This window comes from Hakea prostrata, chromosome 9 (genome assembly GCF_041222555.1).
Source record: "Hakea prostrata isolate BN-2017 chromosome 9, UWA_Hpros_2, whole genome shotgun sequence".
Lineage (NCBI taxonomy): Eukaryota > Viridiplantae > Streptophyta > Magnoliopsida > Proteales > Proteaceae > Hakea > Hakea prostrata.
The window spans coordinates 53,019,384-53,091,472 of NC_142608.1; the positions used below are offsets into that span (position 1 = coordinate 53,019,384).

Here is a 72,089-nt window from a genome sequence, read left to right on the forward strand (position 1 = left end):
TGGCTGGGGTTTAAGTCACCGCTCTCTCACATCACCATTGGTATAAGTATTGGCGCATGTCACGGTAAAGCCTAGCCCAATGCAAGTCATCTACTTAGTCGTATCATGTCACATCTGGATACTTCCCCTATGGCTACAACCAACTCGGTTCGGTATTCTTCATACTAGAGTCACGTATCCTATGGCTACAACCAACTAGGACTACGGACTCATGAACCTTATTAGTCATCCACAAATAGTAAAAGGGAAGCTCTCACGTCCTCTCACTGGTTGGTTACCGGTTTTGAGCGCCCGTGAGCCCAAGTCTAGCTATTTGCAACCCTACCAATAAATGGCCTCAATGAGTATCCGTAATACGATCTATGTCCTCTCACGAGTTGGTTACTGGTCTTGAGCGCCCATAAACCCACATTACTACCACGGGTCGTTCGGTCTCAATACCCTTCCAATTCGGGTCTGATACAACAAGGACATCCTAGCCAACACCTCTAGACAAGTCCTATATATGACGTCCAATAGCGTCAATGGGCATCGTCGGAAACATCCCATACTATTCCCTCTAATGTCAAAGGACAAAAATGTTGAAATGGCATTCCCCAATCCCAAGTTGACAAGAATGAATTGCCATGGTAACTAAAGAGTATATGAACATAGTACTATTGTCCTAAGGTACATACAATAGTCATATGATGTTCAAATACAACAAAGAAGCTAAGCCTATTAAGTTGCCAACATCAATGTAAGAATCACATAGTCTATGCATTTATGGTGATAAATGTTCTTACCTTGAGTCGAGATGAAGATAATCCAATGATCACAAGAGAATGATCCAAAGATAGTATTCAGACCCTAGACAAACATAGATGAAAGATTAGAGAAGAAATCGAGAAAATCGGAGGTCAAACGGATCAAATTAGGAAATTACACAATGCAGCAATCAATTGGTTGACTGGCTTGGTTGACTGACCCAGTTGACCAAGTGAATATTGTGGGGCTGAATAGTGAATTTTGGTCCGAAACCTATCTTTTGGAGCTTGGATCACTCCGAAATTTGGAGGGATTGTTAGTAACATAGAGAACACTATCTAGCAAGTAAAAATAAATCAATGGTCTAATTAGGAACCCAAATTGAAACCCTAGGTTCTATATACTAGAATCATAGTTTTCAAATGAAATCAAATGCAATTGCAAGGGAATTTAGGGAATCAGCTAGGGGAATGATAAGTGATAGATTACAATCAAATGCTAGCATAGAATCAGACTTAGCATACTTTACCTAATCAGTTTAGGACAAGAAAACAAGTTGCTAAGAAGAGAATCATAGAAGTGTATAGCTAAGAATCAAAATGAGAGCATAGCATAGGTAGAGCCCTCTCCCGTTGCTGTTCCCGGACCAAAAATGGAAGGGGCTTATGCATTAGCAAGGAAAGAACACATGAAGTGGTGGTTGCAAGGTTGCAACACCAACTAATAGAAGGGATTAGAGTAGAATAAAGAGTGAGAGAGAAAACACATACCTTGTAGATGATCTTGGAGATGAGAGGCAATGATTGATGTAATATTCCTTCACCACTACCAAGGGAATGTCTTGGGAAGCTCTCCCCTTGTTCTCAGGAAGCTAAATGAGTAAAATAGGGTTCTAGTCACGAGGTTCACTTAAGTAGAGAAGAGAATATCCAAAAAGCATCAAATTCTCAGATTTGTAAATCCTTTGGTCGACTGGCTTGGTCAACCTGGCCAATCAACCAAGCTTGTACAACAAGCTTGACACAAGGAATTGAAAGGCCAGAACAACTCAAATTCAAGTGGGTTTTCTCCTACAAGTCAATCAACAAGTCTAGATCAGAGAAATACCTTCAAATCAAGTCCGTAAGTGCATCAAGTACTTCAACTAAACTTCCCATCTTCTAGGTGTAGTTTCTCACTGAACACTAATAGTGCATCCAAGTAAGGGGCACCACTGTCAATGTCCATGGGCTCGGAATCAAACACCAAGTCTTCAACTAGGAGGGCCGACAAATCTCTCATTCCTCCACTCCGGGTCTTCGGACCTACTGTTGCTTGTGTACCAAGATGTTACGCAAGTGCATGTGTCGCAATCAAGTAATAAATGATAAGTAGAGTATCGATCCCACGGAGAATTCTATCATTAACTTTCAATGTAAAAGTAAAATTGATTTAAACAAGATTAATAAGATTGATTTGTGATTGACTAACTAATTAACCAAATGACAGGTAATTAAACTAAAGAACTAAAGAACTAAAATGGAGATTGAGCAATAGAAGAAACTTAGTGAGTGAAAAGAGTGATGGGAATCAAGTTTCCCTTCCCCTGAATTTTCTAATGCAAATACTAAAGTAATATTACAACCCAAAATATATCAAGAACCTGGAATGAAGTGGCATAATGGTATTTTCCAATACACATATGCTTAGCATCCTAATTCAACATCTGCATATTCCTATGAAGAATTGAAATATGAATGCAATTTAAACTCAATCCCAATCATGACAATGTGAGGTAATTGGGTATTCCTACCCAACCTACTAATTAACACAAACTAATTAAAGATTATACTAACTCACACAATTCAGCAAACATCTAAATTGCATTAACTTTCCAGTTAACAAAATCATAACAATCGTTCATGAAAGATCATTCAAGAACCGAAATTAATCAATATAACATGCTGAATTCATTGACAATAAATTGTATTGCAATAAAACTAAAGAACACATGATAGTTACATTTTAAAATTCAAGTTTAGGTACTACTATCATCCCAACACAACACAAGTTTAGCTCATAACAGAAATCAAATACAAAGAGATAGATATAGTTATCATTAAGCTTGAAGATAAGAAGATAGAGTTATAAAATTGAAAAGAACTAAGAGCTTAAATGCTTCCACAAGAGCTCTAGCCTTCTCCTCCATCAGTCCTTCTTCTCCATCAATTCTTCTTCTCCAGCAGCTCTCCCACAAATTGTGCTCTCTCCTCTCTTCTCCTCTTTTCCTCCTTTCCTCTCTCCTTTCACATTTTTGCCTCCTTTGTACCCTTCTTTTCCCCCAAAAGTGCTAGGTTAAAAGTGGCTTGTAGGATTAGAACATTTTTCTTTGATATCAATGGCTGAGATTTTTTATGGAATGACAAGAAGAAAGTCCATTAAGTTAGCCCTTTTTGGTTATTTCTACTTGAATTGGATCTAAGAATATTCTGCTCCGTATTGCTGCAGCAAACTCTACAGCAAAGTTATGGTTCTTCACCTACAATGCCAAGAGAAAGAGGGCTGATCAAATCCATCCATTAATTGAAGAGAAATTCATGCAAGAATGACATAAAGGACCTTTACAATATGCAATATGTTAAGACTCAATAAAACAACATCTAATGATTACTAACACTAAAACAAAGATAAAAATACTCCTAAATCAAGCCATCTCAAGTATAAAGTTACCAATCTTAACTCTATTTCATACATTTATCACCTACAAACATCAAGGATTCCAGGTGTGGGTCAGGGTTAGGATAGGGCTGGATTTCACAGTTGGCGTTACAAGATTGTGTGCTCCATTCATAACAAGAGACACAATCAATATTGTGGAATATTGTGTACAAGATTATTGGCTCTATTCATGGCAAGAGACACAAACAAGATTATGGAATATCTTAATTTATTGAATTCCTTTCTAATTGCAATCTAAGTATATCAACATAGTTGTATGCTCTACTATAAATTCAATGCAATCCTCTCCCAAGAGACAAAGAAAATTTTGGGAGATGCATCCCAAGGAGTAGGCTTCTATGGAAGACCGAACCTCATAAATTCCTTTGTGTTTTGTCAATTTTCTACAATTTGGTAATTCTTCTTCTATGATGTCAAAGTGAAATTTTGGAACTTGTTCTCTGAAAACAAGGAATCCATCAAGGAAATACCTGACCAACAATCTAATGCTATGTTAGTTGCAAATTTCTTCAAATGGTCAGGTGCTAATGGTGATCAAGGGGATATGCTGCATTAGAGCAAGAAATCCGTTATCCATTATGCTGATGATAAAACAACAACTCCCTTTCTTAGCCCGAGTCTAACAACAATAATATTAGGATTCGATTCAAATGAAAGATTCAATCTGCAGAAAATGCAGAGCCAATAACCAAATACAGAAGTAGTGAATGCTAGAAAATAATATCTATTTGGTTATTCATATGGTGGAGTTATTTGACATTATTCCTGAAGAGGTGGTGGAGGAAGAAACTATTCGCTTTCTCACAATTCAAGTTGTTTGGGTCCGTTTCTGCAATAGTTCCAGTACTATAGCATCATTTTGATACTCAACTATTAAGATTTAATTCTTTTGGCAATACGTTCCTGATCCCAACAACAAGGTTAGACAAATCTACACCCTTTCCAATTTTAAGTTTCCAACAATTTATATGCATGATGTTCCCATGCATTACCCACATTCTCTATCAGCTACTTGAAGTCTAACCTTCAATCACTTTCTTCCGCTATGAAAGAGCATGATTTTGTAGCAAAAAACTGAAATGGTGGTTGAAGAGATGGTGACATCTACCTCACTTGTATTAGGATCAGTTTGAGATTAGCAAAATGCGTACAGTTAGAATTCATTTGAAAGAGAGAAATCTACCACACCTTTTTAAGCAATGGCTTTTTTTATTTATTTATTTTTTGAAAAAGAGAATATATATATATACTTAGGAAGCATAGCTACATATGCTATTAATGGATATGCTATTAATGGCCAAAACATTCAATCCATCCTTATATTTTACAGATGATTTGATAGTCAAGTTAGTGAACCATCTTGGAAGTGTGTGTGTGTGTTTTGGGGGGGGGGGGGGATTTAAAAAGACTAGGGTTTTTGTCATTAATACAGTAATTTGGTCTACCAAAAAGGGGACATGATTAATTAATGGCCATGCTTTGTGTTTCAAATGCACAAGTAGATCAAACACATCTTCTTGACAACACCATATTTCTGTGAACTGAGTCTTTGAAACGTGGACAGACTTCACCTATACTAGCATGGAGTCCAAACAGTGCCTCTATAACATCTCCATTCCCTAATCCGTCTGAGTTGATATACTTTATCTAACCATCCCAAAATAGCCCCACACTCCATTTTTGTTGTTTAGTTGAAAATTAAGTACCCATGCACGTATTAAAATAGGTGAGTGGAACATTTTAATGATAGAAGCAGATTGGGGTTTGGGTTTGATTACTGAAAACCTTATTATTTCTTTCTCTCCATACAAAAATAACAAGTTCTTATGAAGACAAACACAAACAAACGTTTAGATACCTCATCAAACTGAAATTTTGAAATTAAAAGTTGCATAGGTGGAGTATTAAGTGATGGGTGGACACTTCCGTTCACGAACCTTAGGGGCTTGCTGCCCAAATCCTCTTAATTCATTCAAAAGAAAGAAAAGTATGACAGTACGACTCCACGCAATTGCCACATAATTCACGTGAAGGAGATGCAGATATTCGTTGAGATAGTACTGCCTTAACCAGTAATCCAACACTCAAGAGATGCCAAAAGAAAGTTGTAAATTTGGTGTGGAGAGGTGGTTTCCAAAAATATTTCCACCATAGAATGAAAACATTTGGTTGCGAAGTTGTTCTTAATTTTGATAAGGTTCACCCCCACCAATTTGGCAGAGAATTCACTATTGCTCGAGACCAAAACAGAATATAATTAGTTTCATGAGAAAGATTGATGGAAGGTAGGTAACAATTTGTAGTCAAAGGAAGAAAAGAGAGTAACTCCTTGTTGAGGCTGACTAATGAATCTGCTATCTGTGCTACTGTTGCGTCCCTCATCCATGGGTCAAAATTTGGTGGCTCTATTGTGTGATTGCGTATGGACTTGACCCAAGGATAAAACCAAAACGAGGCTTCGATTCCATTTACCAACTTTCTTACAACCATTCGCTTCAGGAGAGAAAGGATACTACAAATACCATTCCATATCCATGAACCCTTTCTTTCCTAAACTTTTGGGTCAAAATGTGAAGTGTCAAGGTAGTATTTGGCTTTGAAGTTTTCTACCCAAATTGCTTTAGGGTTGTTGAGCAATCTTCTCCTTTGTTTGAGAAGTAAGGCTTTATTAATGTCTTCCATCCTTTTAAACCCAACATCTCCTTGTGCTTTTGGCTGGCCACATCAATCCTAAGAGATTAGCATTAGTTACTTATTCTTGGATAGATTCCCAAGCCCGGACAAAAATAATCTACTTTTTTACAAAGTGTACTTGGGAATCAGAAGCATTGCATGTGATATGGTATAGAGATTGGGGTTGGAGTACTGATTGTAGTAATATCCCTTGTCCTGCAAAGGACAAACTTGTTGCTTTCCACATTGCCATTTTGGTCCTCATTTTGTTCAAGATGAATTGCAAGCTCTTTGTCTTGGCTCTTCCATGGAATGAGTTATGCCAAAATACATCGTATTTTTTTTGCATTTCAACGATTCCCAATGCTAAGGGGATTGTGTTTTTATTTTGCTAGGTTACATTCCTATTGAACAACTCGAATGCTCCATTTTTCTCAAAGTTGATTTTTTGCCTTGTAATATCGGGAAAAAAAATTCAATGACCACCTTTAGTGCCAGGACATCTTATTTTTCCACACGACAAAAGAGGAAGGTGTCGTGTGCAAAAAAAAACAGATGAGAGATTTCTGGCTCTCTTCTTGCAACTTTGATTCCTTGGAACAAATTGAGTGATCTATACTCATTCAACAATCTTGACAATATTTCAATGATGATCAGAAATAGGTATGGGCTAAGAGGGCATCCCTGTTTAAGTTCCCTAAATCCAGGAAACCATAAATAGGATCTGCCGTTTAACTTGACAGAGAAGGATGGCTGAGTAACCACCTCCTACTTTTCCAAAATTATGGTTGAGCAATTCAAAGTCTGAATTTGAATTGCTTGTTATTTTATCCTCTACAACTGAGTAAGCACTCCCTATTATTTTAAAAGTATGATTAAGCAATTTGAAATTCTTAATCGAAATTGAATTTGAATTTGAATTGCTTGTAATCTTATCCTCTACAATCCCACACAAGCTCATTGTGAGCTTGGATTGCAACATTTTGAATCTTGGAGCTAGTAATCCTTCAGTGAGGATGTCCGTGATTGGATCTCTTGTGGGAATAAACCGGATTGAAAAGTTTTTTGCCACTACCTATTCATGAACAAAATGATAGTCGGTTTTTTTGTATTTGGTTCATGCATGAAAAATTGGATTGGCAAGCAAGATAAGTGGCACAAATATTATTACAATATAGTGTTAGGGTAGAAGTAGCTGTCCCAGGTTCATGTATAAGCTGACATGACCATACCAACTCAGCAGTAGCATTAGCAACCCCTTCGTATTTAGACTCTATAGCTGAGTGGGCCATAGTTAGTTGTTTCTTTGAACTCCAAGAGATTAAGTTATGCCCTAAGTAGACATAGTAGCCACTTGTGGATCATTGATCAATCGAATCGGCCCAATCCGTATCTCTATAAGCCGTGAGAAAGAGACTGGTTGTTGGCTGAAATGGAATCCCACGTGTTGGTGTAAGCTACAGAGTCACCCTCTTACATCGATGATGAAAAGGGACTTAGAAGGCACTTTGGTTTTGGAATTCAATGTTAGCTTATGAGACAATGTTAAGTGCTGATGGGGAATAATAATCTATAATCAGCACTGGAGTGTCCATAAGCAGCACTACAAGCTTGAACAAGATTTACACTTCCAAGGTAAGAGGACAAACTATATGATCAAATGAAACTAGTAAATGATAAAGAGATGGTATCCAAGTTATGATGGGCAGCAAAAACAAGATTGCAGTTAGATTACATTTCCACAGTTCTCCACTTGACCAAAGACATTACAGAAGACATTTTACTGCACTATGTAAATTGTATACAAGCTTGTAAAAGACTGAGGATTGATAACATCCTCGGAGGACAGAGCACAAAAGTTTGTATATATTGATAGAAAATTTGGGATCAGACTAAGCTGCAACATCATTCAGCATAGCTCACTCCATTATTGCTTGAAGCTTCGGCTAACCTGTATTTATCTTTTTCATTATTTCCCAAACTGTTAACACATGAATGAATGAAGAAAATTGAGATCTGAGTCCTAGTTCATGAGCACTCATGACACTAACCCAATGGAAAGTGAAAAACATTGAACCAAAAAAAGGTTGATGCCAACACAATTCTCTCCTGCCTGCAAGAGGGTGCTGCCCTGTGCTTCTCTTCATTGGGATTGCATGATGTAGCAATGTTAATTTGGAATGATCGTGTGGAATTTAAATGAGAAGAACAGAGTTGAACCCAACTTGAATAAAAGCACTTGTGTAGAACTAAGAAATTGTTTCAAAGCAGGAATTTTCAAACCCCACAACAAAATACCAATAAGAAAAGCTGAGACGACAAAAGACTGTAACTCCGGTCTGCAGTAGCAGCGAAGACAAAGACTATCAAAATTCAAGATACGTAAAAGCTGGAATCAGATAATCATGCAGCTTCAGATCTTCGTGTGAAAATCCTCATTGAAAGACAGGAGAAAATGTGACAGAAAAGCCAAACTCACAAACCACAAGCAGAAGAAAATAAGCATTAAAATTATGTTTTGATCGAGACCTCAGGGGGAGAAACAAGACTGAATTGAAGAGAACAATTTTGACAATCTTATTTGATTACCTTCTGGAATGGAAACCCTCTGGGACCAGATGCCATGTTCCCTCTTGCAGTCTCCCCCAGATAACCGTACCGTTAAAACACTTCACCCTCGGCTCTAGTAGAAATACCAAAAGTAATCAAGACCCTAAAAATATCTCAATAGAAGTGTATTCCTCTTCGGATTGTCAGCTTCATTCTCTTTTTTATTCTGAACCTTGTTGTTGTTGGTCTGGAAAAAAGCTGATCTAAAACACTCTCACTTCAGCATAAGTGGTTAGGTACAACTGGGGTTAAATTAAGTGGAAGAACTCTTCACACGATCATTTCAGATTTAACCATGCACAGGCAGCAAAACTAACACTAAGGAACAAAACTACCAACAGGAAACATTCACTAAGTCACCAATCAACACAAGATACTATGGTAACATGCTAAACAAAGAGAATTCACCAACTTACAGCAAAATTTCATCTTGTGAACTGGATTATATATCTTACTCTGAAGACCGCTATATCAGTCCTTTTCTAAGAATGGATTACAAGAACCAGCAAAAACATACCCATATAGAGAAGTATCAAAACCACATACAATAATTGATGCCTTTACATGATGAAGGATCTCACTGATACATCTGAATGCACATGCAATCAAGTTTCAGCACTAATAGGATATGATTAAAGATAACAAATTGGCATCTGCACACTGCTAACAGATATAAAGGGTCAATGCTTGAATTAATCCAGATTTCGCAACAGTAAGCATTGGATTCTGGAACAAGGCATCTTAACCATTCAAATTCAGTCTTGACTTCCATAGGCTTATTATAAAAAATTCAACAAATTAAGAATTGATAGAACTTTTCAGTCATAACTTCCAATTGGGTGGGCCTATTTTTTATTTAGAGCTTTCCTTGAATCTTCCATGTACGTTAAAAGTAGCCCCAGCACTTTCCTCGCAGGTTCCACCTGCCAGTCTTGCAGGTTCCGTTGAATCTCAGGTCTCAATCAACTTTTCTGAGTATTAAAAGTAATTTGAGATTTTCCCCCTTGTGCACACAGCAACAGACGAGAAAAAGAAGAAAAGATCGAGATCCAGAACCAACCAACTGCTGCAAATTGAAGCATATATGGCTTCATCATCATCATCATCTATCTCTTCCATTGTACGGCCGTCTTCTTATGATGTGTTTATCAATTTCAGAGGTTCAGATACTCGCAGAAACTTCGTCTTTCTACTTCACAAAGAGCTAAAACGACATGAGATCCATGCCTTCGAAGACAGCCAAGAGCTCCCTGAAGGAGAAGAGATTTGTTCCTTGCTTTTGAGAGCAATCCGTGGGTCTAAAATCTTCATTCCCGTCTTCTCTGAGAACTACGCAGAGAGCAAATATTGCCTCATGGAACTTGCTGAGATATGGGAGTGCCATTTATCTGAAGCTCAGACCATTCTTCCCATATTCATTGGTGTTGAACCCCGGGATGTTAGAAATCAGACTGGAACTTTTAAGGGACCATTTCAAGAGCACCAGAGGAAGTACGAGTCTGCTCAAGTGGAGAAGTGGAAAATTGCATTGAAGGGGGTGGGGAATCTCAAGGGGTGGCATCTCAAGGTTGACGCAGATATTAAGTAAGTCTTAATTACTTCTCTGTGATAGGTTAAACTTATGTTTATCAAAAACATAAATAGATATATTTGGTTTGATTTATCAAAAATATTTCACATCTAATCACTATAGATTAACACACTTTATCCCTATTCTTTTCTATTTTTTCCTTTTCCATCAAAAAGTCATGTAATCTATTAGTATGTTGTTTGCTAAAGATTTCCTCATCCATGCTTATTTTGTGAACTCCCTTTCTTCATGAAAAATTGCAGGGAACAGTCAATTTCAATTGACTCAATTGTTCTGAAGGCTTTGAAAGAATTAAGTGGTAGCACCCCCTTGGATGAATGTGAATATCTTATTGGAATAGATTCACACATAAATGCATTGCATTCTTTACTAAGTGTTGGTTCCGATGATGTACAGTTTGTGGCAATATGTGGGATGGGAGGGCTTGGAAAGACCACCATTGCCAAGGCTATGTATAATTCCATCTTCAGAAAGTTTAGTGGGAGTAGCTTTCTTGCAAACGTTAGAGAAGAAGCATCACAAGGAGATAAAGGTTTGGTTTGCTTACAAAATCAGATTCTCAAAGATATTTGTGAAGGGGTCCCCAACATAAGCATGGTTTCTCAAGGATCAAAGATGATAAAAGAAAGACTTCATAAAGCAGAAGTTCTTATTATTCTTGATGATGTGGATGATCATAAACAACTTGATGCACTAGCTGGTGGAGTCAATTGGTTTGGTCAAGGAAGCAGGGTCCTTATAACTACAAGAAATGAAGGAAGTCTGAATACACGTAAATTTATCCAAATCTACAACCCTGAAGTAATGGATTTCAAAAAATCTCTTCAACTCTTTAGTTTCCATGCCTTCTCAAAAAATGAACCTCCCGAAAAATATAACAAGCTTTCACAAGAAATTGTCCAGTATGTTGATGGGTTACCTCTAACTCTAGAGGTGTTGGGTTCTTTTTTATTTGATAATAATGACATAGGAGAGTGGAAAGATACATTACGAGCATTGAAGGATATTAATGATGAAAAGGTCCCTGGAATGTCAATAGAAAGCTATGATGACAAGGTTTTTGAGAAATTAAAGGTAAGTTACGATAACTTAAGTGATTGTGCAAAAATTGTATTTCTTGACATCGCATGCAATCTTGCTGGATGCGGGGTAGAAGAAGTAATTTCTATACGGGAAGCTTGTGGATTGCATCCAAGACTTGCAATAAAAGAACTTGCTCGAAAACACCTCATTAAGATTGTGGAGACTACATTGATAATGCATGATCAACTTAGATACATGGGAAGGAGAATTGTCTCCAAAGATGGTGGTGGGGACCTCACCAAATATAATAGATTGTGGACTTATGATGTCATCAAGCAACTATTAAAAGAAGACATGGTAAGAGACATTGTTTTGCCTTCTTTATTCAGGCTCTAAGCCATTTACAATTTTTTTTTTTCTTTTTCTTTTGTTTATTCAGTTCCCATATGCTTTTATCAAAGTTTTCTCAACTTGGAATTAATACTATTTCTTTGATATAGGGAACTAGTATGGTTGAAGGTATCCTACTTAATACCGCAGATGATCTAAATTGGGAAGATTTTGCAAACATGACCCAGTTAAGATTTCTCAATCTTAACATTAGGACTATCAATGGGGACTTATCATCCCTTCCTTCTAAATTAAGGTGGTTGAGACTGGAGGGTTGTGCTCCAAAAATTCTACCAGCCAATTTTTATCACAAGGAAATAGTTCATCTTCAATTATCAAGTAAACATATCAAAAAAGCTTGGAATGCTACACCCAGAAATGAAAATCAGGTATAGTTCTGCAATTATCTCTTTCTCTCTCTCATTTTATTAATTTTCAATTTCTAATTCTTTTTTTCTTTTTCAATTTCATTGTTGGCAGCGGTTCCAAAAGTTGAAGGTTCTTATCATGTCTGGATGTTTGGCTCTCTCTTGCTCTCCCAACTTCTTTGCTTGGTTTCCTTACTTAAAAATATTGGATCTTACAAAGTGCAAATCTCTTCAGGAACTTCCAGATGGTATTTGTCAGATGACTTCTCTCCAAATTCTAATTCTCGATCACTGTATATCAATCAAAAAGTTACCAGCATGCATAGCTGATCTGAAACACTTAGTTAAGCTTTCGGTAGCAGGTACAGAAATTGAAGAATTGCCAGATGGGGTAGGGCAGTTACAGAAGCTTGAGGAATTAAACACCATATGGTGTTTTAAGCTAGGGAAGCTACCAACATCTATGGGTAGAATGAGGAGTTTGGTTCGCTTTTATCTGCAATGTACTCTGGCTTTAAATTTACCGGATAACTCTTCAAAGCTCTCAAGCTTAGAGGTGTTAAAAATAAATAGCTTTGAAGGAACAGAATCCTTAGAAGTGTCAGAAGTTCAGAACTGTGACAAATTAACAGAGTTATTAAATCTGTTAAGCCTGACGGGATTGAGAGTTTTACAAATCAGCAACAATAAAAACACGAAGGAAATCCATGGTCTCCACAAAGCTGAGTTCTTGGAAGAGTTGAAAGTGGATTGTTGTGACAAATTGACAAAGTTACCTGGTTTGTCAAACCTAAAAAGACTCAGAATTTTAGAAATCTGCAATTGTAAAAACCTGGAGGAAATTCACAGTCTCGAGGAGTTTGAATCACTGGAAAAGTTGCATTTGAGTGGTTTTTCCAAATTGACGGAGCTCCAGAATTTGTCAAGACTGAAAAGACTCAGAGTTCTGAAAATCGCCCACTGTGAAAAGCTAGAGAAAATTCATGGTATCGAAGAATTCGAATCGCTGCAAGAGCTGATGGTATATTGTTGCAACAAACTAACAGAGACAACTAGGAAATTACACGGACAGGTTTCTTATCTTTCTTTCTTCCCTTCTTTCTGTGATTGACAAATCTTAATTTCTTTTTCCTCTTTTTTTTTTTTAAATCTATTTATTTACCCTCTTCAGTCTTTCTATATGCAGGGAAGGTTTAACCGTAATTATTTCGGCCAACATGAGGGAAGCAGCTCAATTGCTATCGATCATGGTTCACTCCCAATTCTGTGTGTTGTTTTGGCAGTCAAACCTTGGGTACAGACAGCAAATATTGATATTGTAATCCAATCTTCTATCTGTTTCAGAGGAAAGAAGATTTACTCTAAATGTTCGATCAAAACTTGTGTTGAGACGACTTCTCGAGAAGCAATCTACCTACACCATTTCAATGTTAATGGGTTGTTCTTCCAAACCAAAGCTGCCATCGAGAAATTAACTGTGCAGCATGTAGAATCGTACCATGCTTGTGTCAACGTGAAATTTTGGAAGGTGTTCTCTGAAGACGAGGAATCGTCCCAGCAGATACCTAATGAACAATCCAGTGCTAAGTTGGTTGCAGATTTCTTCGAATGGTCAGACACTGATGGGGATGAAGAGGACACTGATGAGGACACTGATGGGGATGAAGAGGAAGATGAGGACACCCATGGGGATGAAGAGGAGAAGATGCTGCAGGAAAGTAAGACATCTCTTATCCATTATGATGATGAAGAAACAGCTGGTCCCTCTCTTAACCCAAGTTCAACAGCCATAATGGAAAGATTTGATTCAAATAACGGATTTAATCTGCAGAAAATGCAACCAAATATTGAAGAAGCAGTGAATAAGAAGAGAAAACTCATTTAGTTCTTCATATGGTGTGAGTAGAAATGCCACACCATATACTACTACCTGGAAATACCTGACTTGCTTCCTCAGCTTTTGGGCATTGTAAATAGGGTTCTATATGTGTTTTATTATGTTGATACTACTACCACTACCATGTTTGAGCTACTTCAATGTACTTGCTTTTAGTTACTATAATGCAAATGGTTTTTCTTCTGGCTGATCAAAGTAAAAACATACATGTGATGTTGAACTTTAACCAAGCTGCAGGTTCAGGTCAATTCAAGTAAACAAAATCAGCTAGGTATCCTAAGAGAGCTTGCTTATCAGCGATCCAAGACCCAGGAGCACTAGTGTGAAGACCCTAGCTACTGAGAAATTAAAAACAGAGGGCATTACCATTAAAATCTAAGCATCTGCAGTGGACGGAGCTAAGCAGGGAAGGCATTGAACAAAGATGTAAGCAGCAGATACAGATACTAAGAACATTTGTTTAGGGCCTGTTTGGTTACATGAATTCAGAGATTTCAAATCTCTGGATTCATGAATGCAAAATTTTTACGTGTTTGGTTGTGAAAATCTCTAGATTCATGAAATCTAGAGATTCATCTTTTTACACTAAAAACGTAAATCTGTAGATTTGGGTATAGGGTGAAATCTAGAGATTTCATCTCTATTATTAAAACATCAAACATTTGTGCATTCACAAAAATCATAGATGAATCCACAGATTTCATTCCACATATTCGGTTAATCAAACAGTTAATTTCATAAATTATAGGGATAATTACTATTGGCCCCCTATAATTTGATTTTATTACTACTGTATCCCTGTACTTTTCAAAATTACTAACCCAACGTTTAACTTTGTATATAATTACTATTGCCCCCCTACCGTTAAGTTCCGTTAGTTTACTAATGATGTGGCATCTTTATATTTTATCAAAAACCTCAAAATACCCTTATACTTGTCTCTTTACTTATTTACCCTTTTGTCAAGTAGTACCCTACTGATGATGTGGCATCTTTATATTTTATCAAAAGCCCCAAAATACTCTTATACTTGTCTCTTTACTTATTTACCCTTTTGTCAAGTTACAGTAGTACCCTTAAATAAATGTGGAGAAAAAAATAACTATAATCGATTTTATTCTTAAAAAGAAACCCACCAAATAAAGAAAGAATAATTGAATAAAACTCAAATAGAAACCAAAGAGGAAGGAAAATCGAATTCAACTCAAATTGGAAACTGAATATCACCTAAAATATTTTCTAAATAAATGAAGTTTAGTGAAGGTGGGAAACCAAATTGAATTTGAATTTTGCTCATTTCTTTAATTCAAAGTAAATGAAATTTATTGAAGGTGGGAAACCAAATCGGATTTGGATTTTACCCATTTCGTTAATTCAAAATAAATGAAGCTTAGTGAAGGCGAGAAACCAAATTGGATTTGGATTTTGCCCAATTCTTTAATTCAAAACAAATGAAGTTTAGTCAAGGTGGGAAAAATCAAATTTGGATTTTGCCCATTTCTTTAATTCAAAATAAATGAAGTTTAGTGAAGGTGGGAAACCAAATCGAATTTGGATTTTGCCCATTTCATTCATTCAAAATAAATGAAGTCTAGTGAAGGTGGGAAACCAAATCGAATTTGGATTTTGCCCATTTCATTCATTCAAAATAAATGAAGTTTAGGGTAAAATTAACATTTAATCTGGTTTTTATAAATGGGGTAGCATTGTCTTTTGATTTCTTAATTTAAATGAAGGGCAAATTAGACATTAAATATTCAAACTTAACGGCTACTTAACACTATAATAAGGAAGGGGGGCAACAGTAATTTTATAAAGAACAGGGTTTTATTAATAATAAAATCAAATTATAAGGGGGCAACAATAATTATCTCTAAATTATAACTCCACATATTTGAAATCTCAAAGGGCTCATGGGGATTCGTATTTAAGGCCTAGTCACATCATTTCTGAAGAACTTGCTCTTTTTCAAAATTTTGTTGATGGATCATGGGATAATACTTCACACAAAGGAGGTCGAGGTGCATCATGTGGGATTATAATGGTGGTTTTGTAGCGACTCAAAGCAGATTTGGTCATAGTGCTTCACCAACCTTAGTTGAACTTGAAGCAATTAGAGATGACATTATTCTGGGCTCTTCTTTAGGAGCGGTGGATTTGCATCTTCATTCAGACTGTTTACCCGTTGTTAGGGCTCTTCTGGGTCTCCAATCATCTTTGGATTGGATGTGTCTCAGTTTAGTAGTAGATATTTTGAAGCGTTGTTCTTTCTTCCATAGGGTTTCTTTTAGTTATATTCCTAGAATTGGCAATGGCTATGCGGATTTTCTTGCTAAGGGTGCTTGCAGGTTATCTCTAGATAGATCTTGGTGGGGTATACCACCTTTGTTTATTGTGGATCCCTCCCGTTTGTATAGGTCTTATGACCTAAATTCTTTCTTTTAATTTAATCGCTATTTTTTTTGTTTTGGCCAAAAAAAAGAAGTTTCGCCCGATTCGCCAGGTTCGCTACCCAGTGAACCGGGCGAACTAGAGAAATATCGTCAATATATCGACGATATTTCACCCCCCCAAATAGATAATTTTGCCTCCTATTTTTAGGTATTTTTATTCGATAATTTTGGTAAATTTGATGTATATCCTAATCTGATGCAAATATGTGGTAAATTTGAATTATTTCCTAAAAATTATTCTATTTAAATTCTCCTACCTAACCACATTTAATATGTTACCTTCTGAGACCTACATCATTCAGACATATTTAGAATGATTATCCATTCACTCTAAGGATTCTATTACAAGATTCATTAATAATTTAAATTGTTTCCATAAATTATTTCATGTATACATTCTTCCCTAATCACATTTGGCATGTTGACTTTCGGTAATTTTTGCCCACGAGTTTCAGGGGTATTTTTGATCATTTTGAACCCAAATTTGACGCCTATCCTAATTTGTTGCAAATATGTAGTAAATTTAAATTATTTTCTATAAATATTTCCATTTAAATCTCCTACCTAACCACATTTAACGTGTTACCTTCTAAGGCCTAAATCATTCGGACATAGTTGGAATGATTAACTGACGATTCTATTACAAAATCCCTTCATAATTTAAATTGTTTCTATAAATTATTTCATGTATATACTCTTCCCTAATCACATTTGGCATGTTAACTTTTGAGGACTAGATCACTTGAATATAGTTGGTAAATTACTCATTAATCTTGAAGATTTTGCTATAAAATGTCTTCCTATTTATAAATTATTCTATGTAGATTCTCCTCCTAATTACATTTAGCACATTAAATTTTGAGTCTTGAATCATTGGGATAGAATTGGTAAGATTGTGATAGAATCGCGAGAGAAATCGCCTAAAAAGTGCAAGAAATAACATAAAATCACAAAAAAGAAAAAAAAATTCCGATATATCGCGATATATTGCGAAATATCACGATATATCGCGATATATTGCGAAATATCACGATATATCGCCAGATATCGCCAAGAAAATCTGCAATATATCGTTTTGCCCCCTGGTTTCGTTTTGCCAGGGGGTGAAACCAGCGAAATTCGCCGAAAAATAGTTCCTTGACTGTATCATTATGTACCAGCAACATCTCTAGATTCTTTATACCCATGCAAGAACGCCATACGAAGAAACTAAATTTTACTAATGTCAGAGACAGACTCACCTCTTATATAAGTGAGAAAGAGGACTTAGAAGACACACTGGTTTTGGAATTCAATATAAAGGTAAGAAAACAAATTATATGATCAAATGCAAAATACTAAATCCTTCTTTTGGAAATCAGAAAATCCGTATTTAGGATGGTGAATTTTTTTTTTGAAGTTACCATGTCATCTTAAGTTTAAGTCATCTTTTTGGCATCTCTCGAATGCAGGTCTGCAGGTCGACTGACCAAAAGACTCATTTCTCCATGAAGGTCACTGAACCCAATTTGTAATTATGTAGTCACTCTAAAAAATCAATATGACACATTCCCTTTCGTGCTGCTAGACCACTAGGACCAAAGACAAAACAATTTACTAACAACTCCTTTATTGCTTTGTACAATTAACTTTTACTTAAAAGTTTTTTTTTTTTTTTTTGTAAAGACTTTTACTTAAATTAGGGTTATGGTTCTTTTCAATTTTTATATAACTTGTTATTATATATGGTTGGAGAAAAACTCCAAGATTTGTAATAAGAAAATATCCCAACCACTAAGGATAGTGAATTATGTCACTAAATGGGCTTTTGGTATATATAATAGGTAATATGAAGGGTATTAACATGCATTAAGGGTTTTAGTCAGCCCACACTCCAACAATGGCTCAAGCATTTAACATCCGTATCCTCCATATAATATTAGAAGACATTAGTTGTAATAGATACTACTAAACTTTGTATCTGTTCACCTTAAGTGAACATGTATACTGCTTCAACTAGAGTATGAGCCTGATTTGGGACAATAATTTCAAAGCGAAGAACAAGCTGAAAATCTTTTGGATGAGCTTCTATGTCAAATTATCAAAGCAATTCCAAATGCACAACATGAAGGAGCACAGATCAAGGAAATTTGATCCCATTTGTGGCAACACCGCTAACCTCTATTTTGAACCTACTGTGATTTCAAATCGTACACCATTAGACAATGGCTTCTAAGTTTATCTGTAGAAAATGTAGCCTTACCATACACCATGACTAAGTATGCTTTCATATGAAAGTCTCTTATCTAAGGTACTAATAACATTTATCTTTTCTCATAAAAAAATGAAACTAGTAAACGAATAAAGAGATGACATTCAAGTCATTACTGGCAGCAAAAACAAGATTGCATTTTGATCCATGTCTGTTAACTTCTTTCGCATTTCCAAAGTTCTCCACTTGACCAAAGAAATCGCAGAAGATATTTTACGGCAAAATGTAGAGTCTACAAGTTATAGAGTTGTAAAGACCGAAGATGAAGAAAACCCTTGGAGAACAGAGCGTAGACGTTTGTATACACGGACAGAACACAAAAGTTCGTATAGTTGATAAAAAATTTGGGATCAGACCCATATGCAAAACCGTTCAGTATAGGTCAATCCATGGAACTTGAAACATCTGCTAACCTGCAAATTATCTTTTTCATTATTTCTCAAACTATTAATACATGAATGTATGAGAATGGAAATCTGAATTCATGAGCACTTGTGACACTCACAATTTGGAAGTGAATAACATTGAACTGAAGAAAAGCTAATGGAATCGTGATTCTCTCCTGCCTGCGAGAGGGTGTTTTCCTTCATTGGAATTGCACAATGCAGGAATGTTAATTCTCGATCGTTCAAATGATCATGTAGAACTTATATGAAAAGAAACAAAGTTGAATCCAAGTATAGCACCAAACCACTTGCGTAGAACCAAAGAGCTGTTTCAAAACAGGATTCTTCAAACCCAACAACAGAATGCCAATAAAAAAAGCTGAGAAGTCAAAGATTGCAACTGGTTAGCAGTGAAGACAGACTATTAAAATTCAAGAAACATAGAAAAAACTGGAATCAGATCGTCATGCTTCAAGAGACAGATAGGATCGACTCGACCAATATATCAATAAGAAGCCATTTAAGATGTGAATATAATCCTAACAGACACCCAAACAATTTTTCAAGAAAATCAAGTACTGAAAAGAAATCAAAGGGAGAAATTTTCAATTGCTTAAAACAATGTATCAGATTCCTGGCTTGGATTCTCAAAAGAGAAAAATAGCTTAGTGTCATCATAGTCGAGCAGCCGGGGAAAGAATCATCACTTCCATCCATTATATACAATCTCACTTTTCATCCCTAATTAAAATTATAACTCATATAACAAAATGATTTTTCTTCATGTAAAAGCAAAGATGCCGAAAGAGATATAAAAGAGGACAGTCAAACCTCAAAATCCAATGAATCGAATAAAAAGCAATGTAAAGCGTCACTGCAGCAGCAGACATTTGTGTGAGAATCCTCATTGAAAAACAGGAGAAAATGTGACAGAAAAGCCAAACTTACAAACCACCAAGTAGAGGAAAGTAAGCATTAAAATTCTGTCTTGATCGATTTTAGGAGAAACAAGATTGAATTGAAAAGAACAATTTTGACAATCTGATTTCATTACCTTCGGGTATTGAAACCCTCTGGGATCAGATGTGCCCGTGTTCCCTCTTGCAGTGTCCCCCATATAAACATACCGTCAAAACACTTCACCCCTCTCCCTAAGTAGAAATACCAAAAGGAATCAAAACCTTAAAAATCTCTCAGTAGAAGTGTATTCCCTCTTTGGATTGTCAGCTTCATTCCCTTTTTTATTCTGAACCTTGTTGTCATTGGTTTGGAAGAATCCTGATATAAAAGAGCTCTCACTTCAACACAAGTGGTTAGGTACACCTCCTGTTTAACTAGGGTTCCATTCAGTTAAGCGGAAGAACTCCTCACACAATCATTCCAGATTTAACCATGCACCACATGTCAGAGCCCCAACAATGGGAAGTGTGAAATCCCCCGGATTTCTAACCCGTTAACCTATGGTTTCAGGACCGCGAACCCGGGCCTTGAGTCGGCAACAACTGTGGACCATTCGAGTTGAGCCCGAAGGTTCGGAGGAGGACCAAATGATCGTGGATGAACCTAGTGATGATTTGATAACTCTCATGGAGTTTAAAAGAAGAGAGAAGATTCATCACGATGGTGTTAAAAGGCGGTTTTGGCATATTCGTAAATCGGCGATGGATAATCCAATGGAGACAAATAAGGTATCAAATCGAAGATCGTCGAAATACCTTTCCAACGAGCTAAAATTCACTGAATTCCGAGTCCGTTTGGGGGTCCAACCATGGACGGAAAGTTGGGCCGGTTGGGTGAACCAATCCCCCACCCTATTTTCTATTTAGGGGCAAAAACGGAATTTCGGATTCTTAAACCCTATTTTATGTTTTAACTCATCCGTAGCCGCTTTTTATTTTACAAGAACGACTTTGAGGCTGCGGGAAGAGGAGAAACGAAAGAGGGGGCGATTTCCATTCTTCCGGAGGCATTCTGTGATTCGAATCTTCAAGAAAATTTCAAGAAAGGTTAGTTTTATTTAATCCTTCTCTTACTCACAATTTTGTGAGTATTTTCTCTCCTTCCCTTTTGAGGAATCTTGAAAGGGAAGCATGTTTAGGTTGATAGCTTATTTCTCAATTTTCATTTTAATGTCGCTTTCTAATAAATGAGTTATTGGTGCAATCCCATGATAAGGGTGATTCATTTTGACTCTCTAGGTTACCCACGGGTGATTTATGAGAGCCAATTTGGGGCACTGTGATTTAGGTCAAATTAAATTAAATTGAGAATACCCTTGTGATCTCTTTATTTCCAATTAATTTTTCCCCACAATTTCATTTCATTTCGACTTCAATTAAAGACAAAATTATAACTTTTAGCCGATTTAGGTTAAAAGGGTGAGTTAAAACCTAGAGTTCTATTTGGGGTTGTTACGGGAATATTTTTACATATTTTACTAAACCCAAATTAATTCTTATTTTTATTTGGTTAATCCTTTTGCATGATTAGGATAAATTACCCAAAGTTTATTTCCTTGTGGGAAGAGATATTGATCTGTGGAGAAATACCAAAGTAAAAGGTGAGGAATAACCAACCCATTATATTGAATTGATTGTTGTTGTTTTATATCTTTTGATAAATATGAATTGTCATAATATATGTTTATCATTATTACTTATGATGTTGCCTCTTGCTGTGAAATATATTAATGTTGTTATGATATGGAATGTGAATGTATGTGAAGGGAGAAGAGAAATATTATTATTTCTTCTACCTTGTATTATCTCGTTTGGGTTGTGGGTTCGCCCATCGCCCTAGTTATATGATTGCTTAGTTGTGGTTGGAGAATGGGGAATGCCCTTTTGGCATTTCTCGCCATAGGATACCGAGAGGAGGCGGTATGGGACGCATTCCTATGGTGCCCTTGGCGCTTTCCCTAACTACCGGTTGGCATATTTAGGGCATGTCTAGAAGTGTTGGGCTAGGTGACCTCTTGAGTACTACTACTCTTCCGGCAGGGGTATTGAAGCCGGTTAACCCGTGATGGTAGTGGCTGGGTCCCCGTATCGAGCAGGCCCACTATCATCATTGAGAGGTAGGGTTGCATATAACGTATAAGGGCTCATGGGCACTCAAGACCGGTGAAACGACCCGTGAGAGGACATGGAGATCATCCCGTCTATTATATGTGGATGATCACTGGGTTAAGGGATGTAATCCAACAGATGCCTCCCGTTGAGGATTACATTCATAGGTGGGAAGGTATTGAACCAACAGAGCACTAGGCGTGAGGGGAGATATCCGGACCATTGTAGTACGAGACTCAGTATGACCCCGCACCGGGCTTAGGTTTGTCCCCGACACGCGCCGATCTTATGCCAATGGTGATGTGAGAGAGTGGTGACTTAATCCCCAACCATGGCTCGATGAGACTTTACCCAACAACCGCGGAGAACCCAACGGACGTGCGTGCTTAAGTGCCGTGAGGGAAGAGTGATGAGACCGCCCAAAGAAGACTCGGTGTTTGACTTAATGCGTGTCTACTTTAGAGACTACATTATAGAGTTAGGAATCTCATATCATCACTTTGCATTTGTTTATTTATATTATTAAATACATGTTTGTCTTATGAATGTTGAAATTGGAATTGTATGAAGATATGATGTGATTGTGTTACCTCACCGAGTTCTATGAACTCATTCCTTTATTTTGTTATTTCTTTAGACTGTTCTACAGTCATGAGGACCCCTTTTTCGTTGAGGATCCCTTATCGGTGGTTACCCAGCACGGTGAAATTGGAGACGAAGTGGAGGCTCATGACTCTTCCCTGTTCTCGCCAAGACTGCTCTTATGGAGAGTCTTTTCCTTAGAATTCTTTAGATTATTTCCGCTGCAACATTATATATTCTTTCTTTTCGTATAACTCTGATGTTCAGTTTTGAAAGGATTTTGAATATTGTAATCCTTTCTTTTCATTTTTGATTATTAAATACTTGAACCGATTTATCTCTCGGTCCATTTAAATTTACTTTATCATGTATTGTATGGAATTGTCCCTGAACCTAGATCTTGCGGTGTATCACCCCCACGGGTATTCGGGTATGACCGGATCCGGCTGGGTGGGGTGTGACAGAAGGTGGTATCCGAGCCAGGTTCATACAAGTCCTAACTTTATATGATACAGTAGGGGCATCTGAGTCATCGATCCATAAATGACTCTATTGAATAGGAGTGAATAATAGGCTTAACATGAACTTAGGAAAAAATTGAATTTTTCAAGTGCATAATGAATCCAATTTTAATAAGATACAATAAGTATATGAAATCCAAAGTCACATATGCTATTAATCCAACTGAAGCATAAATCATAATAAGTATATGAAATATCAAAATTCATAACTGGTAAAATTTTAGATTCAAAATATTACAACCCCATATCAAGTGGAAGAGCGTGGACAAACACGCATAATAAATTATATGTTCGAAATAAAATAAAACTGAGTGGAACAAGTAAATCTCTAGCGCTCTGGCGGGGGCATGTACTGACGAAGGAAGTTCTCCCAATGCTCGACTCGGGCATGGATGTCTCTCATTCGTCGGACCATCTCCTGCTGTTGAGTGTGAATTTCTACAATTTGCTGACCCATAAAATTTTGATTCTCACTGCACTCTTCCAATTGCGGCCAAGAGTGTTTCCCACATGGCGGGATCAACTGCGGGTATCGGTGGAGCCTTCCTACTACGGGAAGACTCACCCTTCTCCATGTGACACTCTGTTGGCACATGCTTCTGTTGCTTACCTCCTTCATCATCATCCGTTAAAACTGGAGAGTTGGGTCCATCTCGAATATCCATTTGAGATATAAGTTTCCTCCCAATGTTGTCTCCCATATTTTCTCTCAATTCTTCTGGTGCCGAGAAGTCTACTCCGAAGTGTTTGAAGATTCGAGTTAAGAGACGCCCGTGCCCAATGTGTGATACCTCTGGATTTTGCACTTTATGAATCATTGCACACTGAATGATGTATGCAAGGTCTATGCGATATCCCACATAAATGGCGAAAGTGATGAACGCCTGCATGATCGATATCTCATCTTGATGCCCACCTTTGGGCAAGATGTTGCGACTCACAATGCGAGAAATAAGTCTCGGAGAAGGAAGCATGTTTCTCCCCAGGCGCACGTGATCGCACTCGCGATTGCACAGCATCGAAAAGATGAGGAATCTCTCGGTGTAATTAATGAAATCATTCCCACCGCCGGGTGGAATCCACCTCATCTCATCGGGTACGTATGGTACATCCATAATTGCAGCTAATAACTCAGTGTTGAATTGGATGAGTGTACCTCTAACCCGAGACCGGATAGTGAGAACGGTTCCTCCATCGTTATCTGGAAGCTCAAAGAAAAGTCGATTGCCTGTAAAAGTATCGGATCAAATCGGGGTAAGCCGGTTCGTTGAAGTTCAGCATGCCGCCCCATCCTAGTGCCGCAAATCTTTCATATACCTTGAATGGAGCCACTGGGAGCGGCTCAACGAACCGTTCATACTCAATGAGACGATTTTGGAAGGAGTTGAGATACAACGTTTCTGCTTCGACGGTGTCGAATAATTCGGGATGTTGGACTCCCCGAACTCGTCCACGACCTTTACCACGTGGAGCCATCTGAGTTTTGGAAAAAAAAAAAAAATTTGAAAAGTGAAGAGAATAATATGAGGATAGTGGATCTAAAAGAATACATGAAATCCCACTTGCAAAAAAAAAAAAAAAACGTGAAAACCAAGCAAAATCTCACAAAAGAATTATGTGGAGAAAGGTTACCTTTGGTTTCGCGGATGATTTGCTGTCGGAGGTGCGTTTGAGCATTGTACGTGGCTAGGTCGAAGCTAGAGGTATGGAAGACCTAACCCCAAAGTAGGAGAGGAAAGTGAAAAGGTGAAAAGAGGTGAGAAAAGTGTGAAAAATCACGTTTTTGGGGGTGGGAGATCGTATAAAACGACCCCCCAAAGGCGGTTTGGCGCGCTAGCGTGCGCAGCGCAGGGCTGCGCAGACGGCCACGCTAGCAGCAGACGGCTGCGTAGCCGTCTACGCGTGCAGCGCCAGCGCGAGCGCCACACGCAGAGTGGTTTCCGAACGAAAAAAAAAAAAAAAAAAAAAAAAAAAAAAAAAAAAAATCTGTCTGACAGATCTCTGATTTCCAGAGAGCTGCCGGGCGTGTGACCGGTAGCATGAAGCGCCCGAGCCAACCCCCCTGGTCAAAAAAAAAAAAAAAAAAAATTCTATTTGGCAGATCTCTGATTTCCAGAGAGCTGCCGGGCGTGTGGCCGGTGGCATGAAGCACCCGGGCCAACCCCCCCCTTTCCACACAAAAAAAAAAAAAAAAAAAAAAAAAATCTGGAATCTTTTCATGCGCTTCAACTGGTTTTTTCATGCTTGCTTTTAACTCATCTATTGCTGGAGTTGGATATAAAGATTTGATGTTTTATGTCGTGATTTTGGAATTAATGAGTTTATGGTGTTATCAGGATGGTTAATTTGAGGAATCGATCGGTCGGAAACGGAAGTACCGAGGGCTCTCCTAATGATTCCACTCAAGTAGGAGTAGATGGTGTTCGTCTACCTAATACAGAAACGCCGGCTACTCAAGAAGGTATCATACCCGAAGCACCACCGTTGGCCACAACTCAGGATGTGTTCAACATTATAACAAACATGATGCACCAGCAGCAGACTCAGATCAATGCTCTCATGCAAGGAGTGGTGGCTATAGGGAACAGGCCTGCACCTCAAGCCCCTGGCGCTGGAACCTCCGCTCAGGGAGGGAATGATGGGACTACCGGTGTTGTATCTCACAACAGACTGATGGAACAATTCCTCAAGCTTCGTGTCCCAGCATTCTCAGGAATCACGAAGGACGTCTTGTTCCCGAATAAGTGGTTAAGAGAAATGGAGAAAGCTTTCCGTCACTTAAGGTGTGATGAGGAACAGAAGATAGTGTGTGCTGAACAAAAGCTTCAACATGAGGCGGATGCTTGGTGGAACGCCACCCAACCTGTCTTGGCGGCAAAGCATCCAGTGATCACGTGGGAGATTTTCAAGGAAGCATTCTGCGAAAACTACTTCCCAATGTCGGTAAGAGACTCCAAAGAAGCTGAATTCATGGCGCTTCAGCAGGGGCCTCTCTCTGTTCTTGATTATCAACGAAATTCGAGGAGCTCTTCTTCTTTGCTCCAAAGATTTATGAGGGCCGACTTGGAGAAAGCCAAGAAATTCGCGAAAGGTTTGAGGCCAACCATCGGAACTTATATGGCCATACAACCTATCACGAGTTATGCTCAAGTGGTGCAAGCGGCGAAAAAGATTGAGGAAGGTGAAAGAGAGACCTACCAACTGCAGAGAAGTCTAGCTAATAAGGGTCCCGTCCCTTATGTCGCAGTAAATCAAGGAAGGTTCAATAGGCCTTCACCTTACCCCAAAGACTCATTTTCAACCAAGAGGATCGGGGTTTGGTTATGGGAATAGTGGTGCACCTATGCGGCCAGCTGGTACTACTCCACCATCGGGACCTATCTATGCAAATCCGCGTCCCGTAAATGGCCCTAGACCAGCAGTCCAGCCAGCTGCGTTCGAGGTTCAGGAGAGCTTTTATGCTTCTATTGCAAGAAACCCGGACATCTTGCTCGTTTCGCCCACGTAAAGGAAGCCAGCCTAATACTTCTTTCAAAGCCACCTCAACAACCTCAAAGTGGAAAGATGTATAGTGTGACTGGAACCGAGATAGACCCGAGTCATGATGTGGTGACAGTACTCTTCTTATTGCTTCAGCTCCTCGCATTTATATTGTTTGACACTGGAGCCTCACACTCATTTATTGCATCATCATTTGTGAGGCGTACTTCTTTACCATCTAGTAAATTGTGTCATGAACTAGTGGTTAGTACACCTACTCGGACTCTAGTAAAACTTAATGAAGTAGTTGGACCTTGTCCTATAACCGTTGAAGGAAAAGACTTAGAGGCTCAACTTGTGAAATTGGATATGAAGGACTTTGATGCTATCTTAGGCATGGATTGGCTAACAAGACACAAGGCAGTCATCTCATGTTCGAAAAAGAAAGTTCAATTTCATCCCATTGATAGCCCCCGCCTTTGAGTTCCAAGGTGATTTGGGAAAACAATGTGAGAAGACTTTAGTGGCAGCACTTCAAGTTAAAGAACTAGTTGGAGGTGCTAAACTTTGTGCTTTTATTGAAGAAAAGAAGGAAGTGAAATCCATTGAAGACCTTAAAGTAGTGAAGAATTTCAGGGATGTTTTTCCTGATGAATTACCCGGGATACCCCCAGAAAGAGAGTTGGAATTTGCCATTGAATTGGTACCTGGAGCTGCACCGGTGTCCAAAGCTCCTTACAGAATGGCACCCATGGAGTTAAAAGAACTTCAAGACCAACTAAATGAGCTACTAGGGAGAGGTTTCATTCAACCTAGTGTATCTCCTTGGGGAGCTCCGGTGTTGTTTGTGAAGAAGAAGGATGGAAGTATGAGGATGTGTATCGACTATAGAGAGTTGAACAAACTTACTATCAAGAATAGATATCCCTTACCGAGAATTGATGATTTGTTTGATCAATTGAAGGGAGCCTCAATTTTCTCTAAAATTGATTTGCGGTCGGATATCATCAACTCGAGAGTGAAAGCCAATGACATATGTAAAACGGCTTTTAGGACTCGATATGGTCATTACGAATTCAAAGTGATGCCGTTCGGTCTGACTAATGCACCAGCTGCTTTCATGGATTTGATGAATAGGATATTTCATGATGTCTTAGATAAATTTATCATAGTTTTTATTGATGACATCTTAATTTATTCTAAGGATGAGAAAGAGCATGTCGAACACTTAAGATTTGCTTTGCAAAGGTTAAGAGAAAAGAAGTTGTATGCGAAGTTTTCCAAGTGTGAATTTTGGCTTTCACAAGTAGTGTTTTTGGGACATGTTGTATCTGCAGACGGAATCAAAGTGGATCCAGATAAGGTCAAGGCAGTGGCAGATTGGGACCAACCCAAATCGGTCACCGAAATCAGAAGTTTCCCGGGACTTGCTGGATACTATAGGAGATTCATTGAAAATTTCTCTAGGTTATCCGCCCCAATGACAAGATTGACGAAGAAAGGCGTAAAGTTCGTGTGGAGTGAATCATGTGAAAAGAACTTCCAAGAGTTGAAGAAGAGATTGACTAATGCACCGGTTTTGACTGTACCTGATAACTCTGGAGGATTGACGGTCTACACGGATGCATCAAAGATCGGTCTTGGTTGTGTGTTAATGCAACATGGAAAAGTGGTAGCCTATGCATCACGGCAACTCAAGGATTATGAACACAACTATCCCACCCATGATCTTGAGTTGGCTGCGGTGGTTTTTGCTTTGAAGATATGGCGCCACTACCTTTATGGAGAGAAGATAGCCATCTTCACCGACCATAAGAGCTTGAAATACTTTTTCACCCGTAAGGAGTTGAATATGAGACAACGTCGGTGGTTGGAGCTGGTAACGGACTATGATTGCGATATCCAAGACCATCCGGTAAAGCAAATGTAGTGGCCGATGCCTTGAGTAGGAAGAGCACTCGGGGAGTGACTGATCTTAACGTTCTTAGTAAAACGTTGTTGAACTCTATTGTGAGGTTTGAGTTGGAGATTTTACCGGAAGGTTCTGAGGTAATCCTTGCCGCATTGACAGCAAGGCCTACCCTAAGAGATAGGATTATTACCTTGCAGTCTTCAGATCCTTTGTTGCAAGAGAAGTTAGAGAAGATTTCTTCAGACCCTCAACAGGTGATTGACTTTACTTTATCCTCCGATAATGCTTTAGTGTACAAGGGAAGAATATGCGTACCGGCGAATGAAGATCTTAGGAAAGAGATTTTGGGTGAAGCACATTACTCGTGTTCACTGTGCATCCCGGTAGCACCAAGATGTACAAAGACTTGAAAGAGCACTATTGGTGGGTTGGTCTGAAAAGCGATGTTGAAGACTTTGTGGCCAAGTGTGGAACTTGCCAAAGGGTAAAAGCCGTTCGACAACCATCTGCAGGTCTTTTGCAACCACTTCATGTGCCAAGTTGGAAGTGGGAAGACATCACGATGGACTTCGTCACGAGTTTGCCTCGGACCAATAAAGGAAACGACACAGTGTGGGTAGTGGTGGACCGATTGACAAAATCGGCACATTTTATTCCTATGAAGATTACTTTCACCATGGACAAACTGGCAAGGTTATATGTGGATAACGTAGTGAGATTACATGGTGTGCCGGTAGAGTATTGTGTCGGATCGTGATCCGAGATTTACTTCAAGATTTTGGAAGAGTCTGCAAAAAGCTTTGGGTACCCAGTTAAACTTGAGTACAGCTCATCATCCCCAAACGGATGGACAATCTGAAAGAACCATTCAGATCTTGGAGGACATGCTTCGTGCTTGTGTAGCTGACATGAGTGGAAGTTGGGATGAACACTTAGCATTGGTGGAGTTCGCTTACAACAACAGCTATCGCCTACCATTGGCATGGCACCGTTCAAGGCTTTGTATGGACAGATATGTAGAACTCCCCTCTATTGGGATGAAGTTGGAGAACGAAGAGTTTTGGGTCCTGAGTTGATAGAAGCCACTGGAGCTATGGTTGACTTGATTAGAGAAAGAATCAAGGCAGCTCAATCTAGGCAGAAATCCTATGCAGATAAAAGGAGAACAGATCTAGAATTTCAAGTAGGCGAAAGGGCTTTTCTGAAGGTCTCACCAATGAGAGGTGTGATGAGGTTCAACATCAAGGGGAAGCTTAGTCCAAGATATATTGGTCCTTTTGAGATTTTAGAGAAGGTTGGACCAGTTGCTTATCGGTTGGCACTCCCGACATCTTTGGCAGGTGTACATAGTGTGTTCCATGTTTCTATGCTTCGTCAATGCATAGAGAACCCGGAACACCTATTACCACAAGAACCTGAAGGATTGAGTGCAGATTTGTCTTATGAAGAAGAGGTCAGAGAGATTTTGGACCGAATGGACAAGCAACTCCGGAATCGAACCATTCCTTTGGTGAAGATTAGGTGGAAGAATCACACAAGAGAAGAAGCTTCGTGGGAAAAGGAAGATGAAATGCGAGCAAAGTATCCTATCCTCTTTGGTGCCTCAGGTACGTCAATTTCGGGGACGAAATTTCTTTTAAGGGGGGGAGGAATGTGAAATCCCCCGGATTTCTAACCCGTTAACCTATGGTTTCAGGACCGCGAACCCGGGCCTTGAGTCGGCAACAACTGTGGACCATTCGAGTTGAGCCCGAAGGTTCGGAGGAGGACCAAATGATCGTGGATGAACCTAGTGATGATTTGATAACTCTCATGGAGTTTAAAAGAAGAGAGAAGATTCATCACGATGGTGTTAAAAGGCGGTTTTGGCATATTCGTAGAATCGGCGATGGATAATCCAATGGAGACAAATAAGGTATCAAATCGAAGATCGTCGAAATACCTTTCCAACGAGCTAAAATTCACTGAATTCCGAGTCCGTTTGGGGGTCCAACCATGGACGGAAAGTTGGGCCGGTTGGGTGAACCAATCCCCCACCCTATTTTCTATTTAGGGGCAAAAACGGAATTTCGGATTCTTAAACCCTATTTTATGTTTTAACTCATCCGTAGCCGCTTTTTATTTTACAAGAACGACTTTGAGGCTGCGGGAAGAGGAGAAACGAAAGAGGGGGCGATTTCCATTCTTCCGGAGGCATTCTGTGATTCGAATCTTCAAGAAAATTTCAAGAAAGGTTAGTTTTATTTAATCCTTCTCTTACTCACAATTTTGTGAGTATTTTCTCTCCTTCCCTTTTGAGGAATCTTGAAAGGGAAGCATGTTTAGGTTGATAGCTTATTTCTCAATTTTCATTTTAATGTCGCTTTCTAATAAATGAGTTATTGGTGCAATCCCATGATAAGGGTGATTCATTTTGACTCTCTAGGTTACCCACGGGTGATTTATGAGAGCCAATTTGGGGCACTTTGATTTAGGTCAAATTAAATTAAATTGAGAACACCCTTGTGATCTCTTTATTTCCAATTAATTTTTCCCCACAATTTCATTTCATTTCGACTTCAATTAAAGACAAAATTATAACTTTTAGCCGATTTAGGTTAAAAGGGTGAGTTAAAACCTAGAGTTCTATTTGGGGTTGTTACGGGAATATTTTTACATATTTTACTAAACCCAAATTAATTCTTATTTTTATTTGGTTAATCCTTTTGCATGATTAGGATAAATTACCCAAAGTTTATTTCCTTGTGGGAAGAGATATTGATCTGTGGAGAAATACCAAAGTAAAAGGTGAGGAATAACCAACCCATTATATTGAATTGATTGTTGTTGTTTTATATCTTTTGATAAATATGAATTGTCATAATATATGTTTATCATTATTACTTATGATGTTGCCTCTTGCTGTGAAATATATTAATGTTGTTATGATATGGAATGTGAATGTATGTGAAGGGAGAAGAGAAATATTATTATTTCTTCTACCTTGTATTATCTCGTTTGGGTTGTGGGTTCGCCCATCGCCCTAGTTATATGATTGCTTAGTTGTGGTTGGAGAATGGGGAATGCCCTTTTGGCATTTCTCGCCATAGGATACCGAGAGGAGGCGGTATGGGACGCATTCCTATGGTGCCCTTGGCGCTTTCCCTAACTACCCGGTTGGCATATTTAGGGCATGTCTAGAAGTGTTGGGCTAGGTGACCTCTTGAGTACTACTACTCTTCCGGCAGGGGTATTGAAGCCGGTTAACCCGTGATGGTAGTGGCTGGGTCCCCGTATCGAGCAGGCCCACTATCATCATTGAGAGGTAGGGTTGCATATAACGGATAAGGGCTCATGGGCACTCAAGACCGGTGAAACGACCCGTGAGAGGACATGGAGATCATCCCGTCTATTATATGTGGATGATCACCGGGTTAAGGGATGTAATCCAACAGATGCCTCCCGCTGAGGATTACATTCATAGGTGGGAAGGTATTGAACCAACAGAGCACTAGGCGTGAGGGGAGATATCCGGACCATTGTAGTACGAGATCGTATGACCCCCGCACCGGGCTTAGGTTTGTCCCCGACACGCGCCGCATCTTATGCCAATGGTGATGTGAGAGAGTGGTGACTTAATCCCCAACCATGGCTCGATGAGACTTTACCCAACAACCGCGGAGAACCCAACAGACGTGGCTTAAGTGCCGTGAGGGAAGAGTGATGAGACCGCCCAAAGAAGATCGGTGTTTGACTTAATGCGTGTCTACTTTAGAGACTACATTATAGAGTTAGGAATCTCATATCATCACTTTGCATTTGTTTATTTATATTATTAAATACATGTTTGTCTTATGAATGTTGAAATTGGAATTGTATGAAGATATGATGTGATTGTGTTACCTCACCGAGTTCTATGAACTCATTCCTTTATTTTGTTATTTCTTTAGATCTGTTCTACAGGTCATGAGGACCCCTTTTTCGTTGAGGATCCCTTATCGGTGGTTACCCGTGACGGTGAAATTGGAGACGAAGTGGAGGCTCATGACTCTTCCTCGTTCTCGCCAAGACCGCTCTTATGGAGAGTCTTTTCCTTAGAATTCTTTAGATTATTTCCGCTGCAACATTATATATTCTTTCTTTTCGTATAACTCGATGTTCGGTTTTGAAAGGATTTTGAATATTGTAATCCTTTCTTTTCATTTTTGATTATTAAATACTTGAACCGATTTATCTCTGGTCCATTTAAATTTACTTTATCATGTATTGTATGGAATTGTCCCCGAACCTAGATCTTGCGGTGTATCACCCCCCCCCCCCCCCCCCCCCCCCACCCCCCCCCCCCCGGGCCCGGAGGGCAACAAAAACACCACCAACAACCAAACCACCAAAAAAACAAAAAAAAAAGGAACACACAAAAAAACACCCACACCCCCACCCACCACCCCCCCCAAAAAAAAAAAAAAAAAAAAACAAACCCCCCAAAAAAAAAAATTTCCCCCCCCCCCAACAAAATTTAATCTTGCAAATCGGATTATATATATATATATATATATATATATATATATATATATATATATATATATATATATATATATATATATATATATATATATATATATATATATATATATATATATATATATATATATATATATATATATATATATATCTTACTCGAAGACGAATGTCCTTTTCTAAGATTGAATTACAAGAACCAGAAAACATACCCTTATAGAGAGGTATCAAAACCACACACGATAATTGATGCCTTTGCATGATGAAGGATCTCACTGATACATCTGAATGCACATGCAATACAGTTTCCGCAGCAAGAGGATCTGATAAAAGGATAACAATTGATATATCTTACCTGAAGTATACAATATTGTTGTTCCATTGGCCTAAAATGAAGGTGTTGTCATTGTTGGCAACTTAAGTGGGCTTTGATATGGTACAGCAACACACAAAAAGGTTCCGAGAGAAAGAATCCAATTCAAATAAAGAAAACTCAAGAATCCCATTTTTGAGGGTCTCTCAAGAATCCCGTTTTTGAGGGTCTCTGTCCAGTTTTGATCAACCTCTTCATCGGATGGTCATCTAGTGTCCGATTGAGCCGATTTTTGGAGGAGAGCTTCACGACTTGATCTTCAAATCCAACGGTGGGATTGTTCATTGGAGATCTCTAAGTTAGTCCGATTTGTACGTCAAAACACTCCTTGTTTAAGTCAGATAGGAACTCTAAGTTTGATTCAAACTCTGAGTTTAATTAATCTATAAAAAGAGAGCAAACTCCAGCAGAAGAGAAAGGATTTTTTGAGGAGCTTGGGAAGAGCGTGGAGGTCGAACCAGAAGACGTTGGTTGGCTTTGGAGATCTGAAGCTTGGGAATAAGAAGTCTTTTGTTTTGCTGAACAAGAAAGAAAGTGAGAGAGAAGGAAGAAGAAGCAGCAGAAGAAAAGAAGGGAACATGGTTGTATGGTTTTTTTAAAGAGAGAAAACTGAAAAAGATTGAAAAGAGAAAAAAAGAATTGGAGAAAAAGAGAAACAAGTATTGTTACCATGCATCTTACACAAGTTGAGGTAACCCGTATTCACAAGTTATTGTCTATTATTTTCTAGGTTATGTTTAATGATGAAGAACCTAGATCATGAATGTAATTTGGGGAACTTGAATTATTGGTTTACATTGTGACCTAGCAAGTTGGAGCTTGTCTGGGGGGTTGGGGTTGGTGCCCTTGTCTGAATTGCATTTTAGACTATAGCAGGGATTGGTGTTCCTGGACAGTTGTAGCAGTCAAAATATCTAGGAGTGTATTGAGTAATATATGAAACCCTAGGTAGGGTATTACTCCGTGGATGTAGGCAATTTGGCCGAACCACGTAAACTCTTGTGCATTGCGTTTTTTGTTTATTTTTCTTTGTTGCACATATTGGAGTGCCTTGATTGCAGAGTGGTGGTACACTGTCTGGTAGACCCAGCCACATTGTGGTGTGTGGTGGACGTGTCGTCCTTGTGCAGTTGATAGCTACGAGTGGTACACTGTTTGGTAGACCCAGCCACATTGTGGTGAATTTTTGAAGACACTTGATTCACCCCCCTCCTCTCAATGTCAACTGGGGAATAACAAATATAAAGAAGTTAATTCTTTCTACCCTGTCTGGCTCAGTCCAATAAATTGGCATCAGCACACTGCTAACACATATAAAGGGTCAGTGCTTAAATTGATCTAGATAGATCACAAAAGTAGTATTGGATTCTGGAAAAAGGCATATTAAACATTTAAATTCAATCATAACTTTGACTATCTGCAGACACATATAAAGGTTACCAAATACTCAACAAGAATTAATAGATGTAAGCAACAGACTCACATCGAAATTTGCGTACCTGATCAACTGAAAAGTTGGGGATATCCAGTCTTTATATCGGATTCAAGCTCCCATGAGGCTTCTTGACCTGAGTGATTGTTCCATAACACTTTCACTAGTGGTACCGTCCTGTTTCTCAGTTTCTTCTCTTCCCGTTGTAATATTTCAATCGGTTTCTCTTCATAGGAAAGATCTTCTTTCAACTCTAATGGTTTATATCGTAACACATGAGCCGAGTCTGCTACATACTTCTTCAGCATAGAAACATGAAACACATCATATATGTTGGACAAATCTGAAGGTAAATCTAGGATCACGATCTGACACAATAGAATTGTGTACTCCATGTAACCTCACAATCTCATTCACATATAGTTTAGCCAGCTTGTCTAGGGAGAAATCAATCTGGATGGGTAGAAAATGGGATTACTTTGTCAGTCTATCCACAATTACCCAAATTGCATTATAACCTTGTGGAGTTCTTGGTAAATAGGTAACAAATTCATGGTAATATGTTCCCACTTCCACTCAGGTATGTCTAGGGGCTATAACAAACCTGAGGGGTGCTGGTGTTCTGCCTTTACCAATTGACAAGTCATGCACTTCTGTACATACTCCGCTATCTCCCTCTTCATATTATTCCACCAGAAATTCTCTTTCAAGTCTTGATACATCTTTGTCCCACTAGAGTGCACTGAATATGGGCTGTTATGTACTTCCCTCATCAGTTCATGCTTCAACTCTTCATCTTGAGGCACACACAACCTTAATTTATATCTAATGATTCCAGCTGAATCAACATTAAAATCTGTCAAATTTTCCTCCTTCATTCTTCCCTTAACTTTTTGTAGAAAAGTATCATCTTTTTGTTTTTCTTTAATCTAATCAATAATGGAAGGTTTTACAGTCAAGCTTGCAACTAATGTTGTAACCTTACCTCTAAGCATGACTTCAATTTCCATCTTCCTTGCATCCTCTATAAGATGAGGCTGACTCGTTATTAGAGCTGCAGAGTATCCTTGTGATTTCTTACTTAAAGCATCAGCCACCACATTTACTTTACCAGGAGGGTAGTTAACATTGCAGTCGTAATCTTTCAATAATTCTAATCATCGTCTTTGTTTCAGATTTAACTCTGTTTGAGTGAAGATGTATTTGAGACTCTTGCGGTCAATATGTATTTCACATTTTTCTCCATACAAGTACTGTCTCAATATCTTCAATGCAAAGATGTCTACTGCCAACTCCAGATCATTAGTTGGGTAGTTTTGTTCATAGGGTTTTAATTATCTTGATACATATGCGATGACCTTTCCATGTTACATAAGCACAAAACCCAATCCACTTCCTGGTGCATCACTGTATATGACAAATCCTCCATTCCATATGGCAACTTAAGACAGGTGTAGTTACTAACCTTCGCCTCAACTTTTGGAAACTTTGCTCACATTCATCCATCCAAGAAAATCTAACTCCTTTTCTAGTGAGTCGAGTCAATGGCATTGCAATTTTTTCTTGAAAATCCTTCAATGAATCTCTTATAACCAGCTAGTCCCAGAAAACTCCTTATCTCAGTCATTTCAATCACATTAGTTGGTCTGGCCCAATCCATGATAGTTTGGGCTTTACTGGGATCCATCTAATACCTTCAGCAGAGATCATATGTCCTAAGACACGACCCTGTCAAGCTAAAATTCACACTTCTTAAATTTAGCATAAAGCTTTTCATTTCTTAGAGTTTGTTGAACTTCTCTCAAATGCTCCTCATGTTCTTCATTACACTTTGAGGATAGCAACATATCATCAATAAAGATAATGACATACTGATCTAGGACATTATGGAACACCCTATGCATTAAATCCATACAGGCTGCTGGTGCATTAGTCAACCCAAAAGGCATGACAAGAAATTCATAATGTCCATATCTAGTCCTGAAATCAGTCTTTGGCACGTCTTCCTCCCTCACATTCAATTGGTGATAGCCTAACCTCAAGTCAATCTTAGAGAATACTTTTGTTCCTTGTAGTTGATCAAACAGATCATCAATTCTAGGCAATAAGTATTTGTTCTCGACAATCACTTTGTTCGATTCTCTATAGTTAATACACATCTTCAACGTCCCATCCTTTTCTTCACAAATAGGTTTGGGGCTCCCCCAAAGAGATGCACTAGATCGTAAGAATCCCTTATCCAACAATTCTTGCAGTTGTTCTTTCAGTTCTTTTGGAGTCATTCTATATGAGCTTTAGATTTTGGACCTATGCTAGGGATAAGTTCGATAGCGAATTCCACTCGAATTCCACTTCTCTTTTCGGTGGTAACCCTGACAAGTCTTCTGGGAAGACATCAGGAATTTCTTTCACCACTGGTACTTCAAGTAAAGCCACCCTAATTACTTCCAAATCTTGCACAGAAGCTAAATGCCCTTGGCATCCTTGCCTGAGCAATCTCTTGGCTTGAATAGTTGAGATCATTCTTTTTGGGGAAGACTTTATTTTCAATTCTGAGAATTGGATCTTAGATTCCCCTACAGGTCTTAGTATCACCATTCTCTCATAACATGAAACACTAACATGATTTGCAACTAGCCAATCCATTCTTAGAATCACATTAAAATCCTTCAAATTTAAATGACCTCTGGTCATCCCCTTTCTTTTCCTCTTTCTTTTGTCCCCTCGCCTTCTCAATGCTTTCTTATATTCGAAATCAATGCACCACATCAGTATATGTTCTCAATTGATGAACACCCATAACTATGTATATTAGACCTAAGCCCTCGCTCAAACTATTGAGCCTTCATTTCTTTAGTGCTAATCATATGAGGTACATATTTAGAGATTTCCTCAAATTTTCCTTTCATAATCGATAACTAACATGAATTCAGATATCTTTCTTAAAAATACATTATTCAATCGTATTGAAAATGTATGCTATCAAACATACTTCTTTTCAAATTCTTTCAATTTCATTTCAGTTTTAGTCATAAGCCTAAGCGAATCATAGAGAATATACATCTATCTATACCATCGAAGTGGTTTCAGTCATACCACAGAAGTGGTTTCGGTCTCAAGGCACAAAGCCATGTACATCTCATAGATTGTTGTTATTGGCTTGGACCCAGTCTTTCCACTTTACAGTCTAACCACAAGGGTTGTGCTTGTCAGCACGATGCCTTTTAATCCATCTCAGTCCAACATTTACACAGTTCTTCATATGAGAAATCATTTGTCATTATGTGAACAAATATATATTTCAAACCAAAATGTAATCATGCATAGACAAAGTAATGTAAACTATTACTCAGCATACAGTCATAAGCTTAAATACAGAGTTCTTACACTCATTCAGTTCAGTTGTACAATCACTCATATTCTCATCTCAGTCATTGAAGAATCATTCATCTATAAGATATAATATCTTAGTATATTATAGTCATGCATACAAGTCACACTCCACACATCATACATTACTGTCATATATATTTATTAGTGGAGTCACAATCCTCATATCATACCTTACACTCATATATATGCATGAGTTCAGTCGTAATACTCACAATTCACCTCGGTGTTTCCAGAAATGTCATCATATCACAATTCAATATTACAACCATCCATTCTTCCCAATCATCATATCTCAACTCAATATTTACAAACATCCATTCGTCCCAATTTATCCATCCCCATCTAGGCTATTTCATAATCAATCATTTCACTGGCTTTCTCATCTTTCTTTCACTAGTCAAGTCCTCAATGTTATCAGTCAAGCAATTGATCCTCCGATCAGTCCATTTACTGAATCAAAATTAACTTTCCCCAAGTATAGGCCTTCTTCTCTTCATTTCTTATATCATCAATCATTCTAGTCTACAGAATCTATTGCTCTAATACCACCTCTGTCACGACCCCAGTTTTCACATGCTTGGTGGGGCCCACATTATGGAAATTTAACTAGGGCACGTGACAGTTCCTTCCTTTATCAACCTGTTTATACTAAAACAAAATGCTAAACTAAACATTCTCAAGAACAAACAAACAACCTGTTTGACAGTTTGACTCATAAACATATGTACATAGTCTAAAGTCCTGTCATGTTTACATTTGACCTTTCAACAGTGTCTAGTAAAGTACATACAGTCTCAAAAATATATACATTCTCAGTTCAGTTAAACCAACATCAGTTGCAACAAAAGAAAAGCATTTCCATTTTCAACTTTAAAGGTACTGTCAAGTGGCAGCACCCTTGCCCTTATCACGTATCTGAGGACCTGTCAACATTTTCAATAGTGAGCTTTGCGGCCCAGTAAGCAATATAGACAACCATGTAAGTAAGTCAGGCAATTCATCATGCATCAATAATCACATCAAAATCATATAACATCATACATTCCATTTTTTCCTTTCGTTTTCGTTTTCCTTTATCCTTTTCCTGTTCCTTTTTCCTTTTCTTTTCTTTTTCCTTTTTCCTTTTTCATTATTAAACCAGACCTAAGCGCTAACTGTAGAGAGAGCACCATTAGTCTAAACCACACAAGTGGCATCAGTCTCAGTCTCAGTCTTAGAGGTTCTCATGAAGAGATTCTCTTTCAGTCTTTAGGCACAAGGCCAGGTGTTCTCTACAGAAGGCCATCATCAATCTAGTATATCTTTCCACTTTTCAGTCTCACTTCATGCCCTCCCATTTGGGTACATAAGTACCAGGACTTACAGAAGCCACTTCATGGCCTCCCATTTGGGTACATACGTACCAGGACTTACAGAAGCCATTACATTTTCTTTCTTTCTTTATTCTTATTATTTCCTTTCTTTTCTTTCACTTTCCAATCTTGCTTCATGCCCTCCCATTTGGATACATAAGTACCAGGACTTGCAGAAGCCGCTTCATGCCCTCCCATTTGGGTACATTAAGTACCAGGACTCACAAAAGCCTTTAACATTTTATTCTTTTCAGTCTTTTTATATTCAATTTCAGTAGCATTATCATGCTCTGTCTATTTCAATCATCATTCAATCTCATGTGAACACAATTCATGCAATTCAATCATTTAAATATGAGAGCATAATAATTCCACATCTGATAAGCATAAGCATCATTTCAAATTCACAATTCAACATCTCAAGAATACTATTGACATTTCAAATCAAACAATTCAATCAAATCATTATCTGTCATTCGATCCCATGCATTTCTATTTCATTCACAAGACATATATCATACACTTTTCATAAATTGCATCAACAAATAAATACAATAGATTATGTTATCATATGAATGGTACATATCTATTAAAGGGAACCACCCACTTAACATACATAGGTTGGTTAGTATCACTTACCTGTCCCTGTTCCATGCGTGTGTGTTTTGACCCTGGTTCCGTCAAAATCCACTCTCCCTCTTGTACCTCGAACAATTATTCGCTATTTCGAATACATGGGAGCCAACAGGAAATTTTCCTTTTTATTTTTATTTTCTCCCTCCTACTTTCTCTCTCCTCCCCCACGGTCTTCCTCTCTCTCCTCTCTTGTCTTTCTCTTTCTTTTATCTTTTTCAATTCTCTCTCCTCAAGGCCTTTAATGGCTGCCCTTTACCTTCTCTATTTCTCTCTAATTTTGAATTTTTCACTTCACTTCCACTCCTTCTCTCTCCTCTTGCTCACTTCTCTTTCTCTCCTCTTGCTTCTGTTTCTATCTTCTTCTCTCTCCACTCGTTCTCTCTCTTCTCTTCTCTTCTTAATCTTCTTTAATGGCTTCTTTTTCAATTTCTTAAACACTCCACTTATTTTCTCTCTCCTTAACTCTTCTGTTCTCTCAACTCACCTCACGCACAAGTAACAAACCCCATTAATCTTCCAACTCTACCCTCTCTCTCCTTTAATGACCGCACCCCACTTTCTCTTTCTCTTTTATTCTTCATTCTTCATTCTTTCTCTCACTTACCTCTCTCTGTTTCCACGCAAATATCACTTTTCCCTGCATTCTGTGTTCCCTCTCATACCTTAAAACCTAACCTATGTTATATAATTAACACCTCATGCATAACTTCATTTCAGAAATCACCACCTAAGTAGGAGGTCGGGGTAAATATATCACCTCCTCCCTCTCTCTCCTTAATCGGTTAAGAATTGAATATTATATATATATAAATATAACGTATATATAATATATATTAATTAAATGATCAATGGGCTTCGTTACTGGCTTGTGGGCCCGCTGTAATACCTTACGCAAGGCCCACTCTGAGGTGCTAATATTAGTACCTTCGGGTTCAGAAAATTATGCTGATCATTTCCTCGTTTTCAGTTCAATCTAATTCCAATGTTGTGGGACCTACAAGCGATGTCTGACCTCGACCAAATGTCAATTGGATCTAGCCTCATTTAAGCTATCATTTAACTACAATGAGATCATTTGATTAAATCATCAAACCAATCATCGGATCCTTTAATAATCTTAAAGACTGACATATTCACACACAATAATTAAATAACAATATAAAAATATGCGGGGCATCACAGATTTTTTGCCCTGTAATATCGGGAAAAAAAATTCAATGACCACCTTTAGTGCCAGGACATCTTATTTTTCCACATAACAAAAGAGGAAGGTGTCGTATGCAAAAAAAACAGATGAGAGATTTTTGGCTCTCTTCTTGCAACTTTGATTCCTTGGAACAAATTGAGTAATCTATACTCATTCAGCAATCTTGACAATATTTCCATGATGATCAGAAAAGGTATGGGTTAAGAGGGCATCCCTGTTTAAGTCCCTTAGGTGTAGGAAATCATAAATAGGATATGCCATTTAACTTGATAGTGAAGGACGGCTGAGTAACCACCTCCTACTTTTCCAAAATTATGGTTGAGCAATTCAAAGTTTGAATTTGAATTGCTTGTTATTTTATCCTCTACAACTGAGTAAGCACTTCCTATTATTTCAAAAGTATGATTAAGCAATTTGAAATTCTTAATCGAAATTGAATTTGAATTGCTTGTAATCTTACCCTCTACATTCTCACACAAGCTCATTGGTTGAGGACAGACAGTGAGCTTGCATTGCAACATTTTGAATCTTGGAGCTAGTAATCCCACTACAAAAAAACCTATTTTTGGCAAAAGCCTCCAAACCGTCGCCAACAATGTTCTACTACGGTTTATGACCGACACTATTACGCGACGGTTTCTTAGAAACCGTCCCGTCGCCAAAAAATAACATTTTTATTATTTGTTTACCATTTTTGGCGACGGTTCAATAAGTAACCGTCGCCAAAAATAGCATTTTTTTTAAAAAAAAAAATTGGTAAGAATCATCATCCTAATCCTTTAATAACATACACTTAAAAGTGACAAATAACATTTAGAATTATCAAAATCCTAATAACATGCACTATTTTTCATGTACCAAAATAAAATTAAAGAAAATTTTTGTATAACAATCAATCATTATATAGTACAACATTGAAAAGTTGGTAAAATTGACCTATGAAGTACATGAACCACTAGCAATTCCAAATGAACAAAAATATATAACATGTTACTACAACAAATGAAGGAAAGAAAAATATTAGTATTTTTACAAAACTTGTTTTGAAAATGACTGATGTTTCTTGTTATATCAACGTATTCCTGTAAAGGCTAATGCCAGTGCTAAGTGCTTCCACGAACTTGGATATCAATTGCATCAAATTCATACCCTCTGGCTTGACAAATCAGCTTTCTCATTCAAGTCGGCATCAATTCAAGTTTCTAGATAAGCATATTAGATTCATTTTTCATACCTGAAACACACAAGGAAAAATCAGATGATTTCATATAGAATCCTGACCATTACATGTGTTAATATGCATCAAGGCAAATCTATATATTGAAGGGTTCAAAATTCCTATAGGATGAGAAGAAAATAGTTGAAGGGTTGGTTCAGATTTTAGGAAAGGATTGGGAACTTCTCCAATCCATGATTGTTGCCTTATCCTAGTATTTGGCGACGGTTTTCTAAACCATCGGAGAAAATACATATTTAGCAACGGTTTTACTATCAACCGTCGGGAAGAATATATATTTGGCGACGCTTGCCAAAAAAAGCATCGCCAAAAATGGGTTTTCTTGTATTGTCCTTTGGTGAGGATGTCCGTAATTGGATCTCGTGGGAATAAACCGAATTGACAAGTTTTTTGCCGCTACCTATTCATGAACAAAATGATAGTCGATTTTTCTGTGTTTGGTTCATGCATGAAAAATTGGATTGGTAAATGAGATAAGTGGCACAAATATTATTACAATATAGTGTTAGGGTAGAAGTAGCTGTCCCAGGATCATGTAGAAGCTAACATGACCATATCAACTCAGCAGTAGCATTAGCAACCCCTTCGTATTTAGACTCTACAGATGAGTGGGCCATAGTTAGTTGTTTCTTTGAACTCCAAGAGATTAAGTTACGCCCTAAGTAGACATAATAGCCACTTGTGGATCATTGATCAATCGAATCGGCCCAATCCGTATCACTATAAGCCGTGAGAGAGAGACTGGTTGTTGGCTGTAATGGAATCCCATGTGTTGGTGTAAGCTATAGAGTCACCCTCTTACATCGATGATGAAAAGGGACTTAGAAGGCACTTTGGTTTTGGAATTCAATGTAGCTTATGAGATAATGTTAAGTGCTGATGGGGAATAATAACTAATCAGCTCTTGAGCGTCCATAAGCAAAACTAGGTGCTTGAACAAGATTGACACCTCCAAGGTAAGAGTAGAAATTATATGATCAAATGAAACAAGTAAATGATGAAGAGATGGTATCCAAGTTATGCTGGACAGCAAAAACAAGATTGCAGTTAGATTACATTTCCACAGTTCTCCACTTGACCAAAGACATCACAGAAGACATTTTACTGCACTATGTAAATTGTATACAAGCTTGTAAAAGACTGAGGATTGATAACATCCTTGGAGGACAGAGCACAAAAGTTTGTATATATTGATAGAAAATTTGGGATCAGACTAAGGTGCAACATCATTAAGCATAGCTCACTCCATTATTGCTTGAAGCTTCGGCTAACCTGTATTTATCTTTTTCATTATTTCCCAAACTGTTAACACATGAATGAATGAAGAAAATTGAGATCTGAGTCCTAGTTCATGAGCACTCATGACACTAACCCATTGGAAAGTGAAAAACATTGAACCAAAAAAAGGTTGATGCCAACACAATTCTCTCCTGCCTGCAAGAGGGTGCGCTGCCCTGTGCTTCTCTTCATTGGGATTGCATGATGTAGCAATATTAATTTGGAATGATCGTGTGGAATTTAAATGAGAAGAAAAGAGTTGAACCCAACTTGAATAAAAGCACTTGTGTAGAACCAAGAAATTGTTTCAAAGCAGGAATTTTCAAACCCCACAACAAAATACCAATAAGAAAAAGCTGAGATGACAAAAGTCTGTAACTCCGGTCTGCAGTAGCAGCAAAGACAAAGACTATCAAAATTCAAGATACGTAAAAGCTGGAATCAGATAATCATGCAGCTTCAGATCTTCGTGTGAAAATCCTCATTGAAAGACAGGAGAAAATGTGACAGAAAAGCCAAACTCACAAACCACAAGCAGAAGAAAATAAGCATTAAAATTATGTTTTGATCGAGACCTCAGGGGGAGAAACAAAACTGAATTGAAGAGAACAATTTTGACAATCTGATTTGATTACCTTCTGGAATGGAAACCCTCTGGGACCAGATGCCATGTTCCCTCTTGCAGTCTCCCCCGTATAACATACTGTCAAAACACTTCACCCACAGCTTAAGTAGAAATACCAAAAGGAATCAAGACCCTAAAAATATCTCAATAGAAGTGTATTCCTCTTCGGATTGTCATCTTCATTCTCTATTTTATTCTGAACCTTGTTGTTGTTGGTTTGGAAAAAAGCTGATCTAAAACACTCTCACTTCAGCATAAGTGGTTAGGTACAACTGGGGTTATCTTAAATTAAGTGGAAGAACTAACCATGCACAGGCAGCAAAACTACCAACAGGAAGCTTTAACTAAGTCACCAATCAACACAAGATACTATGGTAACATGCTAAACAAAGAGAATGCACCAACTTACAGCAAAAATTCATTTTGTGAACTGGATTATATATCTTACTCTGAAGACTGATATGTCAGTCCTTTTCTAAGAATGGATTACAAGAACCAGCAAAAACATACCCATATAGAGAAGTATCAAAACCACATACAAAAATTGATGACTTTACATAATGAAGGATCTCACTGATACATCTGAATGCACATGCAATAAAGTTTCAGCACTAACAGGATATGATAAAGGATAACAAATTGGCATCTGCACACTGCTAACAGATATAAAGGGTCAATGCTTGAATTGATCCAGATTTTGCAACGGCAAGCATTGGATTCTGGAACAAGGCATCGTAACCATTCAAACTCATTTATGACTTCCATAGGCTTATCACCAAAAATTCAACAAAGAATTGATAGATGTAAGCGACAGATTCATGTCACCTATTACCATCTACAGTTGTGTTTTCTTTAATCGTATAATATAAAGCGCCTTCTTTTACCTACAAAAAAAAATGTTCCATGGAGAAGAGCTGAACCCCACATATAATGGATCAGGGCTTTGATTGGTCTAGTCTGACCACAAGAGTGAGCATTGGATTCTGGAACATAGTTCCTCTTGTAGTTGGGTTTGTTATAAGTGTTCTATTTGTGGTGTTTCCTTCTAAGAGAAAAGGTATTGGGTATCCATTCTTTAAATCATTATTCTGACAATGTTTTAGGGCTTTCCTTGAATCTTCCATATGCGTTAAAAGTAGCCCCAGCACTTTCCTCGCAAGTTCCACCTGCCAGTCTTGCAGGTTCCGTTGAATCTCAGGTCTCAACCACCTTTTTTGAGTATTAAAAGTAATTTGAGATTTTCCCCCTACCTTGTGCACAGCAACAGACGAGAAAAAGAAGAAGAGATCGAGATCCAGAACCAACCAACTGCTGCAAATTTTAAGCATATATGGCTTCATCATCATCATCTATCTCTTCTACTGGATCCGGAAGGCCTTCTTCTTATGATGTGTTTATCAATTTTAGAGGTTCAGATACTCGCAGAAACTTTGTCTTTCTACTTCACAAAGAGCTAAAACAACATGGGATCCATGCCTTCAAAGACAGCCAAGAACTCCGTGAAGGAGAAGAGATTTGTCCCTCGCTTTTGAGAGCAATCCGTGGGTCTAAAATCTTCATTCCCGTCTTCTCTGAGAACTACGCAGAGAGCAAATATTGCCTCATGGAACTTGCTGAGATGTGGGAGTGCCGTTTATCTGAAGGTCGGACCATTCTTCCAGTATTCATTGGTGTAGAACCCCGGGATGTTAAAAATCAGACCGGAAGTTTTAAGGGACCATTTGAGGAGCACCAGAGGAAGTACGACTCTGCTCAAGTGAAGAAGTGGAAAATTGCTTTGAAGGAGGTGGGGAAACTCAAGGGGTGGCCTCTCAAGGGTGACGCAGATAGTGAGTATGTCTTAATTACTTCTCTGTAATAGGTTAAACTTATGTTTATCAGAAACATAAATATATATTTGGTTTGATTTATCAAAATATTTTGCATATAATCACTTTAGATTAACACACTTTATCCCTAATCTTTTCAACTTTTTCCTTCTTCATCAAAAGTCGTGTAATCTATTACTATGTTTACTAAAGATCATTTCCTCATTCATGCTTATTTAGTGAATTACCTTTCTCCGTGAAAAATTGCAGGGATCAGTCTGATCTAATTGATTTAATTTTTCAAGGGGTTTTGGAAGAAGTAAGTAGCAGCACCCACTTGGATGAATGTGAATATCTTATTGGAATAGATTCACACATAAATGCATTGCATTCTTTACTAGATGTTGGTTCCAACGATGTACGGTTTGTGGCAATATGTGGGATGGGTGGGCTTGGAAAGACCACCATTGCCAAGGCTATGTATAATAACATCTTCAGAAAGTTCAGTGGAAGTAGTTTTCTTGCAAACGTTAGAGAAGAAGCATCACAAGGAGATCAAGGTTTGGTTTGCTTACAAAATCAGATTCTCAAAGATATTTGCAAAGGGGTCCATGAGATAAGCATGGTTTCTCGAGGATCAAAGATTATAAAAGACAGACTTCATAAAACAAAAGTTCTTATTATTCTTGATGATGTGGATGATCATAAACAACTTGATGCACTAGCTGATAGAGTCAATTGGTTTGGTGATGGAAGCAGGGTCCTTATAACTACAAGAGATGAAGGAAGTCTGAATACACGTACATTTATCCAAATCTACAACCCTGAAGTAATGGATTTCGAAAATTCTCTTCAACTCTTTAGGTTCCATGCCTTCTCAAAAAATGAACCTCCCGAAAAAAAATAACAAGCTTTCACACGAAATTGTCCAGTATGCTGATGGGTTACCTCTAACTCTAGAGGTGTTGGGTTCTTTTTTATTTCGTAATGAGGAAATAGAAGAGTGGGAAGATACATTACGAGCATTGAAGGATATTGATGAAAAGGTCCCTGGAATGTCAATAGAAAGCTATGATGACAAGGTTTTTGAGAAATTAAAGATAAGTTACGATAAATTAAGTGATTGTGCAAAAATTGTATTTCTTGACATTGCATGCAATCTTGCTGGATGGGAAGTAGAACTAGTAATTTCTATACGGGAAGCCTGTGGATTGCAGCCAAGACTTGCAATAAAAGAACTTGCTCGAAAACACCTCATTAAGATTGTGGGGACTAGATTGGCAATGCATGATCAACTCCGATACATGGGAAGGAGAATTGTTTCCAAAGACAGTGATGGGGACCTCTCCAAATTTAGTAGATTGTGGAGTTATGATGTGATCAAGCAACTATTAAAAGAAGACATGGTAAGAAACATTGTTTTTCGTTCTTTATTCTGGCTCTAAGCCCTTTACACCCTTTTTTTTTTTTTTTTTTTTTGGGTGGATTCGGTTCCCATATGCTTTTATCAAAATTTTCTCAACTTGGAATTAATACTATTTCTTTTCTTTGATACAGGGAACTAGTATGGTTGAAGGTATTCACGTTAATTCAAAGTTTGCCAATGATCTAAGTTGGAATGATTTTGCAAAGATGACCCAGTTAAGATTTCTCGACCTTAATTTCATGAAGCCAATCAATGGTGACTTATTGTCCCTTCCTTCTAAGTTAAGATGGTTGAGTTGGTACGGTTGTCCTTCGAAAATTCTACCAGCCAATTTTTATCACAAGGAAATAGTTCATCTTCAATTATTAGGCGGTGATATTAAAAAAGCTTGGAATGATATACCCAGAAATGAAAATCAGGTATAGTACTGCAATTATCTCTCTCTCACACATTTTATTTTATTTTCAATTTCTAATTTTATTTTTTTATTTTTTGAATTTTATTGTTTGACAGCGGTTCCAAAAGTTGAAGGTTCTTATCATGTCTGGATGTTATAAACTCTCTTGCTCTCCCAACTTCTTTGCTTGGTTTCCCTGCTTAGAAATATTGGATCTTACAGCGTGCAGATCTCTTCAGGAACTCCCAGATAGTATTTGTCAAATGACTTCTCTCAAAAGGCTAATTCTCTGTGGCTGTTTGTCAATCAAAAAGTTACCAACACGCATAGCTGATCTGAAATACTTGGTTGAGCTTTCGGTAGAGGGTACAAGAATTGAAGAATTGCCAGATGGAGTTGGGCAGTTAGAGAAGCTTGAGGAATTAGACGCCCATTCTTGTAGTTATCTAGGGAAGCTACCGACATCTATGGGTAGAATGAGGAGTTTGCTTCGCTTATACCTGCATTGCCCTCTGGTTTTAAATTTTCCGGATGACTTTTCAAAGCTCTCAAGCTTAGAAGTGCTAAGAATTTCCAGCTTTGACAAATTTACAGAGTTACCAAATCTGTCAAGCCTGAAGAGATTGAGAGTTTTAGAGATCAGAAAAAATAAAAACTTGAAAGTAATTCATGGTCTCCACGAACTTGAGTTCTTGGAAGAGTTGATTGTGTCTGATAATAGAAAATTGACCGAGTTATCTGGTTTGTCACACCTAAAAAGACTCAGAACTTTAGCAATCTACTGGTGTGAAGAACTGAAGAACATTCACGGCCTCGAGGAGTTGGAATTGCTGAAAAAGTTGACTGTGCACTATTGTTGCAAATTGACAGAGTTCCCAAATTTGTCAGCACTGAAAAGACTCAAAGTTGTAAAAATCACCAAAAATGAAAACCTAGAGGCAATTCACGGCATCGAAGGATTAGAATCATTGCAATGGCTAAACGTAGATGGTTGTCACAAATTAACAGACACAACCAGGAAATTACATGGACAGGTCTTTTATCTTTTTCGTCTTCGTTTCTTTCTGTGATTGACAAATCTTAATTTCTTCTTTTTTAATTTACCCCCTTCAGTCTTTCTTTATGCAGGGAAGGTACCTGCTTGATCATTTCAGCCAAGATGAGGTAAGTAGCTCAATTGCTATTGATCATGGTTCAGTACCAATTCTGTGTGTTGTTTTCGCATGGGAACCTACAGCGCCGGAAGGAATGAAGGGTACATCAAATGTTAAATTTGGAATCCGATCTTCTATTTGTGTCAGAGGAAAGGAGATTGACTGTAGCTGTTCGATCAAAACTCGTGTTAAGATCAATTCTCAAGAAGCAATCTACCTACACCATTTCAATGTTAATGGGTTGTTCTTCCAAACCAAAGCTGCTATCGAGAAATTAACTGTGCATGATGTGCGACCATGCCGTAGTCTTATCCACGTGAAATTTTGGAAGGTGTTCTCAGAAAACAAGGAATCGTTCCTGCAGATACCTAACAAACAATCCAGTGCTAAGTTGGTTGCAGATTTCTTCGAATGGTCAGACACTAAAGGGGATGAAGAGGACACCGATGAGGACACTGATGGGGATGAAGAGGACATTGATGCGGATGAAGAGGACATTGATGGGGACGATGAGGACACCGATGAGGACACTGATGCGGACGAAGAGGACATTGATGGGGACGAAGAGGACACCGATGAGGACACTGATGGGGATGAAGAGGACAGTGATGGGGACGAAGAGGACATTGATGGGGACGAAGAGGAGATGCTGCAGGAAAGTAAGAAATCTCTTATCCATTATGATGATGAAGAAACAGCTGGTCCCTCTCTAACCCAAGTTCAACAACCATAATGGAAGGATTCGATTCAAATAACGGATTTAATCTGCAGAAAATGCTGAGCCAGCAACCAAATATTGAAGAAGCAGTGAATAAGAAGAGAAAACTTATATAGTTCTTCATATGGTGTGAATAGAAATACTACCTAGAAATACCAGACTTGATTCCTCTGCTTTTGGACATTGTAAATAGGGGTCCATATGCGTTTTATTATGTTGATACTACTACCAGTACCAATGCAATTATGGTTTTTATTCTGGCTGATCAAAAATAAATATGAAAACATACATGTGATTTTGAACTTTAACCAGGCTGCAGGTTCAAGTCAATTCAAGTAAAGAAAATCAGGTAGGTATTCTAAGAGAGCTTGCTTATCAGCGATCCAAGACCCAGGAGCACTGGTGTGAAGATCCTAAGTACTGAGAAATTAAAAACAGAGGGCATTACCATTAAAATCCAAGCATCTGCAGTGGATGGAGCTAAGCAGGGAAAGCATTGAACTAAGATGTAAGTAGCAGATACAGATACTAATACTTGTTTAGAGTCTCTAAAGTCTTTAGACTTTTGGTACCGTAATCATTATGTACCAGCAGAGTCTCTAGAGTCTTTATACCCATCCAAGAACACTATACCAAGAAACTAAATTTTATTAGTGTCAGAGACATAGTTGTCAAAGGCAATGCCTTGGAGTCTTGGCGCTCGTAGAGGACCTGAGGAGAGTATTGCCTCAGTTGGAGTCCATAAGGCGGTCGTCTTGGGCTCTAAAGCGTCGTCGAGTTGTCGCCTCAGACGCCTCAAACGCATTGGACCCCTAGGCGACCACCTTTGCGGATTTTAAAAACCACAACTTTTTTAATTCCAAATCAAAGGCCGAAAATGAATTGGAAATTAGATTCCAATTGGGAATCAACTAATGGTTGAATGCTTATGTAAGTGTTACACGAGATCATTTGTTACATTAAGTCATTAACCCAACAAAAAAAAAAGAGGAAAAAGCTAAGAATTAAACTCGACTCAGTCGAGTGAAATCCCCAAATATCGAGCCCTAAGCCCCTAACGTCTCTCTTCCTCTTTGCCGCTCCCTCTGCTACTCTCTTCCTCTCGATCGACGACAACACCGGCGACAGCCAGAGACACCGACGACAACCAGCGACACCTTCCTTCTTACTTTTTTTTTCCTCGTACAAAAACCACCATACTTGCAAGCATAGTACTGTGTGTCGGCGATAAATCGAGGTGTCACTGGGGGCGACACGAAACCCCCTAGCGATACGATTTTTTCTAAAAATCGACGAGAAATCGTCGAAAAATCGCAATATATCGGCAAAAAGTCGATATATCACGATAAATTCTCAAAATATCGAATAAATTTAAAATTCAAAATTTGAAAATCTCGCATTAAATACTCTCTCTCTCTCTCATTTAAAAATATTAAAATATCTTTGTGACCTGCAATATTTCGATTTCTTTCCTTTCTCTTTCTCTGCAGAAACGGAAACCATGGCGGACTCAATTTCTTTCCTTTCTCTTCTATTTCTTTCCTTTCTCTTTCACTGCAGAAACGGAAACCATGGCGGACTCTGCGACCATCAATCTCTTCTATTTCTTTCCTTTTTCTTTATCTACTGGAACGGAAATCATGGCGGACTCTGCGACCAGCGATCTCTTCTATTTCTTTCCTTTCTCTTTTTCTGCAGAACAGAAGCCGACGGAAACCATGGCATCTCTCTCTCATGACTCTTTCCCGCTCTCTTTTCTCTGATCGCTCTCAATCTCTCCCACACCGCTGCAGATCTCATCATCGATTTGGTTTTGATTTTTTTCTCAAAAAATCGACCGAAATGTCGCCTGTAATCGTTGTGTCGCCTGTGTCGCGGGGCACCGACACGGCGACACCTGGCGACATTTCGGTCAATGCTTGCAGGCTTGCAGCTGCAGAAACCTCCGACGGCAGCATCTCAAGCAAAGGTGAATGTTGTCACTCACTTTCTTCTACTTTATTTTTTTTCCCTAAAAAGTCCGGCACAAAATTACAAACAAGCTTGCAGCGACCAAGTTGCAGCAGCGGCAAAATCCGACAGTTTTTTGAATTGTCTCAGGCAAAGGTTAGGATGCTTCTTTGCTCTTCTGCTTTTCTTCTTCTTCTCTATTAAGTATTAACTATTAACAGATTTTGTTAACGCTAATAATCACTAAATCAGTAAACTCCAGTGATTTTGTTCACCATCTCAAGGGACGCTATGTCGCCGGCGTGCCTTTTTTCTGTACTTAACAATGTTATAACTTGTTAGTATAACCAAGACCAACTAATATTAGCTTAATAGCTTCTAGCCTACTGATTATTGTTGTTTATTAGCTTCAGTATATTTTTTTCTATAGTTTTTGCTGAAATTCAACAAAAAAAAAAAAAAAAAGACTGTGTGCTGAAGAACTAATTTTTTCATAATTTTTCTGATTTTTCAGAATAGAAGCTTGATTATCAATTTATCATCAAGTGAGATGATTAGATGAATGCATAGGATTTTTATTGTGGTGTGGTATGGTGCAAAATTTAAATTATATGGTATCATTATCAATTTTATTATTGTTTTTAATTTTGGCTGATTATATGTGTATGTTTCATGTTTTTTATTGTAGATATTTACTAGTTATTTTACAATGACCTCAAGGCCCTCAATGAACCCCGGGATGTTAGAAATCAGACCCACTACAACAAAAAGCGCATATAAGCGCCGAATTTTCTGCAGTAAAATGTAAAGAAATCCGTAGTAATAGCCTATAGCTACGGATTACATGTGGTTTACTATCTGTCGCAACAGGCTCCGTCGCAAATGCAGTAGCTACACATAAAATACTGCATGTACAAGGTTGTCTATAGCCATGGTTTTTTAGTTAGGCCTATTTCTGATTGTTAGTTGCAGATGTTTCCACATTCAACTTCTAACTATACAAATTAAAGCGACAGATATTTTTGCGGTTATATATCATCTAGCTATGGAAAATATAACTGCAAATGTTTCCACTGCTACCCTATAACTACGAAAAATATAACCGTAGATGTTTCCGCATCTAACGTCTACCCACACATATTGTAGCGACAGATAATTCCACGGTTATATATCATCTAGCTGCGGAAAGTATACCTACAGGTGTTACCATGGCTACCCTATACCTACGAAAACTATAACTATGGATGTTCTGCGGCTAACTTATAACTACACATATTGTAACGCCAGATGTTTCTTTGGGTATATATCTTTTAGCTACGGATATTTTTGCATCTTACTTCTTGGTATACACTCCTTCATCATGAGCTATGTGTACTCTGCATAACTAAAACAAATAATTTTTCATATAGCGCTTAGCCTACTTGTCCCTTCTTTTTCTTTTTTAGGTAATCAACCTACTTGTATTTTAATCCATATATTGTTGCAACTATGAATTATTTGTCACCCCATAATTACTTAGTAATTTTTGCCATTTATCTTCAAATTGTTTTTCCTCCTCATATTGAAATTTGCAGCTTTTAAAATCCCCAAAAAAGTGTGAACCATCCTTCATTAAATTACCCAAATGCTTAATGCCATTTTGCAATATATGTCATACACATAGCTCATGCCACGTCTTAGGCCACACCTTCTTTGACACTTTCGTTATAGTAGCATCTTGATTTGTAAAAATGGTAAAATGTTTTTTTTCATCTGTATGCTTTGTGAATACTTCAAGTAATCATATAAATGATTCAACTACTGTCTCATCATATAGAAATACAGTTCCAAATAATAGTTTCTCTATGATGAGTAAACCCAACAAATATCCCAAAAAGCCTATACTGTTTGTTTGTGTAGAATATGGTGTAAAAACTAACAACATTACTAAATAGTGCATAATCAATCAATTTCAGATCACCAAAAAACTATTAGTTATGTGCTCACTACTATCAATTGCATTGAATATGTGAAAGAAGGATTTATCTTACATTGGCTTTCAAAATACATCAACAAGCTCCCTGCATCAGTATAAGATAGTGAAATTTGTCTTTTAGTTTAAAGGTGGTTCTTATGATCCATAGAAATGTATTCAATGTTCTCCTTCCCACCTACTTGCCTAGCTATATACTCATACATTCAAGGGCGGACCCAGGATGGAATGTTGGGGGGGGGGGGTGAAGAATGAAAGCCAGATAACCTTCCAGTTGAAGAAGCACTAACGTTTTTACCACGTATATTTTGTGGGACCCACATATATTTGAAAAAATGGTAAATTATTGATAATGATTTTTTTTTTGACAAAATATAGGTAAAATTAAAGCAACAATATAAAAAAAATATACACATGACTTCAACCCTAAAAAGCTAGATGCAAGCAAAAATTTTCTTTGGTAAGAGATGTAAACCAAATTTTATATTTTTTTTGTGTAAGGGATGCAAACCAATGATAGTTAGTTAATAAACATTTTATTCATAATACAAAATCAAATAACAAAAATTGCAGAAGAAATAAAGAAACATATAATATAAAATCAAATAAAAAAATAACAAAAAAAAAAGAAAAAAGAAAAAAGAAAAGGAGAAACGATAAATAAATTGAGAAATAGAAAGAGTATTTAATTGTAGAATAGATCTTTTTTTCAAATTTTCTTAACCCACGCTTATAGAAAGGGAAAATAATAAATATGAAGAAAAGAGGAGAGAGGAGAGAGGAGAATAAATAGGGATTGAAGAGTTAGTTTCTAATTAGGAATGATATTTTGATTTTTGAAAACCTAATAAAATTTATTTTCAAAATTTTCCTTTAACCCACGTTTATAGAAACAGAAGAGAATAAATAAGAAGAAAAGATGAGAGAAAAGAGAGGGGAGAATAAATAGGGATTGAGGAATTAGTTTTTAATCAGGAATGACATTTATATACATCATTTTACCTTTAAAGATTGTTCTCGATATTGGGGGGGCCAAACAATGACATTTCACATGTCGAAAGAGAAAAAACTAACAAAATTAAGGAATTAAGAGAATTTATACAAAAATTTAAAAAATCCGGGGGGCCTCCACCCCTGCATACATTGATCTAGTTCTAATCCTCGAATTTTCAACCAAATCAATTTTATATATATTTATGTTTGAAAATTTCCACTCTAGATGCATCATGTGAGTAGTATTTGGAAGATAAAATTCATGATCATGTTCTTTAACAAAAGTGCGACATTCAAATTTTCTATTATCTAACAAATATATGGATGTTCATGCCAAGCAATTTGTTCTTGTCTCAGCTCACAAGTTAATTACTTGCATAAATGTGTGTCTTATCTTTTAATCTAACATTAGATTTACAACATACAAATCTTCATGAAGTTATGTGCGATTTGTCTTTCCTGCTCTTATTTGCATAATCTCCCCCTAATACTAAAGCCAAGACTTCTTCCATATTTACTGTAAAAATCATAAACCTCTAATTCTATAGCAAACAACATACCAATCTAGAGCTTATACTCAACATTTCCACCAGACTCACTTTTAAGGCTAATTGTTGGGTTCTTCATGAAAATGCTGGAATTCTACAAATAATACATACGAAAAAAACAAGTTAAAAACACAATCATGCATCCAAGACAAAATTCTGACATGTAGGTCATTTTGCAATAAATCGAGCTCCATCTTATTAAAAAAAATGCCTGTAGTTTCACCAACAAATAAAATAATATAGCAAATTAAAACCAAACAGGAATTAGTTTTTAAGCACATGTCCTGATTTGCTTAATAATTCTATATGTTCTGGTTCTGATATTCTGTATTTAGATTGTAAATCTACGTAATCTGCTTCTTTTGAAATACAAAATGTACCTTACATGCTCTGTGTCTTCAATAAAATAAAGAATGCTCAAAACCAATCTGTATAAAATTCAGAACATGCAATGGTTCCCACATTATTAACTTGCTTATCCAAGACGTGTACATTTTGTATTCCTAAAGAAGCAGATTATCTTCAATCAAATATTACCATTTCCAAAAGCCTATTTTTAAAACCCGCCAAGTAAAAAACAACATAGGAGAGAAGAACAATTGTGCCAAATCTTATATGATAGATGGCAAAGGTAAACCACCAAGGAAGCAAGTAAAAGAAGACGAAGGAAAAGAAAAGAACCTGCAAAATATGTGTTCTAGCTCTTAGTTTATGTTGTTTTCTGAAGGTTGGGTTGCTTTTGCTACTTGAGGATGTTTTCAAGAATCTATGATGCCATTGAGTAGAAAGAGAAGAAGAACGGTGTACTCAAATGAGAGGAACAACAATGAAGAAGAAGACAAGAGATGGACGAAGAGAAACAATGAAGGAAAGGCAGTGAGGAGGAAGAAGATAGAGTTGAAGAGTCTCAAATGAGAGGGGAAAATCATGGGAATTTCGAATCATAGTATCATATTTTCAGAAAAGGGCAGGTTATTCCTCAACGAGGTCAGAAAAATGGGGTTTTTTACTTGAAAACCAATCTTTTAATCTCGGCTCTCTATTTAGTATATTACACGTGTCATGCCGTGGTGCTGCACTACTGTGCACAACAGAGGGATGAATAAGTTCTGATGTGCTTCTCTAAAACCACATTGTAATGTTTAATAATGTATACTGTTATACTATGATCTGAATTCTTGTACCCATGTCGATATATTTTAGTGAATGACCTGATCTATGAGATTTGTGATGGAAGTAAAGGAAGCCTGTCACTAATCTCAGTTCATGGTGGGGGGCAAGGGGCATAGAGGTAAAACCTGACTTGATAGGTCCACCCATTTACTTGATTATAATCCATAAATATGTAGTTATGTTCTCCTATTAGGTCATTATAAGATTTGAGATTTTTTACTTTAAGGCTTTGGGTGACAGTTTTTGTAACCTATTATGATGACCAATTGAGAGATCTTTATTATTCTACATAGTAAAGGTTTTCTTTTTCTTTACTTGTGGACATAGCACATCACATTGGTATGTAAAGTATGAACCATGTTAAATCTCTATGTATAATCTAATTGTTTTCTATTTTATTTTTTTCCTGTTTAGTGAGTTCATGGTGTTCGTTCTAACATATACATATTGTTTTTATATCGAAACTGAAAACAATAATAATTTATAAATTTATATATGAAAACGACAAATATCATACCGCATTAAGGATCTCATATAACTTTCTCCTCTTTTTTTCTTTCTTTTTTTTTTTTGTTGGATGGAGGTTTGAACTTGCATGCACCTTGACTACATACATCTTTAGAGAGTAGCTACTACGTATAATTGAAATATAAAGGAGGCTTTTTGCCAAAACATAGTTGTTCAATTGAGAATAACCAACACCTCTTAATGAAGAAATTGTGGGTTTAATTGATGGCATATGTAATATCCCATCTTCTATGTATAAAAACTCCCTTGTAGAAAAAAATAATAATAATAAAATAAAACAAGGCTTCTCCCCTGACGCTGAGGGGATTTAGACTTTTTTACTTCATACCATAAGATGTTGGTCTTCCCTTTTCTTTTTTTTTTCTTTTTTTTTTTTTTTTTTTTTTTTTTTTTTTTTTTTTTGAGTTTTGTTGAATGAGTTTTCCCTAGGCCATCTTAAATAGAAGGTAATATTTTGTCACTGCTTAGTGATTCAAACCCTACCTCCTACTTGGAAGTGTTGGTATTTTAGCAACTAAGGCATCTCGACATTGGCCTCTTGTCTACTGGACAACCCCAGGGGTGGACCCAGGATGAAATATTGGGGGGGGCGAAGAACGAAAGCCAGATAACCTTCCGGTTAGGGAAGCATTAATGCTTTTTTGTCATACATATTATGTGGACCCTTATAAGATTCATTTGAGGTCTCATCTCTAAATTATTTTATTATATTAAATAATAGACCCACATATATTTTGTGGGGCCCACACATTTTTGGAAAACAAATGTAACTTATTGATAATGATTTTTTTCCCCGACAAAATATAGGTAAAATTAAAGCAACAATATCGAAAAAAAATATATACACATGACTTCAACCCTAAAAAGTTAGATGCAAGCCAATATTTTCTTTAGTAGGAGATATAAACCAAAAATTTTTTTAGGTAAGAGATGCAAACCAATGGCAATTAGTTACCTACTAATTATAGATATTTTATTCAGAATTCAAAATCAAATAACAAAAAATGCAGAAAAAATAAAGAAACATAGAATATAAAATAAAATAAAAAGAATAAAAAAAAGAAGAAAAATATAAACGATAAATAAATTGAGAAAGAGAAAGGGTACCTAATTGTGGAGTAAATTTTTTTTTCCAAATTTTCTTAACTCAGATTATAGAAAGCGAGGAAAATAAATAGAAAGAAAGAAAATGAAGAGACCAAATAAGAAGAAAAGAGGAGAGAGAAGAGAGGAGAGAGGAGAGAGAATATAGAAGATAATAAATAGGGATTGAAGAGTTACTTTCTAATTATGAATGAAATTTTGATTTTTGAATACTTAATAAGATTTTTTTTCAAAAATTTCCTTTAACCAAGTTTATAGAAACAGAAGAAAATAAATAAGAAGAAAAGATAAGAGAGAATAGTGGGGAGAATAAATAGGGATTGAGGAATTAGTTTTTAATTAGGAATGACATATGTGCCCATTATTTTACCAGACATTTTACATATAGGAAGAGAAAAAAATGAAAAAAACAAGGAATTAAGGGAATTTAAATAAAAATTTTAAAAATCCGGGGGGGGGGAGCCATGGCCCCCCTCGGCCCCTTCATAGGTCTGCCTCTGGACAACCCCTCAAGGTTCGATACTGTATAGCACATACCCAACTCTTTCTTTCTCTCTTCTTCTTTTTTTTTTTCCTCTCTTGAAGTGAGGTTTGCTCGGGCTACTCTAGTTGAGGGGATTCAAACCCTTGATTTCATACCATGAGACATTGGCTTCTTTCTTTTTTGAACTAAGGTTCGCCCTGGCAACCTTATGGGTGCACCTTGACTACATCATTAAGGGGGTAACTTTGCCTCTGGCCTTGAGGGGATTTTAACTTTGACCTCCTACTTGGAGGAATTGGTTTTTTACCAATTAAGCCAAACCGTCTGCCTTTTGCATGCTTCACAATCCATTGAGATAAGTTGTTGTACAGCCATACCTAAGGAGGTTTAACTTATAACGACAAGATTTTTATTATTATTATTATTTTTTTTTTTTTTTTTGAGTTTTTTTCATGGCGCCCACTTAAGTTGGGCCTAAATTCTTGACTGCTCACTTAAGTGGAAAAAATTTGATGGTTCCTACTTTTCACTTTTTTTAAAATCCCAAGTTTCCCACTATTAAGTTAAGTGACCCAACCCCTAGGTGGTTGACCCATTTTCTTCCTATACCTCACCAAAAACCCCACCACCGCCCCTCTCCTGCCGAAGACTACCGCCCACTCTTTCGCTACCTCTGCTAGGTCAAAACCCTAGTTGCAAAAACCCTACGCTGCCAATTGGTAACAACAATAGAAACCCTACCTTGTCTCACAATAAAATCCTCTATAGCAGCAAAGTTGTTAATCCGATTTTGCCCACCAGAACAATTGACCAACCAACTGGATGAAGCCCTTGATAGTTGTTAATCTGAATCTATGTCGTCGAGGCTAGGTATTACAATGTATAGTGAATCAGGGTTTGCAAGTTCCTCCTGGTAGGATCCATTCTGTAACAACCCCCGTATATCTAACTTGGGATTCGTATTGCAGGTCCGAGTACTTGAAGTCCAGCCGGAATAAGTTGTGGAGTATTCGGATTGAAGTCTATGATCCATACCCTGAGTCCATGGATTTGCATTTTGTTGATGAAGAACTATCTTTACTGGGAATCCAAAGAAGAACCTGTAGAAACCCTGATGGATTGGGAAAGTGGATCACCATTCGAAGACAAGATGCAATAAAAGATGTCCGGAATCAAGGTAAGGACTCTCCCACATGTTGTATAAGGTTAGGTTTGAGTTGGGGATCAACCCCTCGAGCAAAGCACCTAGGTACTAACAAGTACCAGGGGGTTGCTTAAGGTGGTTGATTGACAATCAACCACCCCAAGCGACTGCTAGGTCTGCTTGTGGGGTTTTAAACCCTATTTTGCCCCAGTCTTCTATATATAACCAATCTCGACCTTTTTACTCATTATTATATTCAGGATTATGACTAAGGACAGTTAGGAGGTAGAGAACATGTGCTAGAAGGTGAGAGAAGTGCGGTTTGCAAAGTAGATCCAATCATTCGTCAGTTTTGCGAATCAATCGGAGGTAAGTCGATCTCATAACCTCTAAATTCTTTCCTCATCTCTTTGAATGGTATGGATCCACCGTCCATGTTTTGGTGGCAAGTTAATTGTGTTTGTTCTATTTCCCCATCAATGATCTTGATGAGATCATACTCGAAAACGGTTCCTTGCATTCAAATAAAAGATAGTCTGATTAAAGGAGATGATGTGAATATTGAATCATTAGAATTCTAGGGTTTTGTTTTGTGCTTGTGTTGTAGACTACTTAAGGATGGAATTTATATTTAGATCATCCAAAAATTTGATTAAAATTGGAAGACCAAAAGTCGAAATTTCGAACTTAGAAGTAGTTTGGAACAAGAGCGGTCACTTGGCCAACCAACCCCCCTAAGCAACTGGCTGGTTCACAGAAGCCAGATTGATCTAGTTGTTGCTCTATTTTAACTCATGTCTTCAATGTATTTTTACAACCCTATTCTAGTTAATCTCTGAGGTTCTCTGCTCTTTCAAATTGTGAGGTTGTTTGCAATTATAGTAGTTTTTTTATATCTATAGGTAAAGACACATTCTTATATATATATACTAGTAAAAAACATACGTGCAAATGCACGTAGTGATATATGGGGAAAAATTGAAAGAAAAAAAATTAAAGCAACTATCAATTTGAAAAAAAAAAAAAAAAAAGGACAAAAAAAGATTTGCAAAAAAGGTAGAGTACATGCTTTTATAATAGTAGAAATAAAGAAACATAGAATATAAAATTATTACAAAGAATAATAAAAAATAAAAAAAGGAGAAAAAGAGAAAGATAAATAAATTGAGAAATAGTACACAATTGTGGAGTATATTGTTTTCCAAATTTTCTTAACCCACGCATATAGAAAGGGAAGATAATAAATAGGAAGAAAAGAAGGAGAAAGGAGATAAGAGAGAAAAAAAATAGGGATTAAGGAGTTAATTTTTAATTATGAATGAAATTTTGAATATATAATAAGATTCTTTTTTTTTTTAATTTCCTTAACCCATTTTTATAGAAAGAGAAGAGAATAATTAGGAAGAAAAGATGAGAGAAGAGAGGAGAGAATAAATAGGGATTGAGAAGTTAGTTTCTAATTAGGAATAAAATTTTGAATACCAAATAAGATTTTTTTTTTTTTTTTTTTTAAATTTCATTAACCCACATTTATAGAAACAGAAGATAATTTAGAATGACATTTATGCCCGTTATTTTACCTTTAAAAATTGTTCTCAATATTGGAGGGACCAAATAGTAACATTACACATGCAGGAAGAGAAAAAACTGAGAAAATTATGAAAAATAAGAGAATTAACATTATTTTTAAAAAGTCCCTTGGCCCCTCTATATGTCCGCCCCAACGAATCCAGAAGTCAATAAATCAGTGAAAACTGTATCAAAAGAATCCAAATTTCCAGAAGATAAGATAATGTTAACGTAACAATGTTAGCAAATAATGTTAATGCCGTATCAGAAGATAAAATAATGTTAATTCTCGGTTTTGCGAATCCATAAGTCAATAAATCAGTGAAAACATTCAAATGAATCCAAATTTCGAGTTCTGTAACAAATTCGAAGAGCTAATAAGAAACTCTTCAGCAAATTGTTGAATTTCAACGGAATTGAAATTCAAAAAAAATGTAGAAGACAAACACTGCAAATGGTACAGAGAATGGATTAATACCTCGAAAAGCCTTGACAGCCCGCTTTATTTTCTTGACACATCCTTTGCAATATGCATGTCGACCTTCAAAACCGCCATTATCGATCCATCTTCTTTCTTCCCCCATCTCCTTCTTCTCACCATTGTTCGGCTTCTCACCATCGTTCAGTTTCTGATTATCTTTCTGCAATGAGAGAACAAATACATAGAAACCCAATCCAATAAATTCCTTGAATATAACTGAACATCAAATTCAAATTTCAAAATTGAGAGGAAGAGAGAAGTAGAAGGCAACCCACCTCACCCATTATAGCTTGCTTTTCTGTGAACATGCGTTAACAATAATATACCAAAAGAAGAACTTGAACTGTGCAAGGGTTTACTTCAGGAAGCTCTTACCTTCGATTCAGCGGAAGGTGCAAAATATCTCTTTAGTTATTACTTTCTCTTCAGTTATTACTTTAATTGAATTTTGAAAGAGATTGAGAGAGGTCGTAGAGAGATTTAGAGAGAGTGGTGATTTAGAGAGAGATTCAGAGAGAGTTTGAGAGGGAGAGGGATATAGAGAGTGATAGACTTTGAGCGAGAGTGAAAGAGGTCGAGAGATAAATCGAGAGAGAAATTAAGAGAGGGATTAAAATTAATGATAAATTAATAATAATTAATGACTAAAATTTCTAAATTATCCTTGTAAAAATAAGTAAAGAAATAGCAAATAGTACAACATTATTGGTATTTAAAACAATGATAGGGACAGAAAAGGACAGAAAAAGATTTGTGAAAAAGGTAGAGTACATGCTTTTATTATAGTAGTATGATATGTGATGATATGATCTATGATAAACTGTTTAATCTTTACATGCTTCATATTTCTTATAACTTGTTGTAATAGTTTAATTAAATGATTTATACATAAATATATATTGTGGATCATGTTTGGATGTATTTCAATTACTTTATGATGATTGAATGACTGATTATGTAATGATGAGTTATAATGTGTTGTAATTATGGTGGAGGGTATCCATTGCTTGAGATATCAGGGGTTGTAGTATGGGACACTGCTTACTGATGCCCCCAGCACTATCATGGTTGTTGGATGACATACCTAGGGAGTCTAGATTGCATGGCTAAGTATTCATACATGCTACTATCCATTCAGCAAGGGAATAGAAGTCGAATGACCCGTAATAATAATGACATGACTCTGTTTCATCCCACAACGTTAGCCAGTCCATGCGGAGATTCAGTGGTTCACTATTGATCATGCATTGGTAGGGTTACACATGTTAGGATTTGGTCTCATGGACATCCAAGGAGTGGCTGGGAGTCGTGAGGGGTCATGAGAGCATCCGCCCCAACAATATGTAGATGACCATAAGGTTAAATTAATGGAGTTCAACAGTGGTAGCCAGTCCGTGAGGATTCTCATTTCTAGGTAGGGAGGATACTGAGTCGAGTTTGTTGGTGCCATAAGGGAAGTATCTGGACTACATGTAGTATATCACCATATGACCTCGCATTGGATTAGAAACCCCGACATGTGCTAGTACTCATGCCAATGGTCATGGTGAGAGAGTGTGGACCTCAACCCCAGCCATTGTTGATTGACGAGGACTAAACCCCTAGCCCGGGATCCCAACAGAGGTAACCAATCCGTGAGGGATCAGCGTGACTAGACCTACCCAAAGGAGGGCTAGTGTTATATCTCAAAACATGTTTGCCATATAGAGACTTGTATAGTTAGATTCTAGTTGCATCCATATACTTGCATATCATTTAGATATATGTGCATACCGATACACTTGTTGATATGTCTATGAGATGTATTTCTTTACTGAATTCATCAAAAGCATTCCTTTTTGTGTGTTAAATTATATTATACAAATGGGTAAACTGGATCAAGAAATGTTACGTATAACTGGAGCGACTCTTGTGAAGAAGTCTTAGAGGTGTCAATGGGTGATAGAGATGTATGTCATGAAGCCACCTACGGATGCATAGAGTGTGCTTACAACACCCATTAATGGTAGAAGGAGACAGATAGCTCGGCATTTTGAGAAGTCTTTAGAGCAGAGTTAGATAGCTCTTTATATTGCTATTTTTTAAGAAAAGACCCTCACTCATAAGAGAGCTAAAATAATAAAACAAAATTAGTTTAAATTTTGCTTCCACTGAACTCGATAAATTTTGGAATATAAGATTTATCTTTGGAGTATTTTGACTCCTGTAATACCTTTCCTTTGATTATTTGAATTTATTCTTACTTTTGATTATTATTGCTTGTATTTATTATTATTGATAATAAAACCATGATCCTGTGACGGATCATACCCATGGGTTGTCGAACCGGACTGATACCGACGAGTGGGGTGTGACACATTCAGTCCTGTGAAGATAAATAAAATAGACAAATATAGAAGAATTTGAGACAAGACATTTTTGCAAGACATTTTCCAACGACATAATCAGGAATCCCTTCGAAAGCCGAAGGTTCCTGCTTGACAAATGTGAAATTGAAATAAAAAACGAAACATTTCCAATTTGAATCACTTATCTTCCTGTTTATGCACTTTGATCGGATTCCTTTCGGTTGTGGTTTCTGTCCAGATAGCTTTAATTCCTTTACTGATTAGCCACTTTGGTGAGTTGTTTGCTTTGAAATTTTCTTCTAATGCATCTCAACGGGTTTAGGGTTTAGAAATCCATTTCCACAACTCCTTTTTCGAGCTTGTAATAGATAACTTCGTCTTTTTTATTCTATTTGTTGAATTCGAAGATTTCGGAATCACAACTCTTTCAAGGATTGGAATTGAAAAGAATTATTATTATTTTTAAAGCTTGTTTGCTCTTTTCTAAGGGGGTGGTGGTTGCTAGCAATGGTCGAGTAGTGGGAGGTAGACCTGTAAATGGATAACCGAAATCTGCCTCCGAATTCACATTCGTATTCGTTTAAGAGTATCCGTATCTAGAATTTTTCTTACTGGAAAATATCCGTATCCGTTCGCTAAGCAATTGGATTTGGATTTGGATAATTGTTTATCGGATCGGATAATATCCGGATGGAGTAAAGTATTCAACATTTTTTTCTTTAAAAATGGATGATAATTAGATTCGAAATACGGTAATCAGTAATCGAATAATCGAAAATTCAATATTATCCGGTTAAAGTAAAGTATTTAACATTTTTCTCTAAAAAGGGGCTAATAATTGGATTCGAAAACCGGTAATCAGTAATTGAAAATTGGAAACAAAAAAATTAAAAAAGAATGACAAATCACCAATCAATAATTTGATAGTTTATCTGATTGGATTATTGTCCGTATCCGATAATGTTTTGGATTCGAATTCGGATGCCTTCTCTAAATTTCTACAAGCCAAATCCAATCCGTTCACAGGTTTAGTGGGAGGTGTGGTGAACTAGAGAGTTTTCTTGTAAATTTGAAGAAAAAAAAAAGAGGTTTTGTAAAATACAAACATATAATTTTCTTTCACCCCATGGACAAAATGCTTATTTCAATCTCAAAGTTAATTGTTAATAGTGGGATAATTTGAAATTTTCAAAAAAGTGAAAATGAACACTTATGAAAATTTTCCCGCTTAAGTGCTAGAAGAAACTCTAAATTTTTTTTTAGATATAGGGTTTTGAATAGGGGTGCAAATTAGGCCCTGACGACCTAACCCTCCCTAAGCCTACTTGAGCCCTAATAGGGCTTGGTCTCAAGATTTTGGCCTTGAGGCTGGGTTAGGGCCAAGGGCGGGTTTAGGATTATTCTCTGGCCCGCCGAGCCTGTCTTGATCTGTCTTTGATTTTTTGCCCTGACCTTGATTTTGACCCTAATTTTTTCTGTGATTGTTGATCTCATTGAATTTGAAACAGGGACAAGGATAGGGCCAGAGCCAAGTATTGAGTCAATCAGGGCCAAGGCCTGGACTAGGGACAGAGATAAAGATATGGCCAATCAAGGCTAAGGACATGGCCAAATATAAGGTCAATCAGGGTTAGGACAAGGGATAGGGCCAATTAGGACTAGGGACATGGCCAATCAGGGCGAGAATGAGCTTGATTTGGCCTTGCAGGGCGTAGGGTCAGAAACAATAATCATTGGCTTTAATTAAAATCAGGGTAAGATAAGAATGGACATAGATCTGAACTTGAAATAACAAAAACCCAACCCAGCCGGACCCTGTTACACTTAGTTTTGAAGAGCCCGGCACACCCTACCCTACCCCTGCAGCCGTTGAGTGAAAAGAGTAAAACCCGGATATTTTCTCTGGAATTGCTTTGCTTACCATGTATCTCTGAACCAGAAGTAACAACCTAAGCCAAACCGTAGCCCTAATACGGACGGTCAGATTCTGAACATCAAACCATCTATGGACGGTTTACCATTTATATAAGAGCAGCATCGAGGGACCAGGGAGGGAAGGAGAGCGTGAGAGATGGTGTTGGAGCCGCAAATGGAGCGCAGAGAAGCTCTCGTCGATTAATGATCCTTCAGAAAACAGCAAGTAGATATCAAGCTTGCGTGTTAGCCTCTGGGGGATCCTTCATTGACAAGAGCTTAATTTTGTTCATGTGAGTTTTTGGAGAACATTTGATTTAGCCCCCATTCTCTCTAGAGAGATCTCCTTAATTTTCCCAAAAAAAAAAAAAAAAAAAAAAGAGTTCTCCTTAAACAGCTATGCGACAGTAAGGTTGGGGAGAGCGACTTTTCTTTGTTGCTTCATAGTAGAGGTCTTTATATGGTTTAATGATCCGAAAAGGGTTGAAATTCTTTAATCTTTGCTGGTTTTTTTTTTTTTTTGGTTGATTTCTTTCTATTTGCTCTGTTTTTCTTTTCCTTGTTCTTGCAATATCCTAGTATAAAAGGCTGACCTTCTACTGTACTGGGTGTTAAGAGGTATGCTACAGGTCGCTAGATCAAAATTTTAACTTTAAGTTTGCTGTATTTTGATTTTATTTTGTGGATTCCTGTGGGTGCATTTTATGTTCTGGATCGCTTTCGGTTGAAATAGTGATTTGGTGTCATTGGCTCAAGTTAGTCATTTCATGGTAATGTTCTTTAAAAATGTAAATTTTAGTAGCCCTTAGTTAATTGTTAGTCATATCTTAGAATTTTTTTAATATGTTCGGAAATTTTCAATTAAGGTTTTCTGAGGAGAGTTCTTGCTATGAGTTTTGAGTGTTTTTGGCAGATCTTCAGCTTTGCCTGTGGAAGCTAAGCATCGTATCAGTGTTCTCTTCCATTGTAATATGTTCTGTTCTTTTTATGTATATCGGTGATTTGTGTTAAAATTTGATTTGTTCCCCATTCGAATGTGTTATTTGGGAAGTGATGAAAATTAAATCATGTTTATGCAGAAGCTCCATGGTTGGGCTATGCTGAATGATATTTTTGCACGTCAGTCTGATCCCAACAACTCTTGAATATTTTGTCTTTTCTAATTCAGTCTCTGAGGGGATTCCTCCACCTGTAATTCTTACAATCTCATCCATATTTTACGCTGACTGGTAAAATGTTGTCTTTGGAAACTACCTTTTTCCTTTGCTCCAGCTGATGACTTTAAAAGTCTCAAACCACTTGTTTTCAAACGTGGAATATGCCTACCACCTTTTTTGTTCTTCCATCACTACCTAAGATATTAGATTCCTCCCTCTCCTGCTGGATCATACAATGTTTGTCTAAATGTGGCTTTTGTTCATCTTGTACTGCTTATGGACGGTCAAGTGCTGATTAGAGATTATTCTTCCCCGTCAGTACTTAACATTATTTCCTAAGCTACATTGAATTTCAAAGCAACAGTCTTTCCAGTCCTCTTCCTACGTATGGAAGAGGTGACGTGAGGCTGTTGCTTACATCTATTAATTCTTGTTGAGTCTTTTGGTTATCTTTATATATTTCTGCAGCTGGTCAAAGTTATGACTGAATTTGAATGGTTTAATATGCCTTTTTTCCAGAATCCAATGCTTACACCTGTTATCAATGGAGATCAATTCAAGCACTGACCCTTTATATGTGTGAGCAGTGTGTTGATGCCAAATTATTGGTCTGAGCCAGACAGGGTAGAAAGAAATAACTTCTTTATATTGTATACTCCAGGTAAAACGTATCAATTTTTATCCTTTATGATATCCTGTTGGCGTTGAAACTGTATTGCATGTGTGTTCAGATGCATCAGTGAGATCCTTCATCATGCCAATGCATCAATTATTGTATGCAGTTTTGATATATGGGTATGTTTTTGCTGGTTCTTGTAATCCATTCTTAGTAAAGGATGTCTGTTTGTTTAGTATGTTACCATAATTTTTTATTCCATTTCTGCCCCAGTTGGTGGTTGATTGGTGACTTAGTGCATGCTTAATGTCGTCCCAAATTTTGGTCCTTTAATGGTAGTTTTGCTGCTTGTGCTTCCCATTATTGGGGCTGTGCAATGCGGCATGGTTAAATCTGAATTGATTGGTGAAGAGTTCTTCCACTTAATTGAAGGGAACCCAAGTTGAACCTGAGTTGTACCTGACCACTTGTGTTGAAGTGAGGTGTTTTAGATAAAGATTCTTTCAAACCACCAACATGGCTCAGGATGAAAAAAGAGAATGAAGCTGACAATCCAAAGAGGGAATACACTTGCACTGAGAGATTTCTAGGGTCTTGATTCTTTTTCATATTTCTACTTAATGAGGGGTGAAGTGCTTTGACAGTATGGGTTATATGGGGGAGACTGCGAGAGGGAACATGGCATCTGGTCCCAGAGGGCTTCCATACCCGAGGGTTATCAAATCAGATTGTCAAAATTGTTCTTTTCAAGTCAGTCTTGTTTCTCCCCCTAAAATCAATCAAAACAGAATTTTAATGCTTACTTTCCTCTACTTGTGGTTTGTAAGTTTGGCTTTTCTGTCACATTTTCTCCTGTCTTTCAATGATGATTTTCACAGAAAGATCTGTGGCTGTGGTGACTCTTTACATTGCTTTTTATTCGATTCATTGGATTTTGAGGTTTGACTGTCCTCTTTTGTATCTCTTTCGTCATCTTTGCTTTTACATGAAGAAAAATCATTTGTGTTATATGAGTTATAATTTTAATTTGGGATGAAAAGTGAGATTGTATATAATGGATGGAAGTGATGATTCTTTCCCCGACTGCTCGACTCTGATGACACTAAGCTATTTTTCTCTTTTGAGAATCCAAGCCAGGAATCTGATCCATTGTTCTAAGCAATTGAAAACTTCTCCCTAGATTTATTTTCAGTACTTGGATTTTCTTGAAAATTTGTTTGGGTATCTGTTAGGATTATATTGACATCTTAAATGCCCTCTTATTTATAGATTGGTTGAGTTGAGCCTATTTGTCGCTTGAAGCATGATGATCTGATTCCAGTTTCTTCTACGTTTCTTGAATTTTTATTGTCCCTCTTCTCTGCTAGCCAGAGTTGCAGTCTCTGTTGTCCCAGCTTTTCTTATCAGTATTCTGTTGTTGGGTTTGAAGAATCATTTTTTGAAATAGATCTTGGTGCTACACAAGTGGGTTTGTTCAACTTGGGTTCAACTCTGGTTCTTTTCATTTAAGTTCCACATGATCATTTTCAACGATCGAGAATTAAAATTGCCGCATCTTGCAATTCTGATGAAGGGAAGCGGAGGGCAGCACTCTTTTGTAGTCAGGAGAGAATCACAATTCCATTTATGCCTTTTTTCAGTTCAATGTTTTTCACTTTCCAAATTGTTGGTGTAACAAGTCGCATGAATTAGGACTCAGATTTCCATCATCTTCATACATTCATGTATTAACACTTAAGGAAGTAATGAAAAAGATAAATACAGGTTAGCAGATGTTTCAAGCTCCGATGGAGTGTGCTGTGCTGAATGATTTGCATTTCAGTCTGACCCCTCCTTTCTTCCCCTTTTTTTTAATTGTTTTTATTTAAAATATCAATGTATGCAAAACTCTTGTGCTCTGTTCTGCAAGGGCATTCATCATCCTCAGTCGTCACAATTTTGTAAGATTGTAGACATTTTACATTGTGCAGCAAAATCTTCTGTGATTTCTTTGGTCAAGTGGAGAACTGTGGAAATGTGATACAACTTGTTAATAGACATGGATCTAACTGCAATCTTGTTTTTGCTGTCCATCTCTTCATCATTTACTACTTTCATTTGATCATATAATTTGGACTCTTTGGAAGTGTCAATCTTGTTCAATTATGAAACGCTGCTTATGGACGGTCAAGTGCTGATTAGAGATTATTCTTCCCCATCAGAATTTAACATTATCTCATAAGCTGCATTGAAATCCAAAACCAGAGTGTCTTCTTTCATTGCCCATGTAAGAGGTGAGTCTGGCTTACACTAATAACATTTAGTTTCTTTGTTTGGTGTTCTTACATGAGTATAGATTTATTACCATAAAGGCAGGATACTGCTGTTCCATAATGATGACTGTACCAAAAGTGTAAACAAATGTTCTTACGTCTTGAATGGTGTTAATTGAAGTATTTGAAATTATGGGGGTTTAATTGTAAATGTAACTTTTTTTTTACACTACTAAGTTTTTTAATTTTGCAAATTTACGAAAATAAACCCTGATTCTACCAAACTTTAATCACTTATTTTGCAAGCGCTAGATCGAATTGTATGGACCTTGTTTTGGCAAATTGATATCTATCAAGCAAATGGAGGAAAGACCCAGAAAATCCACACCTTGGGAACAAACTGGTGGGAGAGAAAACTGGTTCATCTTTTGAGAGAACTTGTTGGTTTTATTCTTCCAGGTTGCTGCCTTGACAAAGAACATAACGTCCCAGATTTCAAAATATTCAGATCATGGTTTGTAGAAAATTTCATATAATAAAGGATGAATGTTGATGAATGGGTGTTGATGCTTTGGTTTTACCCAAAAAAAAAAAAAAAAAAGGGTAATTTTCATCTGGACCCCCTGAGGTTTGGTTTATGTCATTTTTAGTCCAAAAAAACTGAAACTTTGCATCTGCCTCCCTGTACTATAGAAAAAGTCAATTTATGGACAAATTATCACTTTCATGATAAATTTACCTTTTTTTAAATTTAAACAAAAATAAAAAATAAAATTTATGTTAATATTCATTTGTGATTCTCGAAATCCAGTTTTTCAGAACTGTAGCGAAACACCACAAAGCAACCGTCTAAGAACATCAAACACTTGAATGTTTCTTCATTCAACTCATTTAACTTTGAATCCCTAGCTTAAAGCTCTCTTGCTTCACTGGACTACTTTGGAAAACTACTTTGGAAAACTGGTAAGTTGAAACAAGATTCAAGGATTTGAAAAAGGTAAATTTTCATTAAGTGACGAAGAAATCCGAAGAGAAATACAAAGGGAAAAAACCCTAGTTTTGAAAAAAAAAATTATCTACGAATTGCAGAAAGGTTGATGGAGCGTCAGATATGAGAAACCATGGCTAAAGTCGAAGATGTTGTGAAGCAATCATTGGGGATTTGGGAGAAGCTGTTGTTGGCATGTGCCATTAATCGAAACACTTATCTTCATCTTTTGACGCCACAGAACTGTAAACAGAATATCATGACCTCAAACACCGGTTCATGGCGAAAGATGATAAGAAGACAAATCTGAAACGTCCGACGATAAGAAAGATGTGATTCCATGGCTCGAAGGGTTAAGAAAACTTCAAGTGGCAGAGCTTCGATGCGAGGTTCAAGGGCATGATGTTTCGATCTTAAACAACTCTTTTGGTTTCGAATGGCATGATGTTTTGATCTTAAACAACTCTTTTGATTTCGAATGCTAACAATCGTATTTCTCTGGTTCAAAGATTTGAATTTGAATTTGAATTTTTATTTTTCATTTTTATTTTTCATGTTTTGTTTAAATTAAAAAAAAAAAAAAAATAAGGGCAAATTTGTCATAGAAGTGATAATTTGTCCTTAAATTGACTTTTTCTTTAGTACAGGGGAGGCAGATGCAAAGT

General features: G+C 37.2%; 1 protein-coding gene, 6 non-coding genes and 1 pseudogene across 8 annotated transcripts; 4 read left to right on the plus strand and 4 right to left on the minus strand.

Moving 5' to 3' along the window:
• Positions 1–8,018: 8,018 nt before the first annotated feature.
• On the minus strand, positions 8,019–8,119 carry LOC149005538 (small nucleolar RNA Z122). Its single transcript, XR_016170045.1, has one exon. It is a non-coding gene; the product is annotated as a small nucleolar RNA Z122 (small nucleolar RNA).
• Positions 8,120–9,738: 1,619 nt separating this feature from the next.
• LOC149005539 (TMV resistance protein N-like) lies at positions 9,739–14,365 on the plus strand. The gene is made up of 5 exons (XM_089169564.1): positions 9,739–10,332; positions 10,582–11,719; positions 11,863–12,141; positions 12,233–13,192; positions 13,307–14,365. The coding sequence occupies exons 1-5, from the start codon at positions 9,833–9,835 to the stop codon at positions 14,003–14,005; spliced, it is 3,576 nt and encodes a 1,191-aa protein (XP_089025690.1). The 5' UTR covers positions 9,739–9,832; the 3' UTR covers positions 14,006–14,365.
• A 5,363-nt stretch (positions 14,366–19,728) lies between these two features.
• On the minus strand, positions 19,729–19,820 carry LOC149005540 (small nucleolar RNA Z103). The gene has a single exon (XR_016170056.1). It is a non-coding gene; the product is annotated as a small nucleolar RNA Z103 (small nucleolar RNA).
• A 209-nt stretch (positions 19,821–20,029) lies between these two features.
• LOC149005541 (small nucleolar RNA snoR98) lies at positions 20,030–20,145 on the minus strand. Its single transcript, XR_016170034.1, has one exon. It is a non-coding gene; the product is annotated as a small nucleolar RNA snoR98 (small nucleolar RNA).
• Positions 20,146–43,998: 23,853 nt separating this feature from the next.
• On the minus strand, positions 43,999–44,099 carry LOC149005542 (small nucleolar RNA Z122). Its single transcript, XR_016170044.1, has one exon. It is a non-coding gene; the product is annotated as a small nucleolar RNA Z122 (small nucleolar RNA).
• Positions 44,100–45,782: 1,683 nt separating this feature from the next.
• Positions 45,783–50,690, plus strand: LOC149005543 (disease resistance protein RUN1-like; annotated as a pseudogene). The gene is made up of 5 exons (XR_016175679.1): positions 45,783–46,533; positions 46,779–47,914; positions 48,066–48,353; positions 48,448–49,365; positions 49,460–50,690. The product of XR_016175679.1 is annotated as a disease resistance protein RUN1-like (transcript).
• Positions 50,691–67,453: 16,763 nt separating this feature from the next.
• LOC149005544 (small nucleolar RNA Z122) lies at positions 67,454–67,547 on the plus strand. Its single transcript, XR_016170042.1, has one exon. It is a non-coding gene; the product is annotated as a small nucleolar RNA Z122 (small nucleolar RNA).
• A 1,695-nt stretch (positions 67,548–69,242) lies between these two features.
• Positions 69,243–69,334, plus strand: LOC149005545 (small nucleolar RNA Z103). Its single transcript, XR_016170036.1, has one exon. It is a non-coding gene; the product is annotated as a small nucleolar RNA Z103 (small nucleolar RNA).
• Positions 69,335–72,089: the final 2,755 nt, after the last annotated feature.

Coding starts and splice junctions, on each gene's coding strand:
- LOC149005539 (XM_089169564.1), top strand. CDS start 9,833: ATGGCTTCATCATCATCATCATCTATCTCTTCCATTGTACGGCCGTCT. Junction 11,720..11,862: donor AACTATTAAAAGAAGACATG/GTAAGAGACATT, acceptor TCTTTGATATAG/GGAACTAGTATGGTTGAAGG. Junction 12,142..12,232: donor CACCCAGAAATGAAAATCAG/GTATAGTTCTGC, acceptor CATTGTTGGCAG/CGGTTCCAAAAGTTGAAGGT.